The sequence below is a fragment of the Daphnia pulicaria genome, chromosome 1 (assembly GCF_021234035.1).
Source record: "Daphnia pulicaria isolate SC F1-1A chromosome 1, SC_F0-13Bv2, whole genome shotgun sequence".
NCBI classification, from domain to species: domain Eukaryota; kingdom Metazoa; phylum Arthropoda; class Branchiopoda; order Diplostraca; family Daphniidae; genus Daphnia; species Daphnia pulicaria.
In genome coordinates, this window is record NC_060913.1 from 7428482 (window position 1) to 7489429 (window position 60948).

The 60948-nt window shown below is 42.1% G+C and overlaps 3 protein-coding genes across 3 annotated transcripts; 1 reads left to right on the plus strand and 2 right to left on the minus strand.

The window, feature by feature from the left end:
* The first annotated feature begins 22105 nt into the window (after positions 1–22105).
* LOC124328740 (protein hunchback-like) lies at positions 22106–36742 on the plus strand. The gene is made up of 4 exons (XM_046787576.1): positions 22106–22504; positions 32439–33584; positions 33653–33981; positions 34136–36742. The coding sequence occupies exons 2-4, from the start codon at positions 32510–32512 to the stop codon at positions 35558–35560; spliced, it is 2829 nt and encodes a 942-aa protein (XP_046643532.1). The 5' UTR covers positions 22106–22504; positions 32439–32509; the 3' UTR covers positions 35561–36742.
* A 1816-nt stretch (positions 36743–38558) lies between these two features.
* On the minus strand, positions 38559–42147 carry LOC124331957. The gene is made up of 12 exons (XM_046788849.1): positions 41882–42147; positions 41618–41794; positions 41432–41520; positions 41211–41370; positions 40994–41136; positions 40637–40887; positions 39831–40087; positions 39584–39760; positions 39408–39496; positions 39174–39333; positions 38932–39074; positions 38559–38843 (listed from the first exon to the last, which is right to left on the minus strand). Exons 1-12 carry the CDS (start codon positions 42126–42128, stop codon positions 38598–38600), a joined length of 2139 nt encoding a protein of 712 aa, XP_046644805.1. The 5' UTR covers positions 42129–42147; the 3' UTR covers positions 38559–38597.
* A 1755-nt stretch (positions 42148–43902) lies between these two features.
* On the minus strand, positions 43903–59865 carry LOC124312921 (RNA-binding protein 24-A-like). The gene is made up of 5 exons (XM_046777492.1): positions 58905–59865; positions 57565–57691; positions 56680–56746; positions 48894–49156; positions 43903–47676 (listed from the first exon to the last, which is right to left on the minus strand). The coding sequence occupies exons 1-5, from the start codon at positions 59322–59324 to the stop codon at positions 47522–47524; spliced, it is 1032 nt and encodes a 343-aa protein (XP_046633448.1). The 5' UTR covers positions 59325–59865; the 3' UTR covers positions 43903–47521.
* Between the last annotated feature and the right edge of the window lie 1083 nt (positions 59866–60948).

Below are 60948 nucleotides of genomic sequence, written 5' to 3' on the forward strand. Positions count from 1 at the left end.
AAGCGAAGAAGGGCGTGAAAAAAGTTAACCATAAATTGAAGAAGAAGAAGAAGGGAAAAAAACATTTTTTGAATAGTGAAACGAAAATAGAGGATTTTACCATAGCGGGTTTTATGATTCGCTAATATCGCCCAAACGACAAGAGAAAAATAGAAAAAAAAAGTTAAAACGAATGTGTCGTCTGGTGATCAAGTGAGAGGGGAGAGACCTAAGCGTAGACAGTCGTAAAACAGAAGTCACTGCGCTGTCTATTCTAAGCAACAGACCACTGAGAAAGTAGCGCACTTCTTTTTTTCTTCTTCTTCCTTCTTCCCATTTGATTATTTTTGTTGCCTCCCTTTTTCTCTTTTCTCAGCACATTTTCACAATTTTTGCATTTGCCCGTGACAGTTCAAAACAGCCAAGACAACAAACTTAAAAAGGAAGACCCACTGTGATGGAAAAAGGGAAAAGAACGGAACCAGTGCCGTTACCAACACCATCACACAGCGCAAACACGGTCGTAAATCTTGCTGCTCTTTCCCTCGACTAAGTACACAAGTATCATCAGAACACTTGCTACTGGATGGCAATAAAAAAACGCATAGACCAACAAACAAATTTGTTTATAAAATGTTTGCCTGTTCTGTAACACAACGTTAAAATTATTAATGGAAATAATTCTTTTATTAAAATCCTGATAAGAAAAAAACTAAAATCCTGATCAAAATCCATATAAAAAAAGCGGAGAGAGTTGGAAAAAAACCTGTTACCAAGGAATTCGGAGAAAACTGGCGATGGTATTGAATTCATGGATATCCCAATGGTTTACGCTCTGATGTCGTGTGAATGTCATGAAAGACTCGGAGTATCCGACCGAGTAGTCGAACCATTTACAAGTGGGAACAGAAAAAAATCATAATTTCTGAGGGGAATTCCGTCGTGTTTTTCTGCCGAACTGTAAGAAGGATGCGAGGATGCGACAAAAACCTGTGGCCCTTCAGCCCCCCTACCCGATGATGATGAATGTGCTCCGCTGGATGGAAAAGATTTGCAAAAATGTATGGTGCTCATGAAAAAGACGCCAGCACCTATACCATATATACTAAGAAGTCTCCATCCATACACTGGAGCTGGGCCTCCTCTTCTTCATCTTTTTTTCTTCTTCTGCTCTTTCGTGTGATCACAAAAGAAGATCGTCGGTTTCGCTTCCCTTTTGAATTAGAAGAAAAATAACGAAATGGAAGAAAAGGGACGGAGATGAATGGGGTAGACGGAAGAGAAACGGGGTAGCGCATATAGAGACGGCGGCGGCCACTAGTCTGGCCATGGCGAAAATAATATACCGCACACCCAAATAATAAGAACAAGAAAGAAAAAAAGTAGAGGGAACCCAAAAAGATGTGAAGGAGTCTGTGCTGCTGATGGTCCAAGAAGCGAGAGAAGGAACGTCATAGAATAACCTAACCATGACGCGGAAATGTATTTATGTATAGACCAGTACACACAGCACAGGGCATAAGTCCATGTGTGTGTATACATCACACATTCATACACCATGCCAAAAAAGAAAGTTGAGTTTCTTTTCATAAATAAACTTTTCTGCGAGGCTGCCGAGACGTCGGAACTCTTCCAACGAGAATCAGAGCCCCTCGTCTTTTTTCCTGCTCCTTTTTTCTGATTCTGTTTTCTCTGGTGTTTCGTCCACATCTTCTCCGGTTACCCACAACACTCTCCCTCGTCTTCTCCATTCTCAATATTTATTTTTCATTCTGCTCGTTTTCTGTTTGTTTTTTGGTGGTTCCGGGCAACCGGATGAAAAAAAAAATCCATTGAATTGGGATCATTGAAACCAAAAGGAACCGGACCACATCCTCAACTGGATACATGTCGATTCAGCATCTGACAACAACATAAGCCAAAAAGGTGAAAAAGGGAAATGTTATAGACTGAAATAACGGAAGGAATGCCCAGTCTCAAACGTCTCGAGAGCGGAAAGGAATGACGACATTTCTTTTCTTCCCTTTTCCTCTTCACTAAAAAATAATAAGGCAAATAAATGCCAATAGGAATCGGTGTATAAGATATGAATGGGAATCCGGACATGCTGAAAGGCCAAACCCCTTTCGTTCTTTTCTACTGGAAATCGTATCAGCAAACCGGAAAAGAATGAAGAAAATACACAACCCTTTTTTCTTCTTTCAATCTATTCCCTCCCATCGTCTTCTCCTTTGGAAAATCTTTGAAATATGAGGCTTAAAGATTGACAGTTGCCTCTGTAGGCTGACGGACATTATTATTTGTATATGCCAGGATTTGTGCGTGTTTTTATTGTTCCGCTCAGGATAAATAGCATCGGGTCTTCTAACTCTTTCCATCCATCCAGTTCAGGTTGCACTCAAGAAAACGACGGAATTCAATTTATGCGACTTATTTTGTCGCCAAAAACGCAAATGTCGCAAAGTCAGGTGGCCGGGGTAAGTTAACTGGAAAAATAACCAACGGTCGGAAATTTTTTCACGTAGAGACCAGTACCTTGAAGACGTTTGCACAAAAAGGAAAATGGAATTTCAGCTGTTCACGTACAGTTACGATCATCAGATTAGGTTTCTGCATTCTGGAACACACTGACCCACAACCTTCATACCCCACACAAAAAAAGACATTAGGGCTCATCTCTGTCAAGCAGACATTCGCCGTTCCCATTTTTGTTTGTTCCAGCAACAAAGTTGCGCATCTTCCAGCAGAACCCGCAGTTTTTTTTCCCCCATCGACCACCACCATTTCTTCCTTGTCCCCGTCAGTTTTTACAGCCAACGGGTGCGCTGCTCTTGTATATACGAAAGATCATTTATTTTTCTTGGGTTCTGTTCCAGTATGTTTTTTGTGGGGGAGGAAGAAATGACAGTTAGCCAAACTATGCAGAACTCGAAAGTGTTGTCGATGGATGTCGCGGGTAATAGTTTTTTCACTCCTCCCTTTCCGGACTGCATCAGCACAAAGCGGCCCACCCTACGTTTCCTCAACTTTTCTTTTTTGTGATCCTATCGATGGACATCAACTTGTTGTAGTTCCATCCCCAATATCCATCAGTACCAGCACAATATCTTTTTTTTTTCAGTATTTTTTGCCGAATATCCTGCGAGTCGATCGGCCACATAATATTGCAATGCGTTACGCTTTTTGTTATCACTACCCCTAAAGGTTTTTCGATGAGGGAAAAAGGGGGTCGAAAAAATAAGCAAAAACATTTTCTAGGGTTGAATCCCTCCTCCTTACATGTGAGTGTCTGTGGGAAAGAAAAAAAACTTTCGACGGTGACTGTATGTACAGCAGTGCAGGTATGTGTTCACGTCTAGGTAACGTTTTCTTTCGACAACCCCCAGGTCTCGATCCCTGTTGCTATTCTCTTTTATTTTCAAATAAAAGATGTGTGCTGGCCAAGAGATTCCTCGTATTCTATTGACCGCACGTAAGGAGATGAGGATGAACCGGGGCAATACACACACACACAGCAGCATGTCGATATAGTAAGACCTTTTTCATGGATTGGATCGGAGTAGTACGTACAATACAAGAGAAGGGGGCGCCAAGAAAGATCTCCCATTCATTTCTTCAACTCGAGGATTTTTAATGGTATTTTAGAAAAAAAGGGGGAAATCAAAGAGTAGGTCAACATGCAAAAACGTATCGTCGCTTTTTCTAACGGTTTTTTCGTTACCTGTGCCTACAACTGAACATTTCATAAGAGTAAACAGAACTGCATGATTATCTACATCATAAATAATCAAAAATCTTTTCATGGTCCTCTGCATCGCTATTCAATTTTAAGAAAGATTTTTTCGTGGCCAAGGAATGAAGATGTATAGTTTAAATAAAAACAACTTCGATTTGTTAGTTTAGCACGGTTTAGCAAGTTCTTTTACGTCTACATCTTACGATTGAATACAGACATCTCATTTCCATCAAATTGTATAAATATTCCCATTCGACTTGCAAAGTCAATGCCAAAAATTCGCAATTCTGCCGGAACCAACGTCCAACGGAAATGTAGCAGAACCATGGGCCATTATGTTAATGCGCATGTTTTTTTTTGTTAGTCCCCCATCTCTATTGGTTACTTACAAATCAATAGCGTCCCACGTAAAAAAAAAACGAGCTCCACCCCATCGTTTTTTGTTGTTTGTTATCGAGGGGTGATTGTTGTCGCCTCGTAACCAACTGGAAGTAACAGACAGATCGCCCGGATCCATGAATGGGAAGTCTCCTGCATACTTCCCGTCCGGTAAAAAAACAACAACAGGGGAATCTCCTCATTCGCGTGCTGCCATACAGCTAAGCCCCGCCTCCCTGCTCCCATATGTACCTCACAGCCCAAAAAAATGAGATAGCATCGGCCGCCACCACAAAACAGCTTTGTATAATCTCCTTGTCTACCAGTTGTTGTCTATCGTGAAATCAACGAGCGCTGGTCGCGCAAAAGACGCTAGACCACAGAGGAGGAATGCTGGACCCACTTGTAAGACGATCGTTGACAACGATGCCCAAAAGTTGCGGCTTCCGGTTGGGATCAAGAAAAACGATCGCCACAAAAGAATAAGAAGGAGGCGGGTCAGCCGTTTGTGTGTGTGTACACAGCACGGGCTTGTGCGCGGTTGTTGCGGGGGCAATTGTGCGTTTCTTGTGAATGTCTCCGCAAGCAGACGATTTTGATCCAACAAGACAACAATGCCATAGAGCGCACTGCGAATGATGTAAAAAGAACTCGATCATCTTTTGACAAGCCACATCCTTCTTAAGTGGCATTCGTCGTCTATAAAACTACAACTACTTGTAGTTATGGGATGCGGATGCCTTAGATGGGCATCCACAAAAAAAATGCGTCGCGGGCTTACAAGACATCCAGAATATACATGAATGGATGTCTAAAAACTTGTTCGTTACCCAGGAGATGAAAAGGGGGAAAATACAAGGATGAAGGAAATTAAAAAAAATACAAATAAAATGCTTAGCAGACGTATATCTACGACAGACTTGTAAGATGCTTAGCAACTAGTCGCTAATCCTGTTATAAAGGAGGGCCAACAATGGAGAGAGAATGCTCCCCAGTGTCCAGCTGTAGATGTGGGCAAACTGTAGGAAGCTCTCATCTTTGACAAGAACTACAGGAGTGCAAGTAGTTATTGAGATGTCATCGGCCATTCCCGTCCGCTTCGTTTAACTCGGAAGCGATTCAGACAAAACAAGGTCCTTTTGGCAAATAAAGCTACACACATCGTCGTGGAAGGTCTCCTGTTTTGTTTCCCAGTCAATTTTCAGCAAAACAATTTTTGAGATATGCTGTCCTAAATATCAATTTTTGGAGTTCGCAAAACGAAATCTGATAGAGATTTTATCTCTAATACTGAAATGATTAACACGTAATATTTAACAAGTTAACGTGGTTAGACAGAAACTTAAATAAACCCAAATTTTCTTATAGGGCTAAACGAAATGACGCACTGAATAACCTTCACAAATAAAAAAAAGGTATATACGGGTATATACAAGGCCTAAAAGGAATACATACAATTCAAACGGGCTCCAAATGTAGGCTATAAGTTCTTTGTATCTTGCTGGGCTATGGATATAAATCAGCCGGACATTCAATGGGAATCGAAAAAGGGGGAAGTAAAAAAAAAATAATCAAATAAAAATTGGAAATTCGGCCGACGGAGATAGATGTCGGACGACGGTCAGCTTTGACTTGCATGTGGTGGTGGTCGACGCTGGACGACGCCTAAAATATATACACCCCTCTTTATATTTTTCTTTGCCATTGCCAATTGCCTCCGCGACCCACCCCCCTTCTCTCCCCCTGTATACCAATGCCCAGTTTACATAGGAAATAAGAATTGGGGGGTATATTTTTATTGAACCGGAGTTGAAAATACGAACGGACCACGGGGCACGGTGTGGTGCCCATACACAATGTCCAGCAGCCATCGATTCACTGCCGGTTCTGGTCAGCGTGAGAAAAATAAAAATAATAGCTGCAATAATATAATAAAAAAAGGAAGAAGAAAAAAGGGATATACTACATCCATAAGTTGACCCCCCCTCTCTACTATTATATCTGGACCGTAGATGATGTAATAAATGGACATCACACATGGGATATAACAGTGGACGGCATTGAAATCGACCACGCCAGCCCGCCTTTCCCATTCAATAAACGGGCGCAAAATGGGGCAATCAAGCTCGAAATCTATCAAAATCACCCGAGAAAAAAAAGAAGTAGAAATAAAATGAAAAGGAGTCGGGACAATACATTTCGGTGGGGGTCAAGTCACTCCACGGCCGCATTGTGTACCCCAAACTTTGCGTGGGATTTTCGTCACCTTCTGTTGTGCTTAGATTTAATCGAAGGGGCTGCTGCTGAACTGTCCACTCTCAAAATCCGGCCAAAATAGAACATTTCCTTTTATTTTTTTCCCTTCTTCTGTCCACCTAAAATCTTCTCCGCGACACACCCACGTAATATTTGATGAAGAATTTGTATGAACTTACATCAACGCAGATTATCCGCTACTCACATGTGTTTAGACATTTATACAGATCTCTTGTCGACATCTGTCAAACATCAACTTGTCAAACAGACCAGACAATTTCAATGCGCTTTTGTGCCTTGTGAAACCCAAAAGTGGTTTGTAACGCTTCATAACTGGACAGGGCCACGGCCAACAACAACAACAACACCAAGGCTGACATCATCCAGCTGGTGACGCGGGGTCTTTATTACGCGACAGAGATTACCACGGCTATTATCACTCGCGGTCAAAAGTTTGAAATGGTAACACTAAATCAGAGTTTTAGCGTTGACCACGTCTACACAATTGGGAGCAACATCACCGCGGGATATAAAACCCACGCACAACATCAAACGATTCCAAACATCTGTTGGCGACGCGTTCAAATGCGACGGAAATCCTTGTGCTAATGTTTGCACGGGATCGGGGGATTGTGTGGGGGCGTTGTCCGTCAAATCCGCACGTAAGAGTTTATAGGATCTATAGTGGTCAATATATAGTAAGGTGGGTTCGTCACTCTAGTGGCCTGTCTGGGGGTTTTTGTGTTCGAGCTTATTCTGCCGAACACATTATGTGGCTGCAACAGCGACGAGAGTGTAAGAAAATATATCAAAAGTAGTGCAAAGGCTGACGACCATAATGTGTGTGCTAAGGGTAAAAGTATAAAGCTGCTGGATATATCGACGAAGGGTACAATGAACGGTATTGTCACAGTACACGATTGCACCCAGAGCTCCCAGACGTCTTTTATTTTTTCCTTTTGCCGAACGGGTATGTTGTTGGGAAAACCAAATCCGCCCTTCCGGTGCGGATCAAGAATCTTTTTTTTTTAACTAAATACTGGCCATTGAAAAATTTCCCTTGGATGTAACTTGAACTTGTGTCTAGTTTGGCGTGTAACTTGCGTTGGCCGAATGCCAAAGGGTTAGTCAGCAGACGGTCGGTAGTTTGATACGTTTTTGTTGTCGAATTGATCTGTCGGCCCGCTGTCGGCTGTAACGCTGTAACCATTCTTACTCACGTAAACTCGTTTAGAGAAGAGATCGGGTGCTCAAATTGTCATAACAGCCAAGAGGCGCCAAGAGGTTTGAGAAAGTAACAATGTTTTCCAACTACTGGGACCATAATAAGAAGTGAAACATATGTGTTCCTACCTTTGCATTTTAAATGAGTGGAGAAAAGCCAAAATGGTCGATATGACACACGTCGTGTCCTATCCTGGCTGACTGGAATGTGCAGTATGTTTCAATTAGGTAACAAATGAACGTAGACCATTACTTATGGATGGAAATACCTAGTTGTTTGGGAGAAAATATAAACTGATATTAGATTATATAGTTCATTCTTCTTCCCCAGAACCACTTAAATTTTTTTTTACTATCTTACCAAGGGCTTTGTTATTAAGAAATAATACTTATTAAACATAAATACCTAAACGGGATGAAAGAATATAAATGTGAAATGATGCAATAATATACGAAGGGTAAATTTCCTTGCATTTCACACGCCTTTTTAGCCTATTTAGTCTTTAACTTCTGAGTTCTGGCGTGAGTTAAAATGCCAAAAAGGCAAAAACACTCCCACCCCCTTAATTTTGAGTTTAGTTGCCACTCCGTTTTTCTCGAGTTTCAACACGCAAAACTCCGCAAGAACAATTCTCTTACTGTGAATAAAATCATTCATTTCCATTTTCCAAAGTGCAATTTACAGTGCTAGTAACTATTCCCGCAGCCAAGGAATGTATATAAAAAACAAACAAACAAAAATACCAGAGGCGAATTCTTTTCAATTCACCTAATAGCAAATACAGCGAAATATATGCCAACTCAAGCACACAAAAAAAGGAGTATGATTTGATTATTTTACTATTAACTTGAGCAATTCTTCAATCTACAAGTTGATTTGGATGACTAAATGGAGTTAAAATTAAGTTATTGTTCCAGCGGCCGCGGGGAGCTGTGGTATGGATAATATTCGCTAGTCATTTTCCACCAGATTTTTTCTTTAAGACCTTTTACTCTACGTTGGATACCACATCTTGTGACAGTCGTGTGTTCGTAGCCAATAAATGTCAATGACTTTACCGGGATATTGACACGACACGGTTTTGATACGTTCAACTTCATCACAGTTATGGGGAGGAACATAATAGATGTCTTATTTAAAATAAACTCGTCTTCTACTACTTTTCGTTGAGAAATGAAAATCGAACTGATATATAATCTAACTAGTTGCATTATTTAATGATTCCGTTATTTGCTGCGCAGTTCATAAAAACAGAAGGTTACTACGTACAAATTGAAAGTTCGTTTAACAGAAAAATCGAGAAAAATGTTCTTATAGCTGTAATTATTTAAAAAAAAGTGATGTTGTAATTGAAAGTGTTTTGTTGTGCGATGGCATTCAAAGCGGAATTCACATCTGATATCTTCTTTGCAAAGGTGTGTTTAAGACGGCAGCTAATAAGATCCGGTGCCAGAGGCCCTCTCTTTTTTGCGGTTCAAACCACAACAAGCAACACGCAACAGTCACGAGTTCTACTACGAATAAAAAAATTCATTTCCAAACTTACAATTTACAGTGCTAGTAGCTATTCCGGCAGCCGAGGAGTGAAAAAAAAAATACCAGAGGCGATTTCTTTTCAATGCACCTAATGGCTTCTCCCATCCTATCAAAATACAGCGAAATTTATGTAAAATTATGCTATATAAAGCTTAATTTAAATTTTTGAACTATGAACATGAGCTATCCATTAATCTGCTTGTTGATTTAAATGACTAAGTGGGGGAAAAAAACTAATTTATTCTCCCTTCGTGAGTTTTATTGAATGGATTTCGCTAGTAGTTTAACATCAAGATTACCCCTTATGATAGATTCAAAATTGTTTTCAGTTTAATTTATACTCCATTTTCTGATTGCTTCAATAATTATACTGTATTGATTGGGGGCCTGCGGCGCCAAGCATTCTCATAATTATGTAAAGGTGATAAGGAAATGGGCGAAAACGAAAAGAAACTCTCATCTTCTACCGCTTATCATGTGGAAACGAAGTGGCAAAACTGTTTCAAATTTAACTAATTTTATTTGCTATGAATCAAATAATTAGTGGACAGTTCATGAAAAAAAAAGGTTTCTATACTCAAGTTGAAAGTTCATTTAACAGAAAAATGTTCTAAGCTGTAATTATTTAAAAAATGGATAACTTTGTGATGGAAGGTGTGTTGGTATCCGATGGCGGTGGTATGTCCTACCCTACTCATCTGATGGGACACACGTCTGTGTTTTAAAATGAGGAAAATTTGCATACAATACAAAGTACTTGACGACTCGCAGAGAGAACTCAACAGCAGCAGAACGTATCATAAATTTACCCACCCATACATTTTGGGCTAGTCCGACAGGACTAAAGCCAGGGCCCAGGAGGGAATAACCTGATAGCTGCTCTCGCCCAGCCCTATCCAAATACAGCGAAATATATGACAATTTATGAAAAAAAGGTTTACTTTGATTTTTGAAATGTGAACATGAGTAATTCTTCAATCTACCACCTAGTTTACATGAGAAAATGGGGAAAAACTACAGTTATTATCCAATCGTAAGTACTTTTGACGGACGGTTTTCTTTCGTCGTTTCACATCAAGATTTTCGTTAAAGAGTACCACGGTTTTTGTATCATTTGACATAAGAGATGTCACATGTCACCACTCTCCACCATTACTCACCTGTTCAATTAATGTTAAAATATACAGTCAAAGGACAGAAAGAGAAATAAATTTAAATTAATTATTCAGCTTTAATTCGAATTGCATAAATTAGGGATGAGATTTTTTTTTTGCTTAATTATATATTTTAAATAATTCTCTACTTCTATTAATATACGTCAATTAGGAAAGAAGACAACAAAAAGTTGTTTCAAATTCAATGAATGGAATTAATCAATGATTCAATTATCAGGTGGACAATCGATGAAAACAGAAGGTTTCTTTACACGCGTAGTTCGTTTAACAGAAAATTGTTTTTAATTCAATTATTTAAAAAAAAGTGATAACATTGTTTTTGAAAGTGTCTTTCAATTCGATGGCAGAGTTAGCCCTAACCTACCCTCTCTTGTGTGCAGTATAATTACACGCAATACAACACTCAATCATTCACACAACAACTAGAAAAAATTCCACCCTTCCCATAGCGAATGAAGTAATTCACCTCAACGGACGTCACTGATTCGCTGAATCTAGTCAAATTACTCGACTGTAACTATATAGCCGTCCATAACCGTTGCTATAATGCCACACAGAGATATTGTTGACCACAAGGAATAAACAGAAAAGAATAAAAAAGAATTTGATCTCATGTCTTGTTGTATGTGTTGTTGGATATATTCTCTAGTTTCGTGTCCCGTTCGATTCAATCCGGCGGAACTCAACCGTTTCGGCGCCCTACCAATCCCAGACGAGTCAGAAAGAGAGAACCCAGCAGCACAATGTACATATGTTAGTTTTATCCAGGATACCTTTGTCTGGCCAAGACGGGGATAATGCCGGGAGGGAATTACCTGATAGCTACTCCCGCCCTATGCAAATACAGCGAAAAGGCAAAATATATACCAATTTCTGCACATAAAAAAGGGTTGATTTGATATTTGAACTGTGAACATTAGACATCCTCCAATCTACTAGTGAGTTTAGATGAGATACTAAAGAAACACTCAAGTTTTTATCGAATCTCAATTACTTTAAATTGACGAATTTCTTTCGTTGTTTCACATCAAGTTTTTCATTAAAGCCTATGATAATTTTTATTATAAAAAGTCAGAGTAGGGATAATAATCTCAAGTTTACTTCCACCATAATTAAAAGATATAGAAGCTGACACAAGATTTCATTGTGGCTCATATAAATAATTATCTGGGACTTGAGATTATTTGCCTCAAAATGTAATAAAAATGAATCTCTACTTCAACTTGTTACCGTAAGGAAACGAGACAGCGAAACCTGGATCAAATGAGATGAATTTAATTAATCATTGGTTCAGTTATTAGGTGGGAAATTGATGAAGACAGAAGGGTTCTAAACTCAATTTTATAGCTCGTTAAGCAGAAAAATGTTTTTAGCAGGAATTATCAGAAAAAAGTAATAACATTGGATTGAAAGTGTGTTGCTATTCAATGGCAGTGCTATGCCCTACCCTACTCTCTGGTGGTAAATGGGGTAAAGAAATTATCAGTTTAAGTACTATAGGCCTTACAAAATTCAAGCATCACAATCAGTAAAATTCCGCCCAGTTTATACTCAACGGACGTCGCTGAATCTAGTCAAATTACTTAACTGTAACTATATAGCCGTCCATAATCGTTGCTATAGTGCCTTAAAAGGGGTTTGGTTGACCACAAGGAAAAACAGAAAAGATATAGAAAAAAGATTCGCCCAGCCATTGGATATGTTCTTCAGTGACATGGCCCGTTCGATTCATTCCGGCGGAGCTCAACCGTTTCGACGCCCACCCGATCCGCGAGACGACTCTCCTCCGACGCTGCTCATTCAAAAAGGGGTTTTCCATATTTCCCATTTGATGCCAAGGACCAACAATAACCCTACAGTGGAGAGTGGACATCCATCTCTAAATCCTTTATTGTTTCGCTCTTATTCGGCTGCTGGACGGCTGCTGGACGCGGCGCTGAATAACAGCAAAAGCAACAGCAGCTGACCAAGCGTTTATAGACACATACACACATGACGTGTAAATAGGTCTGGGATATACAGAAAAAGCGTGGGAGTTGCTCTACATATGGAAATGTACGATTTTTTTTTCTTTCCGAAACAACAATAGAAATGTAAGGATCAGCTGCTTTCGGTCTTGTGTCCGGATGATTGTTATAATTCATGGACCCAGCCTCAACAGTCATTACACTTAACTTTCCGACCGCTGCTAAATTCAACTAATACAATTTTTTCACCCAAATTTGATTGAAAAAAATAAATGAATCAACTCAAAAGATTAAAGAAAAAAATCTGAACCAGTTTGATGTAACACTCGAATAATTCCTTGTGGCGTTTGAACCCCCCGCCGTGAGTTCCTCGCCTGTGTGATGTGGGGGCGGACGACAATCGAAGCTAAGAGCACCGGAGCTATGAACAAAAATCTAATAAAATAGTACATCGGAAATGTGAAAAACGTTGGTGAAATCATTTCGAATTGTGTTTATAGAAATCGTCAATCGTTCCAAGTTTTCCAAAGGGGGGAGTTTCACTCCGAAAAAGAAGGGGGTCGAATAAAACTCTAAAAATCAAAAGAGTTTACACACACACAAAAAGAGAAGATTGTATGTGTGTATGTAGTGCAGTGGTTGGTTGAAGGGTGGTGGTGGTGGGGGGGAGGGAGATTTTTAGAACTATTTGATACACGTCTGTGTATAAAGACAGCGCCCAGCACGCGCCAGAGTTGACCGACCAGCGGTCATCAACTTTTCTTTTGTGCAACAATTGCAGACTCGATGGCTTTTCCCGTGGACGCGGAGAAAATGTCTGAAACATGGGCCATTGGGCCTATATACACTATATCCAAGCAGATGGTCACTTGTTATACTTTTTGATAATAATAACACGTATGTAGTATACATATAGATTCTCTCTCTCTCTAGATACACAAATATCTAGCTTATATACAGTATATGGGTGTGTGTGTGTATATACGTATAACCTCCCCCCCCTCAGATTGACCAAGGGTCAAGCTGCTGCTGCTGTTTCTGCTTTTTTTTTCCCTTTGGATCCGGTTCCCTTTTTGGCGACCTGGTCAGCCCTGCTGGGCGGCGGGGGTGGTGGGACTTTTGCTCTTGTTTATTACAATATATCTATCTAGAGCGGGTGGGGGCCCCATTAAGAAGAGGCTTTTGTCCGAATTCGTTTTTGGAAAGAGCACAAGACCAAACAAAAACGAGTGACCCTCCTGTTTGATGATGATGCTGCACACACACACACCGACGGCCCAAAAGTCCGACAACAGCAGCAGTTGAAAGATTGAAAAACAGTTTTGTTCTTCATGTTCGCTCTTCATTTTGAATTTTGAGCGGGGTGAGGGTGGTGGTGATGGTGGTGGTAGGGTGAACAGAGATTCACCCTTCCGCCCGCCAAATGAAAACAGTTTGCTTCTCTGATTTCCATTCAGCTTGAAATTTGATTGGGAAATCCAACGACGACAGCTTGACCCATTCAAATCGATTTCCATTTTTAAATAGTATATATTATACTGCAGGGACCTATCATCAACTGGAGCGTGTCATTGAATTAAAGACGGACAAAAGGTATATACACGCATATTACTCAAATCGAAAAACAAAAATGGTTACAACAGCATTTCTCTTCTAATAAATATTCTTTCGGCGGTTGTTTTGCAACACGCATCCGGTCCGATGTGCGAACTGCGAGCACCGACAAAAAATATAGAGGTGGGGGGAGGACATGTCATCATCATCCTATCAGTTAATTATTACCCCCCTCCACCGAAAAAAAAATATGTCCGTTTGTTAGTGCGAAAAAAAAACCATTTCGGTTTCTTTTTTTGTGTGTGTGGTGTTCTTATAGCTCCCCCCATCCATTAAGAGCCGACAAGGACACACTCACACTAACACACACACAAGTCCATACATAAGGGTTTTCCCATTCTGGGCTATCATTTGCGAGGCGTAATGACGAGACAGAAAAACACGGTCATCAATGACACATACTACCGACAAAAAAAAAGAAAGAGGAACGACGATGAGCACAAACAGCCAGCGACAACCGCCAATCGGTTTTGATGATGATACAGTCGGACGGAATCATCGCGGAAGGGTGGAAAAAAATAAGGGAGGAAGTCCGCTCTTACTCTCTCTCTCTCTCTAGGCCTATCGCACATACATCGCCTGGCGGCTTCTGTGGTATGCAGATATTTGTTGTTATTATTTTCGATATAATCTCCAATGGAGCTAAAAAAATAAAATTCCGGATGGAGTTGTTGTACATGTATATACTCGATTAAATCCATTGAGAATTAAAAAGAGGTATCAAAATTTCCTTATTTTAGGGTGGGGTGGGGGGTGGGGGGGGGGGGGTAGGAGGAAGAGAAAAAAATCAATGTCAGCCAGACTGTCTGATATATATACCATAGATCTGTGTTGTACTTTCTTTTTATTCTTTGTTGTTTGTTTGTCGTCTTGTGTATTATTTACCGTGGCGCCGAGACACACACACATACACAGATCCATTGTGTCGCCCACAATGACAAGACAGTGGCAACGAAACCCCCAACATAACATATGTAATAATCGTAATAATAATAATAATAGTAATAATAATTCCGGAATATAAAAGATCGGCTCTCTCTCTTCTTGGGTACACAAGCAGGAATGTCGAGAGGGACATGGCCAAAACCAGAAAAGAGAAATCGAGTCTGTCAAAGCAGAAGCAGCAGCAAAAAAAAAAAAACTTCTGGATATAATACCTTTCCGGATGAAATGATGTGTGTGTATATGTGTCTGTGTGGTGCATTGTTCATGTTTCGCGACATCGAGCCGCTCCGGCAGCAGCTGTCTTCATGTCTCCCACAATATTCTTTTTTTATTATTAGTATTGAATAATGACAAATTTGATATTTTATAGAATTGCCAAGTAAAATAATCTGTAACATATTTTCTGGGAGAGAAAAAAAATCCCAAACGGAATCAATCCTGGCCCCACTGCTGGATGATGGACAAAATATCCGTCTGGTCGTGTCAACTATTCACGACAAGAAACCAAAAGAATAAGTTTCTTCTTCCCTTCCCCAAGTCGTCATATCTAGCAGCCTCTATTCGTCTGGCGCATCAATATAATATATACTATCTCGAAAGTTATGTGGTGGACTTGGACTGGACGCCGAACAAAAGAGACGCTGACGCATGTCGCCGTGTTTTCATTATGGATTAAGTCGATCACGACCGATGACTCGGGACCGCGACGGCCCTCTCTCTCTCAATTAGTTATTGGGTGGAGCTGTATACTAGTTATACACTGGTAGAGGGTAGGATAACGACTCGTGTTGATAATGAAAATATCGAACAAAACCAAACAACAAAAAATTGGAGAAGAAGAAGAAGAAATCAACAAAGTATACGCGGTGAGGTGCGGTGAGGTACGGCGAGGAGCAATCGTCGGACGGGCCTCGCAATAACAAACGCTACGTTATGGGGGGCCTATTTAATTACTTCCAGCAGAGTCAACACCCTGTTTTCTACATACCGGAGAGGGGGGGAGATCGGACAAGAGCCGAGAGTATTACAACAACAACAACAGCCCTCCAAAAAATATGGGAATAAAAAAAAGGGATGTGAAAGGGTTATTATATACGTGTGTTGACATTCACTCCCTCGACTCGCTTGTTGTGTCACACAAATCAAACAAATAATTCGTCAAAAAAACACAGACAGAAAGAAGGTGACGAATGCGGCGGAGCGTGGCAGATTATACGTGGAAAAACATTCGCCAAACATCCCAAAATATTATTCGCCCTTTTTTTTTCTCTCTCTCTCACTCCCAGATGGGAGGGGGGAATCGACGTAATAATAATCTACAAAGAAAACAAACAAAAAACAAACTCGAATTAAAAAATACGAATTTCCTATTATTAGAATCAAGATTTTTCGCTGGCAATTCAACAGAGACATCAAAAGGAATTTTTATATCCCAAACAACAACAACTTCAGACCCTTGTGTAACATTAAAAAAAAATAATAACACGAAGAAATGAAAAAAAAGGAAAGAAATGTTCTTTTATTTGTCGATTGGTATCGCCCGGATAAGAGTTATCGCATCGGAGCGGAAGCGGCCGGCACAAGCCTATCAATAAAAACTGGTAGAGTTCTCTTTTCTCTTGTGTAACGAAGAGAGAGAGAGAGAAAAAAAGATGTTCTATTGAAATGTTGTCGAAATAAATCCAAAGGCACGTGGTGGTGAATAGAGCAGTTGGCACACGGTGTGTGGGTCCCCTTGATGAGAGACTATTGAGGGTTCTACATTTTTTTTTATTCATTTTCTTTTATGTCTATCCCCTTATGCATTATCCTAAAGATAAATCGCATTTGGGAAGGAACTCGTAGAGCTCTACTAGATGGGGGAGGAAAAAAAAAGTACGCGGTGTCACAAAAGAACCGAATGACATAATAGCGGAGGAAAGAAGAGAGAGAGGGGGGACTCTCTTTTTATACGTTGCACAAGACGTGCCAGATGCCCATTCACTTTTTATAGTCGTCGTTTTTTTTCCGCTTCTATTTTTGATATCTGAACCATCAGATCCATCCAGCACGCGCGCTAGACACTACATGTAGTCAAGTACCGTGTTACCACCAGTTTTTTTGGGGGTAGTTTTTTTTTTTGGTTGTTGTTGGTGGGAATGTCAACAAGTTACACGCTACAGGTGGTAAATAAAGAGAAGGAAAAAAAAGAGGCGAATGATTATGTGAATTAACGGATTGGATATTCAAAGAATCGAGCGGGAATTTTGAAATGAAATTGATGAGGAACGAACGAGAGTCGAAATTGGAATGAAATTTTGAAGGGGAAATTGTCAACAGAGTCGAGTTGAAATTTTTAAAGGAAATTGACGATCGAAAAAAATGTTTCGTGTCGCATGAAAAAGTGACTGGACAAAGTCCTGGAAGAGCAGCTGGAGGTTAGAGACGGGTGAGGATGTGGAAGGGGCGGGGGCGGATGTGATGTCCACACACACATACATACAAAAAAGTGACGTCAACCAATCAAAGCACGCAAGTAAAAATAGACTTTTTATCAAGAGGGGAAAATCCATAAATCTTTTTCGTGTTTTTCGGGACGTCATCGATCACCGCACGTAAGAAAATCAAATCCAAAATCCCCCAAAAAATAATATCCTCGCGGTTTTTCATGTTTGTTTGTTTGTTTGGCGCATATTTCCTTGCGGTTTTTTTTTACCTTCCTTCCTTCCAACTTTTGTCGATCCTCCCACTTGACGTTTACTGACAAGGAGGGACGTCCATGTCATGACGTAAAAACCACCACAAGAAATAGTCGCCATTCAATGGCGCATCGTGGCTCGCGCTCGGCAAATTTCAATAGACGTCGAAACATTTTTAAGGATTTTAGGACATTTTTTTTTACTGAGGAGTTCCTGGTCCCTCCCCTCTCATCTGTGGGTCGCCAATGGTCCCAACGTCGGTTACACACACGTGCTTTTATAGTGTACACTCATTCAACACACGGGGATTTTCGGTCGACAATAGGAAAGAGAGAAAAAAAAAATTTCTATCGACGACCCGAATTTTTGGACACATAAAAAGCGAAGGGATCTGTCGTCCCCCCCCCCCCCTCTCTCTCTCTCTTACATAAGACCATCTTATAAGGCAGCCCCCCCATTTATATGTATATAGAGGGCTCTGGTTGATGTTACACTCCCAAAAATCCCAATAGAAAAAAAAATAAATTCTCTCCTTCCTTATAATAATAATAGGATATTTTCGAGGGGAAAGAGAAGAAATAAAAAAAGGTATACATAAAAGAAAAACCGTTGGCCTGGCCGAGGAAACTGCTATGTATTTTCTATCTTTTTTTTTTCTTATGTCAAAAACAGATATTGAATTTCTTTTTCTTCTTCTTCCCTTTTTACGTGTGTGTGTGTGTTTATTATCATTGGGGGATTGGCGGGTAAATAAGAGACGAAGGGACCGGGGGGCTTCCGACATACACAACAATTGATGTGGAAAGATCAAGGACCTTTGCGGGCAAAGCCTCAAATCGAATAAGACCCTCATCATTACCGCAAAAAGCTTCCACACGATTTTTTTTTCCTTCATAAGAGTCGAGTTTTTTTGGTGGGATTATTTCCGCCCCTCTATCATAGCACGTGCCTTTTTTTAATATTTTTATTGGAGGGGAGTTGATGGAAAAAGTGTGTTGTTGATACAATAAACACGAGATGATCCCTCACATCTAATAGGGTCCCAAATAAAAAAACGAGCCCCTTTGTGAGTGTTACATAAAAAATAGGGATTCCCCCACCACACCCACTTTGGATAGGAGAAGAAGAAAAAAACACTCACCACTTGTGTGGTTTTTCCCAACAAGTGTTACGTCATCAAGCCCATCCACTTGTCTAAGGAATTCCCTACGTCAAATTTCTACAATCAATTTTGTCTTGTAACAATTAATTTTTTTGTAACATTTTTTAAATGTTGATTTACAATTTCTACAACTGTCGACTAAACCCGTAAAGTTAATCCCGACAAAACACGGTATAATTTCCGTCCTTTGGCCAGCCGGCGGGTTGCCGGCCATGTACAGTACCCACCAAACTATTAGGTACACCCCCCTATTTTCAATGCATTCTTATGGCACTACGTGTCCTAGAAAAATGCAATAACTCTTGAACCGCTTGGGCTAGATTTTTTTCCTTTTGGCCCTGAGTAGATCTAATGATGATCTACATTTTTTATACACATGAAGTTGTCGTAGGATTAACCCCCACGGCGCTACGGTATCGTTCAGTTTATTAGGTACACCCGTTTTCCCCCCATATGCGCCGTGTTAAATACGGCGTTTTCCAAAATTTACAAAAAATACTAAAAATCAAGCTAAAATCTTTTTCTTTGTGCGAAAAGATGCAGAATTCTTCACTCTATGCGAATATAAAGAATAATTTACAATCAAACCAACTCAGAGAACCCTTCCCTATACCTCAAAGTTTTCCACTTCAAAATTTGGCGAAATTGGGCGCCCTCTGCTGGCGAAAGTGCAAGTTTGTTGAAAAAAGTACAAATTTTGAAGTGGAAAACTTTGAGGTATAGGGAAGGGTTCTCTGAGTTGGTTTGATTGTAAATTATTCTTTATATTCGTATAGAGTGAAGAATTCTGCATCTTTTGGCACAAAGAAAAAGATTTTAGCTTGATTTTTAGTATTTTTTGTAAATTTTGGAAAACGCCGTATTTAACACGGCGCATATGGGGGGAAAACGGGTGTACCTAATAAACTGAACGATACCGTAGCGCCGTGGGGGTTAATCCTACGACAACTTCATGTGTATAAAAAATGTAGATCATCATTAGATCTACTCAGGGCCAAAAGGAAAAAAATCTAGCCCAAGCGGTTCAAGAGTTATTGCATTTTTTCTAGGACACGTAGTGCCATAAGAATGCATTGAAAATAGGGGGGTGTACCTAATAGTTTGGTGGGTACTGTACGTACAAGCGTCGCGTGTCTCGAAAAATAAATCCGTTGGCCGAAAACATTTTTTGCGGTCGGATTATGTCGTCGACGTCAATTTTCCAACCAAACGACAAAGTCCCCAACGTCTGCTTATTTATGTATATACATCCAGCCACAGCCCTTCCAGCTATAGGTAACTTCCATCCGCATCTCCTCCCCCTCCGACAAAATACACATACACACAAAAAGTTAATCCGCTCTTCTTTTTTTCTTTCATTTCAAGTTTCCCAATTTTTTTTGGGTTGTTGACGTTTGTTATTCATTAGCCGACCGACTATAAATACACGTCCCGATATACGTATGTGGAACCAGCGGTTGAAAACCTTTGACGTAATATTTCCTTCATTCCATATTCCTGGACTAACAAGTTCCTGGACTTTTTTTGTGTTTTCTTTCTGCTCTTTTGTATTGTGTCGCTCATCTTTTTTTAAACTTCTCGGTAAAAACGTTGACGACTATCGTCGTTGTCGTCGTCCCCCCCGTGGCCCACCCAAAACAAACACCAACATTCATCGCCATCGTTATTTTCTAACGAACTGAACTGAACACCCCACACAAGCGGATGTCTATTTTTTCCGTAATATTTTCGCCATTCATCTATTTTTTTGTTTCTCTGCCCGACGAAATGTTCCGCCATTTTCTCTGGCTGTTGTTGTTGTTGTTGTTTTTTATTTTCTTCTATACTTTTTCCCCCCATCAGTTTGGCATTTTCTCCATGGGAAAAATGTTAACGGGTCGAGCGCAAGGAGCCAAAATGGATAATGGGGTGGAAAGAAAGAAAGAGAGAGAGAAAAGGGTCTTCCAAGGAAAAGAGACGGAGGCATATATATCATGTATGAAAATCTAGGTCAAAAAAACACATTCACGGTGGCAGTATGGTGCGGCCACCCTCTCATCTTTCTCTCATACGAGAGAAAAAGTTACCAGTTTTTCGGCTCTTTGGCGAAGAATTTTTCGATGTTGCAAATGTTCAGATCAACAATGTCAGTTGGAGAAAACGACTTTTGAGTGATGTCGAGTAAAGAAAATATTCGACACCTTTAGTGTTGACTATAACTTGATAAGAATTCTACTCCAAAAGAATATACGAAGTAAATTTATGATTTGGAATTCAAATTTTTCGCACGGTCAATTAATTTACAACTGGAAATTGGCTATTGGGGCCATTGACCAGTTTCCTCTCTACTTTTGGGTGTGTGTATAACAATCAACGGGAAAACTTATACGGCCTATAAAAAAGCCAGGGACCCCCCTATATACTATTTAAAAAAAAAGGGTCTCAAATATTTCGAGTTTCCGTTTTTTTAACCCAAACTGCAGGTGACTGGGTAAAAAAAAAAACAATTTTGTTCAAATCCCTAAACCAAAAAAGAAAAAAAGAAAAACCCTTTAAAAAAAGTAGAAGGATAAAAGGGCAATAAAAAAATGGGAGCTACTGTACTGTACACATACATGTATTTGGAGGGCTGTAAAAAAATAACCCTCCTACCACACACAGGAAAAAAGAGAAAAAAAATGCTACCCTTCAGCAAAGGAAAAATACTTCCCACACACACAAGTGAAAAACGTGTCCATCAAATGTCTTTTTTTTTTCTCTGCGTCCTGTTGTAAAATGTCACTTTGCCAACGATGGAGAAGAAGAGCGAAATAAACACATATCCAGCAGTATGTTGTGTACAGTAGTGAGTCCCAATATAAAATTTTAAGGCCATATATCATCACATCAACAAGCCAAGAAAAACTCGTTTTTACATTCCAGTCTTTTTCTTTTTTTTTTTCAAATGCTTTTTGGGACTTTTCTTGTTTTGTTTTGGTGGGGAATTATTCCGTTTCGCGCGTCCGAAACGGAGAGAATCCAGCTGGAACGAAAATTATTTTTTTCTTAATGCCATAAGACGTTGATATTCTTTTAATCGAAATTTTCCTTTTTTTTTTTCCTTTTTCCCCCTAAAGAAAAACTCTCCTAACCGCATAACTATCTTTCTCTTTTCTTCCGGTCGGATGGCTGCTGGATTGCTGGCCCGGAGATGTTTCTCTACAACTCAATCATCAACAGTTTGATTGATCGAGAAAATAAAATAAGAAGAAGAAAAAGAAGAGGAAGAAAAATAGGAAAAACAAATTCGCAAGTGGAGAGAGTCGAAGGGGCGGAGTCTACAGTGGTCAAGCTCCTCCCACCGCTCTGCGCCAGAGCATACAGTACAGTACATTCGTGTTAGTTACACTATAGCAGAGCAGCTAGAGAGAAAAAGGAGAGAAAAATAGAGAACCACCACGGTGCCACACACACACAGACACACACAATTCCGGCTGGTGGGTGGAGTGAAAAAAAAAGGAGGAATCCTCTGCTGTCTGTACTATACACCCACGGAGAGTGAGAAGTCTAGTGCCAGTAATCAAGTCCACTCTCACCGGTGAACGTCCATCTCCGCACAGCGGCTCTTCTTGCCTATACCATTTCATTCACTATTTTTCGTTTGGTTTATTTCGCGTGCTCCTGCGTGTGCCTCAACTCGTTTGTCAACCGCCGGAGAGAACAGAAAAAAGTGTCAAACTTTTGGATTTTTTAAAAATTTTTCCACCTCCAATCAAAAAATTTGACTGTGAAATTTGGTGATTTGTTTTCGAAACTTTGTGAATTGATTTGAACTCGGTGTGTTTTTATTCAGCACATCACCATCACCACCACCACCCAGGAGAGAACCTCAAGAGTAAGTTTTAAAAAAAAAATGGATTTGATTTTCTATATTTAAGAAAAGTCCGAAGGATTTCTCTGGTCCCTTTTTTCTTCTTCTTCTTGTTCTTCGACTTGTTTTTTTGTTTTGTTTTTCCGCACCAGTTGTATTTATATATACCCCCCCACGAGAGAGAGAAGGGAGAGATGAGGGGTTATGTGCTGATATAACCCACGCAGACTCTCGCTTCACACAAACACACCAAAAGAGAAAAACACCATCGTCTTCTTTATTTTATTTTTTATTTTTTTCTGAGCCAACGGAGGGCGATGTTGTGTACAACTTGCACCACCTCGACGGCAGGGGGGAGAAGAAAAAATAAGAACGAGAAGGGGGGTGAAAGTCAAAGAATGTGTTGTTTACTGGTAAACGCGAAAAAGAATTTAAATTTCGGGGAAAAATCAAACGTCGATCGGAATTGATTCATTGTTGTGCAAAGACACAAATGGAGTCGAACCCCACAGAGATTAAATGGACTAGGCTCTGGGTTATTATTTTATTTCTCACGATCGAAATTGGATTGGCCGACGGATGTTTCGACCTTTCGGCCGTTGACATTGACCCCCTCCCTCATCCAGGCCGATACCAAAAACGAGCCTATACCCTCCCGGTAGATCAAAGTCTATTAATTCATTCAAATTTGTCAGGAATAAAAAACAAATGTAGCGATTTTCAAATTTACCCGCAATGCATTACGCAATGCAAAATTGGATGCAGACGTGTGCACCGATCGAACTTTTCGACTTCCGCGTTAATCTTATCGCCAAAAATTCGAATTGGGTTCGATTATTTATTTGTTTGACCTAGAAAAAAGGAAAACCAAAAATTTGTTTTTTTTAAATTTCCGAATGTCACGATCAAGGACGAAATCAGTCCCGATTTGTTTCGGCTCTTTTTTTTTTTTTTGGTTTTGTTTTTTTGTTGTTGTCGGGAGTCGAATGTTTACCAGATTGAACACTCCCCCTTTTTTTCCTTCAATGCTCTGATACTCCTCCCCGCACACCAACTGTGGGAGGGAATCGGTCACGTTCATAGTGCGTCCGTCCGTCTGTCCGTCCGCCCGTGTTTGTATCTTTCTCCTACTGAACGAGCCGGCGGGCGCGCAAACAAAATACAAGACGGTTGAGGGTGGGGGGAGGTCCGCACACGCTTCACAGCCATCCCAAAAGGAGGTGGTAAGAAAAAAAGAAAAAAAAATATATACTGTGGCGGATGGACGGGACCGGGTGGGGTTGGTCGTCATGACAACCCGATAATAAAAAATAAAAAAAAATAAGAAAAACTGCTCCACGTGCGGCACACTTGTAAATACATATAGATTTATTTTCTTCCTTTTTTTTCCGTCTGTCTGTCTGTCTGCTGCCCCTGGTTGTTGTACAACCATCGACAACAACACGCAGTGCGCAACATATAATAATAACAAGCCACCGAGTTTCTTTCAATCTTTTTCCCACCATCAAAAAAAGGAAAAACATTCGCCAACTATCAACTCTTTTTCTTTCTTTTTTTGTAATGCGTGGAAGCAATCGCGCAATTGGCCTATAGACGGACGCCCCCAGACCAAGTTTAATACAATCAAAAAAAGAACCCCGGGAGATGTGTGTGAAGAGAGAGAGACCCACAGCAGAGTTGAGAAAACTGCGTGGGCGGGGTGGGTTTTTGTTTTATTCTCTCCCGTCTTTGAAGAGGGTCACGAACAAACCCAAAAACCCGAAAAAAAATAAATAAATAAAAAGAAACAATCAAAAGAGAAAAAGAATCTTCCACGTGTCGCTACAAATGTTCCCTTTTTCTTCTTCTTCTTCTTCTTCTTCTTCTTGTACTGTTTGAGGCTGCGTGGTGGCACCCCCCTAACTCGGGCGATAAGCCGATATAATACTACATGTAGCCGCTTTGGGCTTCTTGGGTTGCCCTTAGCAACGTTGGACCTTTGCAGAGAATCTTGAACGCCAAAAAATAAAATAAAAAGGAGCGGACAAACGTGCGACCAGCTGTTTACACATTTCGCCCGTAGTGCAGTCAAAGAGAGAAAGGAATCTAAACAAAAGAATGGCAAGAGACATGTACAAATAAATAACTGATATCCTAGCGCGCGCGGGTTCCGCGAAATCGAGTTGTTGTTTTTGTTTTTTGTCTTTCTTCCGGTACCGGAATTTTTGTCTTATTCCATCTCGACCCTCAAAAAATTCGTGAGCGTCAAATGCCAGCTGGGACTTGAATGAAAATTAATTGGATTTGGGCTTGATTATGAGGACTTGATTGGAACGCCAGCAGACATGCAGAGAGAAAAGACGCAACAAGACAAAATTAAAAATAGTCGAGTCCAAACTATTTTGGGTGGATGGGCCGTTCAAAAATTAAAAAAAAAAAGAGCTTTAGAATTTTTCTCTCTTGTTATTCGCGCAAATGGAAACTTTTTTGGCTGGCTCTCAGTCTTCTCTTGTGTACACCGGGACGGGGGAGGTTATTCTAGAACGTGCAAACAATTCCTGAGCGGCTGATTTTATTTAAAAATACGAATTTTTTTTTATAAATAGCAGGCGCTCGACCGAAGAGGAACATTCGAAAAACAAAACAACAACAACAACAACAGAACAACCCCACACCCAAAAAAATGTGTGTGTTCCTCTCTACAACAGTATTGACATATTTTTAGAACGTCGAATTAGAGTCTTGACAGTTTTCCTTCGAGGAGATGTTGACGGCCGTCTAAAGCGAATTTGTATTTCGCGGGGATTTTTTTTTTTTTTTTACTTCGACGGGGCCAACTGCCAAGTTTTTTTCAGAAATTATTTTTTGACTAAAACTAAAACAAACAATGTGTTTAGAAGAGCCTGCGCTATACTACTAGGAAATGTTATTGAAATGACCTCGATTCGCGTCTACACAATGGCCAAAAATATGGCAGAAATTGGCAAGGAAAAAAAAATGTTTTTCAGACAATTCCACCCAAAAAAACCACCCGAGAAGAGGGTAAAGAAAAAGGGCTGTCCCAAGGATTCATTAACTCTCTCTAGAAAGCCAGGGGGGGTAAAAAAAAAAAGAACTTTAGCCATTAAGTTGAGCATTTATACTCTCGATGGTAACTCTCTTCCAATTCCCATCCAACTGTAAAATATGGAGCCGTAAAATAAGATAAAAAGGGCCTCGGCTCGGCTGCTTGTCTCCTAATGGCGAATGAAAAGCAACAGCATTTCGACGTCGCCAATTCATCAATTGGCCAAAATGGTTGCGAGAGAAAGAGACTGAAAAATGTCGCCATTTGAAGGATAAACAGAGAGGCCTATTAGCAACTTATGAACTCGGAAAGTTGACAGTTTCGTTTCGACCAGTGAGGGACGAGCGTGGGGCCACTCGTCGCGGCGCGTAACGCATACATTTATGCACATAACACACTGGCCGTCGATTCCGGAATGAGGAAGCGCAAAATGCGACGGGGTCAAAGAGGTCGGGAAAGAAAAGGGGGCGGAAGAAGGAGATGAAGAAGAAGACGCGTGCTGTTGGTTTTTAACTTCCAGCACGGACCGAAAAAAAAAAAGATGACGGACATGCCAAAATCTGAATGGACCCCACGCGCCATCTGTTGACCTATCCTCCGGGCAGAAGGGGGAAATTCAAAAAAGTTGAAATGGGGTGGACATTTGTATTTTTCGCAAAGATATTTCCGGTCATTCCTTTCGTTGTTTGGGGGGATTTTTTGGCCAGCAGTGTCGAGTGTTATTTGAATCTTTTCGCATTGATGTAACCTCATTTGACCCCTTTTAAAACACACAAACAGGGTCTTTCTCGTAGAAGAAGAAAAGGAGATGGACCGATGACAAACGTGCCGGAAGTTATCGACTTGTATACATATACACAACAGACATACGCGCTCCATGTGTGTGTGTGTGTTGTTTTCATCGCGAAAAAATCGCTAGGCAGAAAGAAGAAGAAGAAAAAAAAGAATCAAAAGTTTTACTTAGAATTCGCTCGAGGAATTTTATTTTTTCGCCATAAGAAAAACAAAAACACAAAAGAGTTCTACACAGAACTATAACAGACAGATAGAAATGGTTGGCGCGGTTACAAAAGTATTGATCGATCCGTTGTGTGCACTCGGAAAAACCTTGTATAGCTTTTATTTCTTTTCCTTTTTATTTTATTTTTTCGCCCTCCTTTATTACATCTATACTGATTGACCCCGCCCCTGCTACTATACTACACGTTTCCTACGCTACGCTCTCACAACTAGTAGAGCGTGTAGCGTTCTCCGCTTGTCCATAGAGAAAATGATTTTTTGGGTTTTGGTTTTGGTTTTCACTCAAAATGTTTTTTCTGGGAAGAATCCGATTCGATCCTTTTGGGTTGTGTCATGCAAATGGAGGAGTAGATAATTGTGTTTTGAAATGCGATCGAGATGAGGTACGAGCGAGAGCAACGCGATATGTATAAGCCACTTTTGGGTTATTAACTTTTGTATTTTTTTTTTTCGAGGGCTCAGTTTTTGAAGAGAACAATTGTATATCATCGGGATTGGCCTTTTCCTCGAGTGCTGTTTTTTTATTATTTGGTTTGGAATTTTTTTCCGACGTCCATATTGGTCGGGAGCGGTTTGGACGCCGCCAGCCGATTGGCCCAACGGTTCTTGCGCCATGTCTCCCTCTCTCCCATTTTTTGTTGTTTTGTTAGAGGCCCAGAAGCAACAGAGAGAAAGAAGAATAGAGAAATAAAAAGTAGGAAAAAAAAATAATACATACCCCCCCTCCCTCCCTCCTTCCTACTCCCACCAAAAAATAGGCGGGGGTGGTGTTGGATGGGGGAGAGAGAGAGAGAGAGTGCACTCACACGCATCTATAGGGACGATTATTGGTCGGGCAAAGAAAAATGGCGTCCAACGATGGCCGCTCTAGTAGTAGTAACCCCAGCGACGCTTTATATTATTCCCTCTCTCTCGTCTGGCGTCGCTTTTTCACCCTCCCACTCCTCCCTCTCCTATCCCAAACGGAACGGGGAGAGCAAAAAGAGAAAAGAAAAAAAAAGTGACACAAAAGAAAATATATATCGGTCTAGGAGCGCAACAGAAGCCAGCGAGGGACTGCGATGAGCAAGAGAGGGTGGTGCGAGTGGGTGGTGATTCACAGCCCACTGACGTATCGAATGATAAGCTCCCACCAATCCTCCTCCTCCCTCCCTCCCTCCTCCCAACGTCCAGGCAAGCAAACAGAAAGAGAGAAATCATATAAAGAAAATGTAATCATATATCCTCCTATATAAATATCTACATGTCTATATGCGTGCCCTCCTCTCTCTACCACCTCCTCCCCGTTTCCTCCCTCCGACGGCAAAAATATTACAGAGCCCAGACAAGGCCATACACATATATATATAGAGAGAGATCTAAATGCTTTACTGACCATAGGTCTCTCTTATTCTTTTTCCCCCCTCACAACTGATCCTCTTGGTCAAAGATATCGTTCCTTTTCTTTTTCTCTCTTGTCCGACAGATCTAGTTCGCCTCTCTTCTTCTTTTTTCTATGTATAGATATATTACTATATCTATGACCAGTTTTTCGGTCGAACAATAACAATAATGGCCGCACGTGGAGCACGAGAGAGAGAGTGAGATAGCGGGAGCCAGGGAAAACAGGACTTGGACGTTTATTTTTTGGATTTTTCACGATTAGACCGACCGGTAATTCATTTGGGCAAATCGACTCGGCGATTGAATTACTTTGGCTGGCTATTCAACCACCGAATCGAGGGTAGACACGTGTGCCGTGTAATAATAACACGTTCATTGACAAAAGAAGGAAAACTATATAACGTTTCTCTCGTGTGGAATATCCGGTGCGATATTTTTTTAGAAAATAAAAAATAAAAAAGGCCAGTGGGTTGAAAAGGAACCGGCAGCAGTTTTTCTTGGACAATAAGAAAAGTCAACCGTCGGCGGACAAAAATATAAATGTCGAACAATAAGAAAAGAAGGAGGACAAAAAATGTTGGCCTTTTCTTATATTTCTCGGACAACAATGGATGGAAGAGTTGTGCGACGTGTTATACAAGAAAATGTCTAGAAATTGTAACTTGTAGGGACACGACCAGGTGTGAGGTAAGATGTACAAGAACATTTTTTAGCTCCAAACTGATAAATAAAAGGCGACGACCACTAAACTATTCCGTTAAAGAATAGAAAAATTCCGGTTTTCCTTTTTATTTTTAAAGGGGGGAAGTTGTTCGAACAGTCGTAAAAATCTTTTCGTTACTAGAAAATCAAATACTAGACATTTTCGAATTATTTGACTATTTTCAAAGTTGGCGCGATTTTGATGAGATTTCGATGCTGCGCAATCTATTTTTAAAAAAGGATGCGGGTGCGGAAAAAGAGTTTCCCCAAGGAAAGGGGAGGTCCTTATACGTTATGGGGGATGTTTTCGCGAAAAAATAAATAATAAAAGAAAAAAGTATTTCCTCGCAAGAGGAGAGAGGAAAAAAAAGGGGGAAGGGAAAGGCCGAGGAGGGTCGCCGGATGAGGTCGTCAGTTGCAACCCGGACGAAGGCTCAAACGGAAGCCATTGAGGATCGCCAACTTCCTCACTTGCACCGGCTCTTATCATCATTTTTTTTTAAGTTTTGGCGTGTCTAGTGTCTATCTCTCGAGTGTTTCAATTTTTCTTCGAATATCTTCAAATTTGGCGGGTAAGAAAAACATTTTTGAAAATGACTTTACACTCTAAAATCGTTTGCGAATGGGAAAATAAGATTTTAAAAGTGGAAAGTAGCGATCCGGCGGTGCGGAACGAATTGGCGACATTTGCAACTTCTGTTTGACGACCTTTTTCAAAAATCCTGACCCTTTCCGCGTATGTGAATTACTTTTTTTTCTTCTTCCCAAGCTGAAAGCCAAGACGTCCAAGTACTATGTACTTAGACTGGGTCCCATTTTTAAGTACTGGACGGTTAAAGTTAACGACCCATTTTGATGTAGGTCCATCTAGAGTCCGATTCGAGTTTCGACCAATACCCATTGACCCCGTAAGGCCAGAGATGCTGGGAACGCTGGCTCAAAAATGTGTATACTACCTCTTTTCACCTAGCTATTCCACTCAACTCTGTCGTCCGTTGATGGCTTTATGGCCGGCTAGCACCCACCTAAACATGTGAGAAAAATTCGCCCAAAAAAGAAAATAAATTCGCAAGTTCAGCTTTTTTTTCCAACAGTTAACCCAATTCCCACAGTTATTGGGAATCGATGGGAACGCAGCCCAGGGAAAAATTATAGCGCTACGCTCGTCTAAATCCACATTCACACACGCGGAGTAAAAAAATAAGATTTATACCCAGTTAAATCGCGGAGGGCAAAAAAATAAAAATAATTTTTCAGGAATTTTGTATCTCGAATGGGGTTATAAGGAACATGTCGGAAACAATTCAATTCTAGCTGATAGATAGGCCTCTCTCTCTCTACATGTACTATACAGCACGTTGTTTAGAGAGTGACGATAATGTTGATTTGATCGCTGGGCGAACGTGACGAGACCAATTCCCAACAATAAGGATAGAAGAAAAGCGCAGCGCAGTCCTGGGGATATATTATTATGTTGCCCATATAATACGAGCAGGCCGTATATACGTATGTGTGTAGGCCTGTAATGTGTTTTATCTCCAGTGCCCATCTGCTACCCGGAAAAAAAAATATATAAAAATGTCCACCGAACGGGCAAATAAGAGACCTCCCGCTAGGGCGGTCATATCAAGTGATGCGGTGCTCAATGAATAAATGCTCTAGACTCCATGCACACGATGGCAATCTCCTAGCTATCGTTTTTCTCTATACTGGAAAATGAATAGAAAAATCATTACAAGAGGGCCCCACAAAACATTATATCTCTGACATCTCCCCCTTTTTATATTCGAAAATTGGATGTAATGGGATCGTTAACTTCCGCATCATTTTGTTTTTTTCGCGCGAAAAAATCAAAATTCAAATCAAAATTTCTCGTCTTTTCCCAGAAAAACTATTAGAATGAAGTTGTTTAACCCATGACAGTTCGTTCCGTCGACATCTGGAAGAAAAAGTCGATGACCTGACAAGGTCACCGCGTTGGTTACAACCAAACAAAATAAAATAATAATAATAACGAAACATTTTTGGCGAGTTTTCAGCGTAGAGGGGAAGGTCGATAGCCTCTCTGTCCACACACACAAACAGAAAATTGTTCATATTTCTCTATATATAGCATACAAGGGTGGGTCCGCGCGCCTTATATTATTTGTCTTGATCCCTTTTTCCGCTTCCGCATTGATCAGAGCGAGCGGCTACTGGATGGCTCGCGCCGAGGAAGAACTCGTGCTGTTCGGCTCTGACTCATTCAAACCGATTTCTCTCCCCTCCGAGCACAAGTCCACACCACTCAAGAGAGGGGGGAGGAAAGGCCAAAAGGGGCCCCCCAACGAAAAATGTGTTTATTTATAGGGGGGAGAAGAAGTAAAAAGAAGAAAAAGAAAAAAGTGAAAAAATAGAAATAATTTTTATTTGATGCGCTTGCGCGCCGACCTGACTCTCTGTTCTTGTTTGCATCTCTTTTTCCCCCCTTCACGTGATTATAATACATCGGCGCGTTCTAATGTGTCCACACGCGCTCATTGGGTCCGGTTGAAGAGGGCGGCCAAAAGAATTGAAAAAAGGGTTGCAAAAAAAAAAGGGTTTGTTATTTGGTAAGGCACGAGCTAGGTCAATATCACCTGCGGATGGAGGGTGTCCGACCTTCGGCCCCATCCGCATTCACTTTCCCTCTCAATCAGCCCAGGCATCCGTGTCTGTCCAGTCTCTCTATAACCGCACGCACCGATAGGGTTGGCCAAAAAAAAGGAGAAGCTTATTTTTAGGGTTCAATCCTTTGATGGAAATGGCAACAACCCCCCACCACCCCCAAAAAAGGGTGCAAATAAAAATAAGATGAGAGAAGCGCGCGAGGCCAAAGGTTGAACTTGCTGTGGCAAATAGCCGAGCTGAAAGTGAAGGTGAACAGCAGCGACGGGCAGTTAGCGGACGGACAACAGCTGCTCCTGTTTGGCCATCGGAAGAGGATAAAGATGCGCATCGTCCGTGTCAACGTGTTGAGCAGTTTTGAACCGCAATAATAATAAGCCGATCAGTGACCTCCTCACAGCCCGACGGCAGATTTCAATCTGACCTTTTTGTCACACAAACAGCCAATCATCTCCGTAATGATATTAGTGCGATAAAATCAACATTCAACTTGGTAAAACGTTGGGATTGGGATCGAAATAAACAACTGAGACGTTGAGAGATCGTACAACAAAACAGACCGCTGTTTAGTGTTGAATAGATTGTTATAATCACATCTTTGATAGAACTACGATCAACAAAAAGACAAGCGTGAGTGAAATTGATTCAAGAAATTTTTTTACCAACAGTTGTCGGCAGGAGAAAGAATCAAAGTACAAATTGTTATTTATTCGCCATAGCTCTGAAATTAACAGTGTAGTGGGTACCACATAACTTAACATGCATATCCCCCCCCCCCTTTGGCAGTCATTGACCCTGCAAGGTGAAAGATTGTTTGCCCCAGCTTGACAAAAAATATATAAAGAAGCGAGGGCAAAGTTTGAACTTGAAGCGATGAATGCAACAAGGTGAACATAACAGGGCCAGGAGCGCGTTCCTCGGTTCAAATGAAGCCGACAACAGCTGCTGCTGCCGGCCCTGTTTGTCCTGATATAAAGATGTCCATCCGTATAAGTATAACCTCAAAGTGTCGAGTTCAACCATAACAATCAGCTGGTCGATGACCTCTCCCTTTAGCGACCTCTTCTCATTTCACAATTGAGCCAATGATCTTCTGCCCGACCCAAAATAAATTCGCCAATTAACTAAATCGCATTTTCTTCCGGAATTCTATTTTTCCAGATGTTGTAAGAAGTTGGTTCTGATCAACCTCCGCTTTTTGATCCGCACCATCCGCAAAAGAGATTATCACTATGAGCTCAACCTGCAGCGTTCCGGCATCAGCAACAGTGAACCGTTCGTTGCAAACTCATCCGGCAGGAGTTGCTTCATCCGACAACCGATCCCTTTTAAAGTCAAACGATCCGCAGCACATCAACGCCGACCCGACTGGCGACGGCGGCATCAGCTACGAGGGCCGTCTAAGTTTATTAGATCCGACGGCAGTGCATCCATCGGCCATGGATTTCGACCAGGCCGTCGTCCTCCGGCGGATCAAGGCCGAGTGCGACATGCTCGACTTCCAGTCCATCCACCACCACCACAAAGACAATTTCATGGGCGTCGACATGTCGCTCTACTCGGCCGGATTCAGCCCTGGCAGCCATCCGGCCAACGGATCGACCGCCGGACTCTTCTCGTCGCTGGGCCAGGCGCAACAAGCGTCCGGGGCCATCAAGACGCCAGAGTATCCGTCCACGCCCGTCAGACAGCCGCAGCCGACGACGGCCAGCGGAATGATGATGGATCCGTCCGGAAGCAGCGGCCGACAGCAAAACGATTCTGGCATCTCGCCCGGCTCGACCGGACCCGCCGGATCGACCAATTCCAGCGACGACAACAAAAAACGCAACGGCCACTCGGAGAGTTGCGGAGAAGATCCGGCGGCCGGCAGCGCCGCTTCCGGCTCGCCCTACAGCGATCACTATTCCGGCGACGAGCGCCGGATGCTGCTGACTCCGACCGAAGAGGACGACGACGACATGATGGACGGAGCCGACGACGACGACGACCTGCTGGACGAGGAGGGCAGCAGCAGCCGTGGGGCCGGCTCCGACGTGGTCGGAGAGGCCCTTTCCCGTCTCGAGCGGGCCCTTTTGGCCCAGTCGGGCGGAATGGGCGCAGGTGGAGTGATGACGGAAGGCTCGTCCATGCCGAGCGGTGCCCTGTACCAGTGCAACATGTGCTCTTATTCGGCCGCCTCCAGGTTCCATTTCCAGGCCCATCTCAACAGCCACTTTGACGTCAAGTGCACCCACTGCGATTTCACGGCCCGCACCGAGGGCAAACTCAGAGCTCACATACGTAACGCCCACTCAGACGTCTCAGGTATAAATTGAAATTTAGCCATTATCATTTCGATGATTCTAATTGGAATTTGAATTTGAATTTTACAGGAATGGACGACGGAGAAATGGGCAACACTCGAGTGCCGCGCGTGTCGACGCAGGGCAAGTTGAAGACGCACAAGTGCAAGCACCCGCAGTGCGGCTTTGTGGCCGTGACCAAACTCGACTTTTGGGAGCACACCAAAACGCACATCAAGGCCGAGAAGCTGCTGACGTGTCCGCACTGCCCGTTCGTGACCGAGTACAAGCACCACCTAGAGTACCACACGCGCAACCACCTCAATTCCAAGCCGTTCAAGTGTCCAAAGTGCAGCTACTCGTGCGTCAACAAGTCCATGCTCAACTCGCACATGAAATCCCACTCCAACGTCTATCAGGTAGAAACAAATTCCCAAAATTCCATCAAATCAATCGGCAAATGAATGAATTAAAAAAAAATGAATTCGATTTCGTTTTTTAAATGATGAAATAATAATTATGAAATGAATTATTTTAAATTAAATGATTCAATTGTTATTTCAATTTGAATAGTTCCGGTGCAAGGATTGCGCATACGCCACAAAGTACCAGCACAGTTTGAAGCTCCACCTCCGCAAATACAACCACACGTCCACGTCCAATTTGAGTCTCAACGATTCCGGGCCGATGGATGGATTCGAGAACGAAGTCCACAAAGTCAAAGGACGTCGCAACGCCAAAAAGGCCCGCCAATCGAAAAGCGTCCAGTCGGCCAATGCGGATGCCATGACACCCACTTCCGTCAGCTCGGCCGTGCTGCAGGGCGGCGAGTGCGGAATCAATTCGAATCCACCGGGCAACGCAGGGACTCCGCCGTCCTTTGCCCTGCAGGCCTTCAACTTCCCCATGTACCCCGGGTCGCACCCTCTGATAGCCCAGCAGCCCGTCGGGTCGTTCGAGCCGGAAAAGAACAAAATCCGCATTCCGTCGGCGGAGGAGCTCAAGTGCGGATTGTGCGACTACGCCACGACCAGCAAGGATCAATTCTCTCAGCACCTGCTGGCCCACGCCGCCGCCGACCAGCACCACAGAGAGCTGGCCAACCTGTTTGGCGTCATTCCGGCCGATTTGCTCCATTCTCCGCCGAATCCGCTCGGCCATCACCACCAGCAGTCGGTGACTCCCCTCAAAGGCTCGTCCAACACTCCCCAGCAGCATCAGATGAAGGATTACTTCAACTGGATGATGGCCAATCCGACTCTGCTCTTTAGTACACCCACGGCGCCCGCCAGCATCCAGCAGCAGCAGCAATTCACCGAGCGGAAGAAATTGTCCGAAATCAGCCGAACGCCGACGCCGGAAGCCCCCAAAACGGCACCTACTCCTCCCGTTTCAACCGGGCCGCCCGGCAAACCGACTCAGACTCCGCTGGATCTGAGTCGTGAAAAAGACGAATTGACTCCAGCTTCCGGCCCAGTCGGCCCAGCCACCAACAAGCACCGCCGCAAGGGACAAGCTTTCAAACTGGAGCGATCCGCCGCGCCTTCGACGACGATTGCGTCACCGCGCCCAGTTGCGACCCAATCGCCGTCGCCTTCCGCGCCGATTCCGGCCCAGCCCCGCGAATCGCTCGAAGAGGAAATCGACGAAGAGGTGGAAGAAGAAGAAGAAGAGGAAGAGGCGGAAGAGGAAAAACTCCTGGAAGATGATCAAGAAATGGAACAGGACGGAAAGGCCGGATCGCCGCTGTGGCGTCCGCCGTCCAACCGGAACGAGATCCGCAAGCAGCGCAACACCAAATGTCTGCCGGGCGGGGGCGAGTGGGGCGGGGCCTATCAGTGCTCCTACTGCGACATCGCCTTCAAGGACGTCGTCATGTACACAATGCACATGGGCTACCACGGATTCCAGGATCCGTTCACGTGCAACATGTGCGGCCAGTCGACTCACGACAAGCTGGCCTTCTTCCTCCACATCGCCCGTTCGTCCCATAGCTAGAGGGGTGGGGGGAAAGGATCATCTCTCAACCCCATTGTTACTTGTCCATCTTTTTTTATTTCTAAGTCATCCGCCGACCTCTTTTGAATGTACACACACACAGCGCACACTCTGAGACCCCACCCCCCGACCCCACCCACAATTGAAGCGCAGACTCGAGACGAAACTGATCAAAATGAGAATCAATCAAAATTATTTTTGCCCCATGTCTATTTCTTCACATCATTATACTATTTAGATGTTTCTGCGTGTGTAGTTATTTTTTAGCCTTTAATTATTCGTCGCCCTAGTCAGTCGCTAATTTTCTTCTTCGGATTTTGATTAATGTCGAATTTTCGACCCCTTCAAATAGTTAAAAGAGAATATCGTTCAAATGTGTGTTGTCAAGGTTCGATAACTCAAAAACAATCGCTAGTTGTTGATCGGATCCCGCGAGTCTAAGACGTCGATCTCTCGGAAAATTATGATTGTTTGTAATTTAAACAAAAGACAAAAAAAAAATGAGGATGAAAAAAAGTGAAATTTTTAAAACAATTGAAAACGGGTAAGAATGTGTTGTGTTTTAGCACGCCTGTGAAAAAAAACCACCGGATTTGTCAAAATTATTATTTTTGGGAATGAGATTGAACCGGAAGTGTGTTGAAGAGGGAGTCAGCAGCCTTGCGTTTTAGCTTTATGTCAACAACACGCCTGTTAACGATAGAGCCATCAATTTGGTTTTGATTGATATCACTACGACGTGTCTGGTGTTGTACAGAATGAACGTCTCAACAAAAAATGTTTCTCTGTATGCGTGTATGTTTTGTGTGTGGTGCGTCATGTTCCCCCGTATTCTGTATTCACCGACGTATTTGATCCCAATTTCATTATTATTATTTCCCCCCGCCCTTTTCCTGAAAGTGAATGTGTCATATATCCAAGTGAACGGAAGAAAAAGGAGGAAAAAAGAAAAAGAAAAACGGCCGAGTCCTCGATACTCGTTTGGACGATGGTTATGTAGGACCAAAATGATAAATGACCTGTCCAGAGATTTTTTTCTTCTCATTTTCGCCAGCTCCCTTTTCCCGTTTTTTCTTTCAATGATTGCTCCCGTCATCTCTGCCCAACTGTCATAAACGTGGTCGTCACGTCGTTCTCTGTTGTCGAAGCGAATCAATAATTCGCTTAAACAATAAAATAAACATGTGGAAAACAAAATCGGTTTCTTCGCTTTTGATTTCATCGATTCAAGATTTGAATGGTGGCGCAAAATTATTTGAAATGAAAGGAGACTTTACGCCACCTAGCGGTCGAATGTTGAACCACACCCCAACGACCATACAATAGCAAATCGAGTTCAGTTAAAAATAGTAAAATGTTGCGATACAGCAATTGTGTGAAATGTTATTCACACAAACGTTTCGAAATGCTGAGTTAAAAAAAATAATTGTATAGTTTTTCCTACCTTTAAATTTGGGAATGAAGCTGTCGTTTCCCTTTTCTCACGTGTCGAGTTGTGGACGTCACTTCTCTGTTGTCGGGCGAATGTCGTAAATGCGAGCTAATCCAAAATCCGTCAGCTAGGCCTGTCCATCCAGGAGTGACCATCCAGGCGATCCAGGCATCCAGCAACAAGCGAGAATTCCACTCCACTCAGCGGCGCCACTCCATGCAGATCAGGTGAAACGACCCAATAACTGGAATTTCTGATTCACGTTTGAATGTTTAAAGCACAAAGAGCGATGGTAACTCAAAGTCAGTCGGAGTCGGACATTGGGCTTGTATAATTGTTTTTTTATAAGTTTCTGTTTGTCTTCTAAACGCCCACAGCCCACAACACAACACTGACGGTTCCTTCGACACGGCTGTGGTTGACCAACTTTTGTTTGTGAACGGGGTGGAAACACTGGCTAAAATCAGATTCTTCTTCCTCCAACAACACAGAAATCTTTAAATGGACCTATGACACTTAGTAGCTCTTTGCTTCATCGCCTTCACCCATTTAAACATGCCAAGGAACAAATCAGAACTTTTTAAATGTATCTCGATGAAACAAAAAGTTCGTCATGGATTTAGTCAGCACTCACCACGCGGTTCAGCCGGCACACAGCTGATACAGAACCTTCGAGCAGAATAGCAGAATAGAACAATAGAATCAGAAAAGAAAATTGGCCATTTAGCGGAGGGAGGGAATCGTCCAGAGTTGGAAATACTCATTAATTAAAAATAAATAAATAAAATAATTAAAAATAAATAAATAAAAATATATAGTACATAGCCTACACTATAAGGGATATGTAGAATTTCATAGGGTACTTCTTTTCGAACATTCGACATTCCCATCGTTATATTTTTTTAAACATTGATCAAAGACAGAAATATGCTTTAAAAATGTTTCAGCTGTGTCGGCATTATTACATTATAAAATCATTGTTGTCATCACCCAGATAGATAATGAATATATCCACAAAATGTAAAATACATCTACAAATATCTTCAACGTTTTGAAGGTGTGAGAGTAAAGTGTAACGACAAGAGCGATTGAGTGCGATATTCCGTCCGTTGTTCGGACATTATTATCTTAAAGTATAGCGTAGACTTGTTGATAGACGATTACTGATTAGATTGGGTTTCACCATGGGGTTTTCCATGACATTGTTTTCAAATAACAAAAAGGCATCAAACGGATAATTTTGTCTAATCTATAACAAGACAAAAATATGTATGTATATCTCAATAGGATTACGATCACGTGCTGCTATATCAACAATTCAACACTTTATGACGTCAATAGTTGAGTATATATAATTTACAATGAGGTTAAAGTTTAAATAGGGTGTTAACTGAATTAGCGACCGAATAAAAAATCTTGCCAGTTATTTTCTCAGCAACTTTACAGTTTTACACCAAATATTTGGGTTTGCCCAACTGACCAGCTAACCGAAACTGAATTTTTCTAAACAAGTATTGAGTTAAATAAATACATCTAGATGATTTTAAATATGAATGGGACTCTCAAAGTGAGAGAATTCTCTTTACAGAAAGCCTAATTCACATTTCAATCAATCAAATCATAACTGGGTGTAAGGACGCACTGGAGCGGCGAGCATCTCTCCCAGCCGTTAGAGACATAGTCATTTTCTGTATTGATGCCAACAAGTCCGCTCATCTCCAGATAATCAAAAAAGGCACATTTTTCAACAGGTTCCAACACTCCGTTTATGAAAGAGATGATTTCGCCCGTAAGGAATTGAATGTATTCCTCCTTTGGAACAGAAGGATCGCTCGGACAAAATTGCGTAATCTGTGCATAATAATTTCATCAAAACAATTAATGAATAACAATTCAGAAATTTGTAAATAGCAGTATTAGATAAAGTACTCCTATGTACCTCATTCAGTTCAACGTAGACTGGATCCATTAAATCAGCGTGACCGTAAGCGGTTGTGTTGACGTACCACGTCGGTCCAGTCATGGCGTCGAAGAAGCGCCGGCCCGAAAGCTCTTCCGGAGCGCATGCCAATCCGTAAGGTCCTTAAAATATTTTAAAAAAAGGTTTGCACCAGCAAATACTTGTTTTTCAGTAAACGATACATAATTAATTAATTACAAATGGTGCGGAATTTCCCTTACCGATAACTGGGTCCAGTCCCGTTACGATTTGCAAGGTTGGCACAGTAAAATTGACTTTCTGGCCTGGCGTAATCACGAACATTGTAATGTTTTCGGGGATGGGGCTGTTTCCGTCAACAGCATCAATCAAGATCAGACCTTGATAGTTTAAGCAATTTGTCTATAGGGATATTACAAACAAAACAAGGTTTTTTAAAATAATAGTGATGAACAAGGTTTAAAATAATAACGAACCTGAAATTGAGCTACAGCGACATGAGATCCACCCGAATGACCGCCAATGAACGAATGGAGATAGTCAACGTGGAAATCGGAAATGTATCCTTTTTTTTCAAATAAGTCAATATTAGTATTTGTGCATTAGGCCTATGGGTGATATCATATTTTATACAATAAATCAAACTGTATACCTTCTTGATTGTGGAGACTGTTTTCCAATCGATTTTCGACAAAATCTACTGTTGCTTCGAACCACGCAGGATCGAAAGAAGTCTCGGGACTGCCAAGTTTCCAGACGGCGACTACAACAATCCCGTGACTTGCGATCTGAGATAGAAGAAGTGTGTGCGCTTCTGCGGGTACAATGCCTGCAGAAAAGATACGGTATTTAATTTCTAAAATATTTACCTTATTACACACCAAAATTGTTATGTATACCTCCGAATCCGGTGATGAAATAAAATACAGGGAAGTTTCCGGTTGAATTTGGAGCGTAGACGTCAATATTGGTGTCCAGGAAAAGAGTCAGCGCTTGGCGGTAAGCGGTGTGATTGATTGGATAGTCTCCGGGCACGAAAGGATCAATTAGCCGGGACAAGTCATCATCGTCCACATGAATGATATGAGCCACGGTCGCTGACGCCAGCAATCCAACGAGAAGGTAGAGTGTCGTCTTCATTACTTTGTATTCAATCCTAATATTACGGGAAAAAAAAGTTTTACTGCCTTTATTTATACCTGTGACTGAATATTTGTTGACTCAGACATATTTAAGAAATAATCTTTTCTTTTTGACACATAGTCAATACAAAAATATAAATCTCTCTTATTTGTATTTGAAGAGTGTATCGGACCGTATCGGACTCGAAGCTTACCTTTTCCAAACAAGAACTCGCAATAGTTGATAATAACCGTCTTATTTTTTAGATATGTTATATAAAATCCAGCCACATTTATACATACCTCGAGTATTACGTCTTTTTATTGTTTCATCAAAGGTATTGGCTAACGTCCAGAGCCACTGGATGTCAATCAATCATGTCCTGAACATGTCCGCATTGCATAACTATAGCGCACTTCGTCATTTATTCGACATAACGTATTAATTGCAACACTAACAGCAACGTAGTTAAACTTCATGCGGTATATTTATTACGTTCGACAAGAATATTAACGAAAACATAAATATGCACAACTTGGTGGGAATTTAATAGAGAGAACTCAATATCTTGTGATCGCATCACCAAAAGGAAAACATGGAATAAGAACTGGGCGTCAGAACACATTCAGACGGGGTACATCTGTCCCATCCGTTTGAGGCGAAATCGTTTAAGGTGTTGATGCCCACGAGTCCACTCTTCTCCAGGTTGTCAAACAGGGCACAGTTTCCAACAGGATCCAGAACCGCGTTGATGAAAGAGACGATTTCTCCGGTCAGGAACTGGATGTATTCTGGTTTGGGAGCATTAGGATCGTTCGGACAGAACTGGGCTAACTATGATTATTTAATAAAATCAACGAATAAGAAAAAAGATAAAATTAATATTCAGACAATGCAGAGAGATGTGAGTCGCCAATATTTTGAATAGGCCAATAATTACCTCGTTCAATTCAACGTAGACTGGATCCATCAGATCAGCGTGACCGTAAGCGGTTGCGTTGACGTACCACGTCGGTCCGTTCATGGCGTCGAAGAAGCGCCGGCCCGAAAGCTCTTCCGGAGCGCATGCCAATCCGTATGGACCTGAATATTTTGTTCAGAATTTTAGTTCTTAGTTGCTACTTGTTAAAACAGCGAGCATCTCTATATTGATTCACCTATAATTGGGTCCAGTCCGGTAACGATTTCCAAAGTTGGAATGGTGAAATTGACCTTTTGGCCGGGAGTGATGACGTACATGGTAACGTTTTCAGGAATGGGATTATTTCCATCAACTGCATCAACCAAAATCAGACCTTTGTAATGCAAACAGTCCGTCTATAAAATAAAGATTCATTTACTCTGATATTGACTAATTTCATGTCAGTGGTTATTATACCTGCAACTGGGCAACAGCGACATGATTTCCAGCTGAGTGGCCACCGATGAAGGAATTCAGGTAGTCGACGTGAAAATCAGAGACATAACCTATTACGAATCAAATAACATATTAATCATTTGAAATCAATAAAATCATTCGTGAGCTCAATTGATTAATCTAATAGTAATAATCTAGCCGATTTACCTTCTTGGTTGTGAAGACTATTTTCCAGGCGGTTCTCCACAAATTCGACAGTTGCTTGCAACCAAGCGGGATCGAATGAATTCTCGGGACTGCCTATTTTCCACACAGCGACGAGAACAACTCCGTGGCTGGCGATCTGGGAAAAGAGTTGCGTGTGCGCCTCGGCAGGAACAATACCTGATTTAAAAACCAAATGATTTAGATCTTTTAATATAAGTAACGTATTCTTGATTGAAAACACGCAGAGTTCAATTTGTATACTACCTCCAAATCCGGTGGTGAAATAAAACACGGGGAAGTTGCCCGTTGCGTTCGGGGCGTAGACGTCGATGTTGGTGTCAAGGAAGAGACTCAAGGCTTGGCGGTAAGCGGTGTGATTGATTGGATAGTCTCCGGGGACAAAGGGATCTATCAACCGGCCCGAATCTTCCTCTGCCGGTGAGATATTCCTCCCGAACGCCACAGTGCTGGCTAGCGCAAGAACGAGGAAGTAGAGCTGTGCTGTCGCCATGGCTTCAAGTCAGTCAATCCAATCGACGTCAACTATTCACTCGCTATTTATACCACAATGTCATTTCTCTTCCCGCCCTCCCAGCCTCACCCAACCCCACCCCGACAGTTATAAGAAAGCACGTGTCTTGGCACGAAGCAGATTTATTCGAAAAAAATGTCGTGTATCTCCGAGTGTGAAGAGTTATCGGTAGTCTCGGGGCGGAACTTTCCCAAGCCTGCTGATATCTATTTTATATAACCTACAACAAATTTAACAAGCATATCAGTTGCTGTTTTATTTTCTTTACTGTCTTTTTCTTTAGTAGCCGTACTCATTTGACTCGCCATTATAACATACCCATTATCAGACCCATCAAACGTCAAAATAATCAACGGAGACCAATCCCTTTAAATGTATTGACGCAAGCAAATAGCTATAGCGGTAGCAACGGGAGGTATCAAACGGAGCCTGCCAGTCTCGCTGTTACGTAAAATGTGACCTTCTATTCGAAATAGAATTTCAATTAGAGCGGAAAAAGACTCAGACAGAATAAGCCATCAGTTCTTATCTAACCGTAACAGGCGTAATAATAAGTTGGCTCTTATATGTTTATTTGAATTAAAAAAGGAGAGCCGCGTCTAGATATAGAAGACGGAAATTCCAAATCAACTCGTATCTGGCCCTATTATGCAGTTTGAATTCTGCGCTCTGTGACCGTCGCCATTGAGAGAGGCCTCACTCAATTTCTGGTTCCAAGTATATTGCCAACTTTCGGGCGATTCTTTGTTATCGCCGTCTTAAAACAATGAAGGATAAAAAGTGGCAGCGTTCCAATAATTCCGTTTTCCATAGAAATGGTATAGTTATTCGTCTGCTGCGCAGCCTATAAAGGTATTATAGGCTATAAACAAGTGCTGTATACGATCCATATTCAGGTTATTTATGTGCGCCTCACTTCGATAAACAATTGATTGTAGCCTATAATCTCTGCCTCTTCCTACACAAACAATAACATGTCTGTCTCCCTGTCTCCCCGGCCTCGCTTGCCTATCGGTCTGACGTCAATGTATTCTTTACGCAAACGGATTGTATAGTACACAGTTGGTTTCTGGCGGTGTCAATCACTAGCAGGGATCATACGGCACACCAAAATCTAAAAGCTTTTAAACCCGATTCCGTCACTGAATCCCAATCAGCGACTCTGTTCCCTTATGGCATTTTTTTAGTTTCCATCAGAGTTGCGTCAAGGAATTTTCGACTTTATTCAAAATTCGAACTAATTCTTTTTCCTTACTGATGGTTCGCTAGATGGCAGCCAGGAGCATATTTCGTTTAGTTGGCGCGCGTATTTGAAAATGAAACGTCTAGATGGCATCGTATATGCCTATATGGTCACGTTAAAGAAAAATCACATCACCATGACACCATGATTGTTCTTTTCTTTTCCTTTTTTTTTTCTTTCTTCCTAAACTACTTCTGGACTTCGCAGGTGAAAGAATTCTAATCGAAGCTAGTTAGAAACCCATTGAAAATTCTCGGGAGGTAAAAAAAAAAGAACGTGCGTTGTCGCCACATCATCACGGCTCGTTGACGACCGAAGACGTTTGTCCTCCTCTTGGACTGTCAACCCTTTTCTCCGCGGTTCTCAATCATCTTCTTCACCCTTCATTTATTTATTTTTATTTCTTTTATTTGTTTTTTGTTTACCGGTGACGTTCTCTCTTGGATGTATTCTCAGCTCACATTTCGTGACGTCTAAACGAAGACGCCAAAAACAAAAAAAATCAAATAGTCCGCGCGCGCATTTTAAATTTATTTGCTTATTACACGATGGGTTGAGGGGGGTGGATGGATGGGAGAGAGGGATGACACGGGATGCCGTTACATCTGTCACCTTGTTAAACATCATGATGTCATCGATGACAACAACCATATAACAGGACAGAAAGACGATGACCAAAATTAAGAAACAGATGCACAAATGAAATTGACACAAAACAATAAGGACTGACGAAAAAAAATAATCCACCGAGCCGCGTCGTCATTGAATTGAGCTATAGCACATGAATATTGAATCATCTTCTTTCTTCGTTATTTCTTCTTATTTATTTATTTCTAATGAATAGATTATTCCTGTTGCATACTGAAAATTACTTGATGTGGCCAGAAAGAATATTGAAAACAAAAATCTGAATAATTTCAAAATGAAAATCTTCGAATAGTTCAATCATCAAATCAATTCAAATCATATAGAAACTGGAAGGGGAAGGGGTTCACAAAAGCTTGTGCATCAGCGAAATATCGAAGCGATTCTCGTCGACAGGATTCTTATTTCCAGTGTGAAAAAAAAATAACGGATAGATTTGTTAGAGGTTTGAAAACAAAAGAAACAGATGCCAAGAAAAGAACGAAAGAAAGAAAGAAAGAAAAGAATTGAATAACCGAGACTAGATTTCAATCATCGGGAGAGACGAAGGAATAAACTAGAGAGAGTCGAATTTGAGGCGCGAGGTACGGTCGAGAGTCGTCGCGTGCGGATTCAATTTTTCTACTTTTTTTTCGTCACGAAACCGCAGACACATTTATTTTTGTTTTCGTTTTTCACGAGAGAATAAAACTATCGTCTCAACTTGTTTCTTTCACCCTGTGCTCTATACATTCGATCCACATCGGAGCTGGCCACACCAGCAACCGGGTGTCGTATATTCCGGTATATTCAATTTCTTTTGGGCTTTTCATTACGTAATGGTTTTAATTGTCCTTCCGTGTATACTGTATAGCTCCCAACTAACAAGAAATCCTGCTGCAAACTCTTTTTCACTCTCCAAGTTCTTAGAACTTGCGCTGTGTGTTTCACCCGATTCTGGCGTGTGTGTTGTCAACTTCAATTGGCAGCAGCTAGAAAAATCAAATAAAAATTTCAACAAAAAAAATAAAAGGATGTTTTAGTAGCCTATATAGTATACACATGAAAGTTTCTCGGCTCCACCCGGGGGACGCCCTGACAAGGGATCGAATCGATATTCAGTTATACACGCCAACATGCGATATAAATACACAACAGCATGTATAGTTCAGCAGGGCTGCTCTGTGTGTGTGTGTACAGCAGTAGTCTTCCTAGCATGAAGATCGTCTAACAAAAGGAAATGATTGCGACGTCACATACTGAATGAAAAGAAGAAGAAGAAAAAAAGGGAGGGGGTCACGATCGAATATATCAAATGGAGAGCGAAGTGTGACGTCTATGGCGCGCGTGCTGCATGCTCTCTTCCCCCCTCCCCCTTTTATATCTGAAACTCATCACTCTATACAAGTCCAAAGATAGTGGACTGTGTACAGCTCGATCTTTCTTCTTCTTTTTCTTTTCTTTTCTTTTTTTTCAACCCTCCCAGAAACTTTGATTTAATAACGTCGGGATTTTCGGTGTAGAACTTTCAAAACTAGTATATAATATGCAGTCGCATTAGAAAAGTTGTCCTTGTCCTGTTCTGTGTTGGTATAACATCAGCATTTTTTTTTTCTTTGAGAGAAAGGTATGCGAGACTTTCTTGGCGGCTCTTCACCTGCTCCACCTCCCACTGTCCCCTTGAAAATAAAATCTAAAAAAACAACACAGATATCCTGTATCTATTTGTGTGGCATAACCCAAATGACATAGATCGATATGACGTCAGGAACGTTGATTCGGCGGATTCTTTTTCTTTCTTTCTTTTTTTCTTGGCGTTTTTTGTTTCTTTGTCGTTTTTTTATGGCTTGCTTTTGACTCTTCTTCTCCATACCAGCGAGCCACGGCGATAACGATAGGGGGGCAAGAAAAGCGTCAATGACATAAAAGTCAAAAAAGGAAGAAGAAGGAAAAGAAATGGATGGAGAAAAAACCTAAGCGAACGCAAAGCAGGAAGTAGAGATAGAGAGAGAAGGAAAAATATTAATAATAATGATAACCGATTGAAAAAATTTGATAATAAAATGACAAATAAAAAAAGGAAATTTTCACTGACAAAAAAAAAGGCACTGGATGATACATAACATGTAGTATTTAGTGTATAGCTTAATCCCGATAGAATTTTTTTTTTCATCATCGACAACAAATTCAGACATTGAAAATTCTTGTCCCTCTCTCTCTCATTCGACTAGTACAACAAGAAAAAGAAACAGCGATTCTTATTCAATTCATTATATAAGGTATACTCTTATATCCGCCAGTTGATACTTTTTCACGACTAGCGTGTCTCTGGCTCTATTATATCTTATGCAATTACTTTTGAATTTAAAAAAATGACACGTACCAGACAATCGAATACATATAAAATTGCGATACAAATCAAAATGAATCAACTAAATAAAAAGATACGTTTAAAAATTTGTTTTGGTAAGAAATTTTTTTTTTTGTAATTTTGGTTTCGTTTGAAGTTCTCTTGCGCGCGTGTACAGGAACCTTCGAACGAATTTATTTGTTTTGTTTTTGTTGTTTTTTTAGAATTTGTTTCGTTATGATTTTTATATTCTCTATCGGAGGTTGTTTTATTTTTGTCAAGGGCTCAGTTTGGGTAGTATTTTAATGGTATTTGACTATTTGATGAAGTGAAGATGTTATTTTGCATCGAACCAGCCGCGTACTGTGTGTCATCTTCACATTTCCCATTAGCGCTAAATCAAAGCGGATGGAAGAGATGAAGGGAATTGGTTTGTTTTGGGTTTGTTTTGTCGGGAGAGAAAAAAGAGAGAGGGGGGTTTGACTGTGTGACATAGCGCAATTGATAGTAATTATTGTAAAAAAAAGATCTAACTTAATAACGGCCACTTTCATCGTTCAGCAGTAATATAAGAGATAGACAAAAGAGAGAGAGAGAGCATCGTTCACAAAGAATCACTTGATTCGACTCCAGCGATCAAAGTGGTTGTTGGTCGCCATCAACTGGTAACTTAAAACATCAAAAAAGAGAGACGCGAAAAAATCTAATTTGATAATTTAAAAAATGGTGTAACATGGGTTGTCAAATTAATTTTCTTTGCATCGACATATTTTCCATTCTTCCCCAAAAAAAAAAACACTTTTGTATGTAGAAAACTTTTTTTTTTACCACTGATCCGCTCAGCATTTGTTTTTTTGTTAATTCATCGGGTTGGGGGGGATTCAAATATCAGAAAGGGCCGATAAATTTTCATCTGGCAAAGATTTAAAAGCCCATCGAAAAAATATAAAATATCCCCTAAAAAAAGAAAATTGGATTTCTCTATGGGGTGTCGTATGAACTATAGGAGGCCTATAATTAATTATAATTAGGTATATTCCGTGTTGATATTTGTTGTTTCTTCTCAGGGAAGGGGAGGGGGGTATATCAGTTAACATTGACGTGTGTGCAGACTCGCAAAACTCATATCAGATTTGTTTTTCAAAATTGACATCTTTATTGCATCCGAGCTTCTTGGAGCTGGCTCTGAGCGGTGGCGTAGTGCGATAGAGGCAGGCCGGTGGAGGCTGCGGCGGCGGCCGCCGCGTTCTGCAGCGCCGGCGGCAGCGAGGCGTACGTGAAAGCCGGTCCCAGTCCGTAATTGGCCGCTCCTATATGTTGTATACAACACAGTATTGGGTAATAAGCTACACACAGTATACATAAATATAAATACGAGAACCGTCCTTCGCGTTTCATCACAATCCCGGCGACATTATTATAAAGATCTAATAAGGAAATTTAGTTTGTCATATCCTATGCGGGGGATCTTCTTTAATTATAACGAACGAAATTATAATTATATATTTTTTCTTTTTGGTTTCTGACGTCATTGTCATTCTCTTTCTTAAATGGAGCCATTCCACTTAATTGGAGTAATGCGATTAGGCCTAGTTCCAACATTCCTGCAGCTCTAAATTATAATCGGAACAATTCTTTTTTGTTTTTTGTTTTTTTTTTGGGTGGTGGTGGTTGGACGGCCGAAAATGCACGTTCATTTATTACAGAGGAAAAACTAAGTTATAGGGCGACTCGGCGCGGTATATAACACCCAGGGCGATATTATAAATCACTTTTGGGAGGGGGGGGTCCGGCATCAGTGTGCTGTGTTGCCCAGCAGCTCCTACTATCTGGCCGCCCTATAGATCTATATATAAACAGTCAAAACGGCGAGAGTCCTCTATAGATATAGCCCTTTTGATGATTTATTTGACAGAGATGTTCATTTTTCCTATTCATCAGAAATATCTCACACCAAATAAGTTCCAGCCTAGCCGTGTCTGCTGAGTTATGCGCTTTGCACTTCACTTCCTAGTTAGTCGAAACTCGAAACCCCATCCACAACGTAAATGTACGTACGTACGTGTGTGTGTGTGTCTATCCATCTAACGGAGCGCGTCTTATTATATAACGCGCCATCGTACAGCAGTCGTCTTTCTAGTTAGCATATCTCTATTTATAACGACGCAGAGCGCGTCCTCCTCCTCCTCGGCTATGTGCCCGTGGAACTTTGATAAGGAAGAGACGACCGTCGCCGAGTTTTCAACCGAATCGATATCAATCTTCCCATCTCTCTCGTCCGCCTGCCTTTCTCTCACGAAATGTTTTTGTTCACCAGCTCGTCGAGAGTATTATAACTGGTGTAACGTCTCTCCCCCATTAAGAAAGACTGATGCTATCCAAACTGGCCAGAAATAGACCCCCGAGGGGGGGGGGGGAGGGTCCTATCGCCCGCCCAGCACCATTGGCGAAAAATAATACATTTGCGCAAAACTGACAACTGAGACAAAAAGTCTAAAAGAAAAGTGAAAAAGTGAAAAAAACTTACCGGCGGCTGCGGCGGCGGCTGCAGCGCCACCGAAGGGGAACGAAGTGTCGAATCCTCCGTTAGCGGCGAATTGGCTGGCGGCGTAGGCGGCCGTCGGGTAGTCGTAGAACCCGGAAGCGACGGCGGCGGCGACGGCGGCCGAGGCGGCCGCCGAATTCAGACCGCCACCACCGGCCTGTTGGTGGTGCGACTGCGGGTGCAGTTGCATCAAGCCGGGCGGCGTCACCGCGTACGGCGACGGGTACAGCAGCTGCGGGCCGACACTGTCGAGACAGAGGGAGAATGAAATAAATGATGAAATTAATAAATGAATATAATTACGGTCCCATATCATACATGACGACGCAATAGATCCATTCCATTTTTAATGAAAAAACCCAAAATGGCGACGTCACAATTCTAATTGAAAAAGAAAGAGGCCAACGGCCTGTATGGCGATGACAAGTTGAGGCCCGTGACATTAAGCTTCGCAACGAAAAGACCCGTCGTTAAGCTTGTCGCTCTCGGACACACACACACACACACACTGGCACTATATTAGTGCAGCCCTCCTCGATCCCCTATACAGTTATGATCATTATTATTTGTCGTTACTCCCGTTGGTCCCTCGACTCTGACAGAGAAGAGCAAAAAACCCCAGCCAAAATGGAGGGGTCGTACGGTCCAGATTGCCTTTAAGCTGGACAGTCACACACAAAAGAAATCTATAGGCGTCCAAAAATAAAAGCGAGAAAGAGAAAGGCAAAAAACGGATCTATGGCGCCGGAAATCTCATTTTCCCCCGCAAAAATCAAAAAAAGAAAACAAAAAGAAGGATCTTATTTTTTGATGGAAAATGAGGAGACACAAGGCAAACAAACAGACAAGGAACAGACGTCAGACCAGTAGTAGAGTAGAACAGTAGCCTGACTGGGGCCTATTAAGACGTCACCCCATCCCACACGCAAAAATCTAAACGTTTCAAAAAGAAAAAAAAACAAAACAAAAAAGTCAGTCCGAGTGTCATTTTTGGCTTCGATCCTGTACGCAGTCCCGTCCGTCACGCTGATTATTCCGATTCTCCTCCGCGAAAAAAAAAAATTAATTCACTGCGATCGGAGAGATGATTTGGCTGTAATACAGCGATCAACTCCAATTAAAATCTCCCTGAAACCTCTTGCATCATTCAGGAGAGGGGAGGAATGATAAGGAGCTGGCAGCCAAATAAGCAGCTCGGCTCCTCCATGCTGGGAAGGAAGGATCGAGAGCTTTATATATAAAAGGGCGGCGACTTTTCAGCTCGTGAAAGTCATTGAAAGTCTAAACAAACGAAGCGGACCCTCTCCTCTCTGCTGCTGCTGCTTCTGCTGCTGCTGTTCTCTCAGTCATCAGACAACGAGCTTTGACACGCTTGTCACTCCAGCTGTTGGTCCATTCAACACACACAAATCCAGCCAAGGAGGGAGCAGTCTGGTACAAAAAGACGCGGGGCCGGACGGATATGTCGAAAACGGTTCCGGCTGAATGACGCGGAAATCCCATCCGGCCAAAGTTTCTTATAATACTTCCAGAAAAAAAAAACCTCTCGTCCAAATCAATTTGCCTATCGAGGACAAGAGAGCCGAAGACGATTGGAACAACAACAACAACAACGACAGCGCGGTCTGAATGTTATACCACGACAGCTGGAACCGCCGGCCTCTCTCTCGTCTATAAGGCTATATACCGCCGGGGGGGATATTACAGCATAGCATATAGAGAGAGACACCCGCTTTTATCTTCTATTTTTCTTCTTGTCTTATTTTTCTCTAGTTGTCTCTTCTTTGTCTTTTTTTTTCGTCTTTTCACGTTTCTATTTATAACTGAACTCGCCTCGACTCTCCTAGCTCTCTCTTAACACAAGACACACACAACACACAAAAGACGGTGCCGTTCTGTGCCGTTCCGTTGTCAAGTCTCTCAGCGGTCGAAACTTTTCTTCGATTTTGTTTTTGAATTCTTTTCTTTTTGACTGTCGTTGAGATTTTAGTTGTACTGTATACGTGCATATTTATAACGAAGCCCCTCCCAACAAACTATAAGAGTAGTATATATATGTCGAAAGATATCGATTCAGCTTGTCACTATCCGCGTTCCCATACAGTAGTTTCTCTGTCACAATTAGCCTATGGGTTGGGGGGCGAACGGAGAGTTGATATGCACCAGTGGAGTTCACATTTCTTTTCTTTTCTCTTTTTACACTCTATAACTTTTTCCCACTCGCCCTTTCTTCTCTTTTTTATGATTGTCCTGATTTGATTATTAGCAACAGCAGACTGGAACACGCTCTCGCGGCCACCCAAGTCGAGAAAGAGAAGGTCAAGCGAAAGGCAAAGCCTCTAAAATAGAAATAGAGGAGGATGAAATTTATTTCTCCTTTCCCGTTTGTTACGACTAATCGTTAACGATAATAGTCAGGAGGGTCTCTAACTATGCTCCGCAGCATAATAAGCGCTATAGCTCCTTTGGCGACGGCAGTCTTTGGCCGACTGTTCCAATTGGTTCAATTTGAATCTAGGAGACACACACAAGAGCAGGGGAGGCTAGCTGGGGTGGGGTGCATAGGGTCCTTTCCAATACATCTTCATAAAGTTGCGTGGAAATAGTTGTAAGAGTAGTAGTATATATATACTAGGTAGCAGCCGAAAAACCCCAAATGGATGGCTTTAAGAGTGTCTTGTGTGTGTGTGTGTGTGAAAGTTGTTTTCCGACTTCCAAGAAAGAAATAAAAGAGGCGGGCGGACTATTCTAGCCGGGCGAGAAGGGAAAACTCCGAGTGGATATTATATGTGTACAAGACTCTTATTCTTCTCACAACATACGTATATATCTACTAGCTGTTGCGAATATATCTAATGCCTAATCCTTTTTTTCTCTGAGGGGTGACACATTGCGCGTCTCTCCTCCCCATCTCAAAAAAGAAAAGAAAATGAAAAAGACAAGAGAAGAAAATTGCCGGAAAGGTCAACGAATCTGCCACGGCCAGCAAAGGATTTGGAAGGGGCCAAACAATTGCCGGAGCTCGATCCCGCCCGCGCCCTTGGCTTCATTCCGGCTAGTAACTAGTACGACGATATTACGTGTACGGTTTGCTACTGCTCCCTCTGACTCTCTATAAGCTCTTTCTATGTAACGTCGTCGATCAGACATACGCATCTGATTAGTTGCTCCATGATCCAATTCCCCTTTTCTTTTTTTTCTTTTCTGTGATCCTCTGGTCCTGACAACAACTCCTCCGGAATAAAAAGAAAATCAGATGGAAATGAAAAAGAAGAAGCTGCTGGCCGAGCCGTTCCATCATGGGGCAAGGAAGGGCGGCCAACAACAGAAGGAAGAAGAAGAACTCCATATGTGTGATAGAGAATGAGAGAAACAAAAGCCTGTCTACATATAAGAGCGCTGACGATGTCAGTTCCAGCTCGCGAGAATTCATCATTCCCCTCCTTCTTCTTCTTTTGCTCTCGCCCGTTCCTCGCATTTGTTTTTTTTTCTCTCCTCTTTACGACAGTCGAGATAGACACACACATTGTGTGTGTGAGATGCTTCTGCTGCTATAAAGTGTTAAAGAATTATGTAAAGGCGCGAGAGAGAGAGAGCTAGACTCGATTCCGAGAAAGACCGAATCGCCAAGTTCCAGGACGGAGATACACACGGAAGAATCTAGGACACACACACACACACAGAGAGGGAAGAGAGCGGAGGAGTTGATCCAGGCGAGAGAGACGAATAAGGTCGCGGCGCGGGCGTCGAAGGGGAAATAAAAATTTCGGAGAGACGAAAGAAAATTGTCTCTCGTATTTCCTGTCATAGTCGACGGTCGGCGCGGATTTTCCGTTCCCCTCTCCACCCCTCCCAAACCCTCCAGTGTATAGACACACTCGAATCGATCAGTCCTCTCGCGACAGCATCTGTTCCAGTGCGTCTCTTCCAGCCGGAGAGAGATAGAAGAAGCTCGTCGTATATCCAGGGCCGAGGAAATGAACAAAAAAGGGGACGACCAAATGATATGGGGGGGGGGGGGATACACACAACGCAACCACAACAACAACAGCAGCAATACCTCGGATGCATCAGCTATCTAGGAGCCGAGTCGGTTGCATTGCAATCGTGACATTCATAGTTGAATGGCGGCCAAAACGAGAGATGAGAGAGAGAGAGATGAGGGGGAGAAAAAAAAATCAACTTTTGGTCGTTTTTCTATTGGGTCCGTTCTGTTCATCACGCGAAGACTCCGGGAGTCACTTCAAAAAGAGACACAGGAAGGAGGAGGAGGGAAGAGGAAGGGAGGATGGCGAACGGGTATAGGTCGTGGTGGGAAGAAGGATCGCTTCGGGGAAGAAAAGACAACAACAACCAAAAAATGGTGCAGGACACCAACTCGCAATTGAGAGAAGAAGCGCCTATTCTGGTTGGCTAGGGAATGAGGCCAAGAAAAAATGTAAGAAAAATCTGGTCCGTCCCTCTCAATCTAGTCGATCTTGGGGGAGGGGAAGACAACAACAACAACAACCTAAGACAACAACGGAGCGGGGGAAAGAAAATCTGGACAGGTTTCAGGAATCGGAAGAATGAAAAATCGAGGAAATTTCGTGGAATCGCCCAGCGCAGTTGAACAAGCTAAAGGAGGAAATGAATTCTGAATTGTTCTTAATCGCATAACATTTAAAAACACCTAAGGCCAAAAAAAGGAAAAAATTCTTCCAAACTATTCCGCGAGTGCACCGAGTCCCTTCCGTCTGCCATCCGCTGGAGTCGGATGTATTTTTTCAGCGAGGAATTGGTAAATCCAGCGGATCGAAGATTTGGTTTCAACATTTTACGTTTGATACCACACGACATTACGGCCAAAAATAAGAAGGTGTGAAAGATGTGGCGATCCGGATTTTGATTCATAGCGCCAAGATTTTTAAAAAAATACGCGGGAAAGAAAAACAAAAGAATAAATAGTGATGCGTCATCTATTTGAACCCGTCTGGATATATTATATCTGGCCCGGCATTCGCCAAAAGTTTAAAAAAACCATAGAAGAAGTTCTTCTTTTTTTTTCTAAATGTAGTATAGTAATTCGCCCTTTTTTTATTTTGTTATGCTTCTTCTTCTTCTTCTCCGTTCACATTCTTTCGGGCCGGTTCCGCCTTCCGACTTTGAGAAAACAGAGCAAAAAAGAAAAGGAACGAACAAGAAGAAGAAGAAGAAGAAGAGGAAATGACAAAAGCTAAGTCGGGCTTAACATCCATCTAAAGATAGATGGGCAGGCCAGGCATACACACACACACACAGACACAGAGCACAAGGAGGAGGAGGAGGAGCGAAAAAAAGAAAGAAAAAAGAAGAAGAAGAAAAAAAGACTCACTGGCGTTACTCGTCGCTCCCTTAAGTCAAATCAAGTCAAGTGAAACGAAAACGCGCGGCAGCAGCAACGGCATGGCTATCACTACTCATCTCGGATTGCTCAAGGCAAACCGCGCCGCCCCCCTTTTTCATAATACCTCCCACCCCTCCCTCTGTGATACTCTCCCTTCCCCCCATCTATCTCTATCAAATAATACTCATGGATATAGACTGTAATAGAAGTTATAGACAATTTCTCGTTTTTGGGTCGGATTTTTCAACGCAACAACAGCGCCAACAACAATAACAACTCCCCACCGAGTCTGTGACATATATCTATAAAAATGACAGGTGTTTATATAGTACTTAAAAAATAAAACGGAACCGTCGGTCTGGAAATAATAAAAAAACCATTTGTCCGGCCGACCATTTTCGATCGTCGACTTGTCTGCGTGCAAAACTCGTAGGGTCGAAACGGATGCGGCCCTTCGACCTCTTTTTTTTCCTACTTTCCCGTGCGCGTGTGTATGTGTGGGAGGGGAGAGACTAGAGAGAACAAGTGTGAACACATATGGTCGAGTCTGTGCTATATGTACACACACACACATCTAAGCACAGGGAGAAAAAAAAAGCGCTGGCACAAATCTATGTAAAACGCCAAGTCGATTCTGTTCGGCTGTTGTATCATTTCGGTTTTTCTATATTTATATATAAGACGTATGTATAATCTCTTTCAGGAGAAGTCTATTCTGATGATTATGATCGCCATCAACTTGTCAACGCCTCGATAAACTATGACGTGTGTAGAGGCTAGCTATTACAGACCGGAGAAGAACCCAAATCATAATTGTATAGAGCCAATCATATAACTCTTTCTCTCTCTGGTTTGGTAACGTACGTCGTTTCTGGCTGTCTGGCGTCGTTTCTTATTTTTTGGTTGGGGTTTCTTTGATTAATTCAGACTCGGTGACACCAATTAGGTAATAACGGACGAGCGTCTATGACGTCATTGACCGACTCACTCCGTCTGACAGCTCGGCCATAACGAAGTTGCGCTAGTTTCTATATCCTTCTTCTTTTATTGACGTAAGCAAGTTTTTGTTTTTGATCCACCGCACGGGGAACTTAACGCCAACCCTTCACCCCTTCTTTTTCCCCCGGTATACGTATGCACACGTATAGTATGACGTCATTCCATATAGTATTAGTATATACACGGGGAGAATATAGAACCTAGCGGGCAACCTGCCAACAAGAATCTATACAATCTACTGGCGTGCAGAAAACGTATGCTTCGGCTAAAAAAGAAAAAGAAAAAAATGGTGGCGCACACACACGACAGCTATAGGAGGGACGACGACTTTTCGAGAGGTATGTACACTATATATATGCTATCTAACCTCGCATCGTCGAGCTAAGTAGATTTCCCTATTGGCCTCGCCCTGCTTATTTCTCTCTCTCGCGCCCCCTTTCGGCGTTGGGCTTCTCGTAAGACCCAAAAAAGATAAAAGCGGAAGAAAATGTAACCCCCCTTTATTCTTCCCGGAAGAGGAAAAATAAAGAAGCTGCTGCTGCTGGAGACTCACTGTTCCGTGCATACGGCATTATCATATTGATTTATAAGTCGCACGCGCCTATATAGCTATACATAACGAACACGGCGACACACACACAACAAAAAATCGAGGCGCAGCACATGAAATTGAAAAAAGCAAAATGGCGAGAGAAAAGAACGAGAGAGAAAGAATAAAAAGCTTAAAAAAAGGAGGAAAAAAAGAAACAACACAGCTGGCAAAGAAAAAGAGAGTGTGAATCTGAGTGTGTGTGTGTGTGTGTTTGGACGGGGCCGGGGCTTGTGGCGGGCAACTGTGAAGAGACAAACCCACCCCGGAAAATAAAAAGAAAATAAAATTTCCAACCCCGGCCCTAAGCGTCAACAGATTCCGCTCTGCACGGCTCTGCTCACGAAAAGTCCTCATCTATAAACCTCCTCGTTTTCTTCCCGCGCGTTTTAGCGATCCCGACCGAGAAAGAAGAAGAAGAAAGACATGTGTGTGCGCTATATAATCCCGTGCTGCCTAGCTGCTGCCTGAAACTGTTATTTAGAGTGATATAGGCCCGTCCTTGGTCTTCTTCTTCTTCTTCTTTATCCCCAATGCCTAGCTCATGGTGTATAAAAGACCAAAGCGTCGAGATGCCAAAACAGCTGATAAACACAGCCATTCCCGCACTAGAGCGCCAAAAAAGATGGCTTTTGTATAGCCCATCCGAGTTTATAGAGATTCTTTCACTGGGCGATCAAACCGTTGGACCGTTTCCGTTTGATACACACACACACACACACACACATTGGGCGCTGGAAAACAACTGGAATCTAGGCCATTGTTTTTTGATTCGTAGAAAAGAGTATAGAGAAATCGAAATTGATCAAACTCACCCGTATTGGCCTTGTCCGAAAAGTGCAGCTGGAAATCCGGCTCTTAGGGCGGCCGCCAATGGGAATCCTGGAAAAATTTTTTTTGTTTCAAAATATAAAAATTTGAATTATTGGCAATTGTGTATGACGTCATTTAATAAGAAATACATTTCCTTTCCCCCCCCCCCTTATTTGACTTTTACGTCTACCATACGGTTTACGCCTAACATGAAAAGAGCCTATACACTACGGTACTAACTTATATGGCGGAAGCACAACAGGCCCTTGCCGGTTATGATAATAATGAGGGTGTTTGTATAGATACCGGAATCCATCCAGCCGAGGGGAGGAGGACGGGTGCCAACACGTAACACAAACGGCCGTAAAAACACAGACGGAGCAGCAGCAGCAGCAGCAGCAGCAGCAGCAGCAGTACCGCTGGGCCGTGGAACATTTGGAATTTTTTCTTCTAGCTCTTACATGACTAAACAACCAGCATTGTGAACGTCGTCGTTTACGTAACGGATATCTCTCCCTTTTCTCTATATCCCCAAAAAGGGAGGACAGAAAGAAGAGGAAGGGAAAATAAAAGGGGCCGGGGGGAATGGAGCTGCTGGTGGTGGTGGTGGTGGTGGTGCATGGCGTGTCCGATCTATTTGTACATGGTCGTATAAATAACCGGATAAACAGTCAAGCAGAAGTATATAAGAGAAAAAAGGGCGTCACCAAATGATTTCTTTCAGTGTTGTTCCATCAACTCGCAACTCAAAATTTAAAAAAAAAGTTTGAAAAACAAAAAAAAGAAGAAAAAAACCCGAAAAAAAAATAAAAATCCAAACCCCGCAAATCAACACTAAAAACAAAAAAAAATCCAGAAAAAAGAAAATGTGGGAAAAAAAATAATACCTGATTGAAGGTTGCCTCTGGGTTTAGCGCCCAGGTAGGCCAGGTTGACATTGGCTTTGCGGCCGTCGATGATGGGGTTGGCGTCTTTGCAGGCTCGTTCGGCCGCCAGACGATCCGACATGGTCACCTATTTGTTGGATGAATAACAAGACACGAGACACAACGCAGAACACACCAATGAATCTCTTTTTTTCTTGTTGTTGTTGTGAAAGAAAAACACAAAACGGCACAGCACGAGAAAAACAACACACACGCCATAACACACAGAGAGAGAGAGAGAGAGAGAGATGAGATGCCAAAAAGGAACAACGAAAAGAATATATAATAATATATATAAAAGAAGAGAGAACATGCGCCCCGAAACAAAACCCAAAAAATCATTATCGTCGATATTTGAAACAAGTTTTGCTTGATCTTTTTTGTGTTTATTTTTTTCCCGGAAGAAAATAATAATAATAAAAAAAAAAAAATTCAAAAACAAGAGAGAGACAATAACGGACACGCCGTTTGGGGCGGTCACGAAAAAAAAAGGAGGGTTATTGATGGTTTCGAAAAGAAAAAGCTAAAAGCAAACTATATAACCCCCACGCTCGTTCTGCTGGACCCTGCGCTCGCATCTGTTATGTCGTCGTCACATTCACTTTTCTTTTTTGGCTTTGCGACTTTTTTTCCAGCTAAAATAAAAAAGCCCGTAGACAATTCCTGGAAGCCTTTTTGTCCCGGCGTAATATTCTCGTCCGCACACTTGAGCAAACACAGTACGGCGGCCAACAAGTGAACCAAAGAGAGATGAAACAAAGCAAAAATTACGTTTACCAAGCACGCCAAATATATAATCGGAATACAACCTATTACCTAGATTACATGGCTTTTATTTCTCAATTTCAAATTTCACGCGCTGTGTATAAGTGGGGAAATTTTCGATTGATGTGTATATACGGCTGCGGTCGGCACATTTTTACATATTTTCTTTCTATTTGTTATCGTAACAGAACAGACAGTCACGAAAGTAAAAAATAAAAAAAAGGACAGTGTGCATTGGTGTAACTGACGGTTGCGACCCCCTTTGCGCCATATGGACGCAGGAGGAGGAGGAGGGGGTACACACACAAAAGGCCCCAACTGACAGCCTGTCACAGGTGCACCCACCGCCGCCATTTCGTCAGCAGCAGCCCCAGTGTCTGAACCGGCCCAACCAGCACCGAGTGATGTCAAATGTTGTCGCTCATTTCCCTTTTTCGTTTTAAAAAATTCTCTGATGGGGGGCCCTTATTTATTTGAAATAGACGGGGGGATTTCGATCGGGACTTTTAAATCGGGATAATAAGAATCAGACTTACGAATCCGTATCCGCGTGATTTGCCCGTCTGGCGGTCGGTGATGACGACGGCCTCCTCGATTTCGCCGTAGACTTGAAAGTGTTCGCGCAGACTGGAGTCGGTCGTGTGGTAGGGCAGTCCGCCGACGAAGATCTTGGTGAAGGTCGTGTCTTTGATGGAGCCAGAGGCTGAGGATCCCGACGTCGACGATCCCGTCGAGCTACTACTCGATCCCGACGATCCCGTTCCGGCCATGGCGCCAACACCACCGACAGCAGCACTGATTAAACCGACGACCGAACTGCTGTTGCTGCCGCTACTGCTGCTCACGCTCCCGCTCCCGCACAGGCCGATGATCTCCAAGTCGCTGATGGAGTGCTGGTGCTGGTGCTGCTGTTGCTGTTGTTGTTGTTGGTTCAGGTGATGGTGAGACATCAACATTCTTTTTCGAAACGAAACACTTGATCAACTGATTTCTTCGGTTTGAATTTCTTCTCTCGATTGCGTCACACGAAATTGTTTTTGTTTTTTTCAAATCGATTCGCGGGTTTAAAACAAACTGAGGATTTGAATCGAGTTCTATCACAATTGAATGGTCGAATCCATGAACAAATTGGTTAAACGCGGATGGAATAGATTTTGAAAGTGTGAAATGTAAAAAAAGGAAAAACTTTATTTGTGTGTGTTTTTCCAATATCCGAAATGAAAATTGACGTAAGAATAAACAGAAATCGGTTGGCGGGGAGGGGATATGAACCAAAAAACCCAAAACAAACGAAAAAGATTGTTCGAGTCAACCGGAGCAACGAAAAAAAAACCGGCAGGGGGTTATATAGGAGGACGACGACGACACTTCTTTCCAATGCGGATGTCAGGGAAGTGGGGAACCGACTGAAAATATACTCTGATTACTTTCGTCGCCGGAGTGCCGGTCGGATCTGCCGCCTCTTTCACTGCGCTCGGCGCTCGACGCTCTCCTATTTCTTTCCCTCTTTTTCGGCGCTTATATTCCCACCCGCTTTCGCCCCACTTCCACCCACCACCCCGTGTGTACACTTTCTCTCTCATTCTCCGGGGCCTTCGTGTATACTACACCGCCGATACGCCGAGTCAAACGCAAATAAAAAAGGGCGAGACGACAGTGGCGCCGCTCGTGCGACACGCACATTTTGGCCCCCGCGATTCACTTTTGCGCTTCTTTCCTTCCTCCGCAGTAATAATAAGAGATGATGCAATCAACCAATCGACACCAATCTCGGCCCCCCGATTAACCGACTACTACACCGCCTAATCCATTTGTTAATCCCTGGCTCCCGATTTAAATGCAATCAAAAAAACCAAAACGCAAATAAACAGAAGTTTATAATCAAATCTCATTGCTAGTCGGAATTCAAATAGACTCGGAAACCCTACACTTGTCGCTATATATTATTATCGATTTTGAAAAGAATAAAAAAGCAGGGACTTGGTGGCGTATACATGTACATAAGGGGCTGTGCTGGCGTTGTCGACGGTGTCGAGTGTTGTTTGACGTGTCTTTAAACCCGCCATCCTTAACGAGCTGGTGGTCTAGTAGCTGATGCTCCTTTTTTTTCGGGTTCGGGGGCTTTGGTGCGGGGGTCCCATATTCCCAGTTCAATATTTGGCGAAAAATATGAAACTTTCGGTTTTATTTTAGAAAGAGCGAAATGAGAGTCACGTGCAGCTAGCGGGAGCACGAAATATGAGGTGTTCATATTTCTTCGAGTCTCTGGTTGTATAATTATGCGTGCTATATACTACTACTAGACTCGACCGTATAGATATCTTATCCATGGCAAGAAAAAGGAGAAATTAAAGCATGTAGCTGTATACAAGCGGACAGCAGCACGACACGATAGATAGTATGCATACAAGTCTAACTCTTTTAGACGTTGTGGCCCAGTAGCACCGCTCCCGCTGCTTCTTTCGCCCGATGCGTATATATACACAAAACATATCTGCCAGCCGCATAATTCCATCGGGAGTTGGATGACACACGACCTATAGCCGCGGGAACTCTCTCCCTCTCTCCAACGTGAAAGGT

What these genes read in the sequence shown, in the direction of transcription:
- LOC124312921 (XM_046777492.1), bottom strand. Translation starts at nt 59,324, where the DNA reads ATGTTGATGTCTCACCATCACCTGAACCAACAACAACAACAGCAACAG. An exon ending in AATCACGCGGATACGGATTC is followed by an intron (nt 57,692 to 58,904) that starts GTAAGTCTGATT and finishes TCCAACAAATAG; the next exon opens with GTGACCATGTCGGATCGTCT. An exon ending in TTCGGACAAGGCCAATACGG is followed by an intron (nt 49,157 to 56,679) that starts GTGAGTTTGATC and finishes CTGTCTCGACAG; the next exon opens with TGTCGGCCCGCAGCTGCTGT.
- LOC124328740 (XM_046787576.1), top strand. Translation starts at nt 32,510, where the DNA reads ATGAGCTCAACCTGCAGCGTTCCGGCATCAGCAACAGTGAACCGTTCG. An exon ending in CGCCCACTCAGACGTCTCAG is followed by an intron (nt 33,585 to 33,652) that starts GTATAAATTGAA and finishes TGAATTTTACAG; the next exon opens with GAATGGACGACGGAGAAATG. An exon ending in CCCACTCCAACGTCTATCAG is followed by an intron (nt 33,982 to 34,135) that starts GTAGAAACAAAT and finishes CAATTTGAATAG; the next exon opens with TTCCGGTGCAAGGATTGCGC.
- LOC124331957 (XM_046788849.1), bottom strand. Translation starts at nt 42,128, where the DNA reads ATGGCGACAGCACAGCTCTACTTCCTCGTTCTTGCGCTAGCCAGCACT. An exon ending in TTTCACCACCGGATTTGGAG is followed by an intron (nt 41,795 to 41,881) that starts GTAGTATACAAA and finishes TTTTTAAATCAG; the next exon opens with GTATTGTTCCTGCCGAGGCG. An exon ending in TAGTCTTCACAACCAAGAAG is followed by an intron (nt 41,521 to 41,617) that starts GTAAATCGGCTA and finishes GATTCGTAATAG; the next exon opens with GTTATGTCTCTGATTTTCAC.